General features: G+C 46.3%; 1 protein-coding gene and 1 long non-coding RNA gene across 2 annotated transcripts; one reads left to right on the plus strand and one right to left on the minus strand.

The window, feature by feature from the left end:
• Positions 1 to 41,215: 41,215 nt before the first annotated feature.
• Positions 41,216 to 55,913, minus strand: Hspb8 (heat shock protein family B (small) member 8). Its single transcript, XM_027414191.1, has 3 exons — positions 55,020 to 55,913; positions 48,634 to 48,697; positions 41,216 to 42,217 (listed from the first exon to the last, which is right to left on the minus strand). The coding sequence occupies exons 1-3, from the start codon at positions 55,384 to 55,386 to the stop codon at positions 42,058 to 42,060; spliced, it is 591 nt and encodes a 196-aa protein (XP_027269992.1). The 5' UTR covers positions 55,387 to 55,913; the 3' UTR covers positions 41,216 to 42,057.
• LOC118238650 lies at positions 42,799 to 51,743 on the plus strand. Its single transcript, XR_004769495.1, has 3 exons — positions 42,799 to 43,918; positions 44,246 to 44,403; positions 50,741 to 51,743. It is a non-coding gene; the product is annotated as an uncharacterized LOC118238650 (long non-coding RNA).
• Positions 55,914 to 72,089: the final 16,176 nt, after the last annotated feature.

A 72,089-nucleotide genomic window follows, 5' to 3' on the forward strand; every position in this document is an offset into this window, starting at 1 on the left:
AGCTACCTCTTCAGCACCACATCTGTCTACACACCACCATGTTCCCCGCCATGATGATAATGGACCGAACCTCTGAAACTGTAAGTGAGCCACCCTCATTAAATGTTTTCCTTTATAAGAGTTGTCCTGGTGATGGTGGCTCTTCACAGTGACAGAAACCCCAACTAAGACATCAGCTTTCCACAGTGTCAGAACCGGTATCCTGACCCCGCCCCCTTACAATGGGTGGGACATGAGGCTTTCAGGCAGATATTTAGGCAGCTCAAAGGGCCCTGTGTTGTGTAGCCATGACATGGCTACCTCACTCCTCACAGGGCTGCATAAAGACTCAGTGCACGTGTGCAAGCTTCTCCTTTTAAGTGAGCGGCCCTCTTCTTCCCTCTCCTCTCTCAGTCTCGTCTCCCTTCTCTCTCATACCCTCTTCGTGTCTCTTCCTCTCCACCTGGAATAAACTCTATGAACCCTCTTCATGTCTCTCCCCCTCCCCCAGCTGGAATAAACTCTATGATTAATGTACTCTCGTGTTGTGTCCCATCCAACACGCTGCTTTTCCTTTAAACAAAAGAACAACACACAGTCCCTCTGAGCAGGCAGGGGACCGCACACTGGGTGCAGGAGGCCAGTGAAGCACTTGAATCCCGGCTGGCACATCAGTTAGCCTTTGTTTGCATCCCACCAGCTGCACAGAGTGTCTGTGTGTTTGCAAGGGGCAACTTTGTCGAGGGGATTTGCGTTCCTCTTTTCCTTTCTCTCTTTAATTCTCAGCACTATCTGTTCCTCCATCCATGGCAGGTCTGAGCATCTCAGACAGGCATCAATATTGACAGATGAGGCCCCTGGCCCCAGCAGGGAACACCATTAGAGAAGAAGAGCCGAGTGAGCTCATTAGGACGGCTTCTCGGAGCCCTTTGGCAGCCCCAATTACTTGGCCTGAGCATCATGAATATGGAACAGTGAGAGGATGGGTGCATCTGGATTCGGGTTTCCTCATGCAGAGGCCGTACAGAATAGGGTTTTAAAGTTACAGATTCTGGAGTTCGAACCAACCAAGGTGCATTGCAAGTATCCTCGTTTCATTTCTATGGCTGAGATAAAACACTCTCACCCCAAAGCAGCTCAGGAAGGAAGGGTCTGTTTCACCCTAGTCCATTATTAAGAAGAGATAATATGCAAATAGAAACAAAAGGAGTCATGCTGCCCAGTTGCTTTTCGCTGATGTCCAGCTAGCTTTCGTCACTCATGAAGTTCAGGCCCTACCTCACAGTCCACATTCAAGATGGGTCTTCACACCTCAGCCAATGATCAAGACAATCCTCTACAGACATGCCCACTCCCCCCAGACAGGGCCACCCCCCACAGACATGCCTCCCCACAGCAGACATGCTCACAGGCCAGCCTGATCTAGATAATTTCCTATTAAGACATTTCCCAGGTGATTCTAGGATATGGAGAGTTGACAGTTAATAGTAACCAGATCAACAGAAAGATTAAAAGAGAAAGAAGATGGAAGAGCTGTGGACAGCTTCACGAAGAGGAATATACATGTCTTTGCAGTCTAAAGGAGAGAAGAAAAAGATGAGCTAAAACATGTGCCTCACTTGCTCTGAGCTGTATATCTACCCCCTAAGGTCACTGCAAAGTCATGTGTTTATGAGCACATAGTCAAGTGTTTGCTGAACAAGGAATCTCTGACATGAGCCTGCCCTTATCTTTATTGGGGTCTTTTATAGCTTCTATACTCAATAGTCTACCCTTTGCCCTTTGGTTCATTCAGTATTAATTTAGCATTAGCTTGCCTTCCCTGGTGCTTATGATGGCCTGAGTCCTGTGCTAATTGATTTATTTGTATGAAATCATCCTTAAGGTTTTCCCCATCCTCTGAAAATTGCACGGTTGTCACATACAGCGGTGAGACTGGGATAGGAAAGTTACCCCAGGCCACAGCGGTAACAGCAGTCCTGACATCTAACCACTCAAGTGGCTCCAGCCTCCTTGTTTGGTTCATGAAACTGAGGTTCAGAGAGGCTGAAAACTTTGCCAGAAGGTGCACAGCAAGTTAGTGTCTGAGCCAGGATGAGAACTAGTGGCGGGATCACAGCTCTTTCTTCTCTCCCTCAGTATCTTGTTCTATTTTCCAGGTCAGACAGGATCCCCAGGTGAAGACTGGCTTATTGCCTCTTTTGTTCTAACATTTCATTTCTAAATAATTTGTGTGTGTGTGTGTGTGTGTGTGTGTGTGTTTGTGTGTGTGTGTGTGTGTGCATGTGCTCATGTGTGTGAGCATGTTCAGCTGTGTGTGCTATTGCCAACATGTAGAGCTCAAAGGATAACTTTTTGGAAGCTGGTTCTCTCCTTCTCTCTTGTTTATGAGGCCCTGACTCTAATTATTTCTGTTTCCCCTGTCTTTGTCCCACCCCCATCCTGTCATGGGGGTGCTGGGGCTGGGATTACAGCCTCCGCCATCACATCTTCCTTTGGATTTCCTGTGAGTTCTGGTGCGTAGGTCATCAGGGTGCTTATCCCAAAGGAGTGAATTTCTCCTGGTGAGATTTGAAGTATCCATATTGGAAATGCTTCCCTGTGGCAGTGGGATCTTTCTGGCCCCTCTCACCCCCCATCCAACATTCATCTCCTCTTTTATTGTTCTTTCATTTATTTGGTCAACTTGCTAGACACTTCCAGAGATTTTGTTTGGTGATGGTGACACAAAAGTGAACTTGTGTAGTGTTTTGTCCCTGTCCCACGGGAAAGCAGAAAAGTGAATAGACATTGACAATTTCTGTGGCACATGTCATAGCATAGGTGTGGAATAAACTTCACCAGGGAAAGCATCCTGAACATGCATTTTTAAGAAATATATATTTTTTTGAGACAGGGTTTGTGTAGCTTTGGAGCCTCTCCTGGAACTAGCTCTTGTAGACCAGGCTGGTCTCAAACTCACAGACATCCACCTGCCTCTGTCTCACAAGTACTGAGATTAAAGTCATGTACCACAACCACCCAGCTCTAAACGTACATTTTGAAGGGCTGGATACATTATCATCCATCCCATTAGATAGTGGGCTCTGTGAGAGAAGAGACCTCGAGAGACTCTCACTTCTGCATCCTTAGCGGCCAGAACAGTATCAAGCATGGAAGGTTCTTAGCTACTGTTTGTTGAATGAATGCATCAGTTTAAAAATATATCTAAGAAAAGCCTCTGGAAGGAACAGTGGATGTAAGGGCATGGAGTTGTGAAAAGGTGTGGTATGGTTGGCAATGGCCAGAAACACACTGGGGCTTTAGCATGTGATATGATAGAGCTGACATCTCATTCTGGTCCTGGAGTCCCCTTCCTGGCCCTCTGCTGGCAGCCATGTGGTCATGCAGAAAGCCCTTGGCTACTCTACCTACCACCTTCCCCTGGTTAAAATTCTGGGCCACGGAGTCTTGTATTAAAGCTGATATTAAGCCATAAAATGTAATATGTTATGACACCATAAAATGCAGCGTAATTGCTATAAAACCATAAAATGTAATGTAACAGGCACAGTGTCCATTATGCGCTCCACAGTCTCAGACGGGTTGGCTTCTACTCTTAGACAAACAAACAGTTCCTACTCACTGCTACCTCCGGAGAAAGGTACAGAGAAACCATCCCTGATGACCGTGAATCTCACAGTGCAAACACTTGGGGAGGATGCGGTGTATTGTGGAGGAAAATCCCCAGGCTTTGTAGTTAGACTGAACCTATGTTCCATGTCTGATTCAATAATATCTAGACTGAGATCCTGAAAAACAAAGCCACACATGGGGATTCAGGCTAGTTTCCCCCCAGAATCCCATTTGTCTGGCCCCTTTTCCCCACAGCCCCCAACCCTGCTCTCCTCCCTCTGTACAGTAACACCCAGTGTGGGGGGTCATTCTTAGATCTCATACTAGTCACCTATCAGATAAGGATTTCTTCTGGGAATTGATGTAGCCATGCAGGCTTCCTTGAGCGAGGTAGATGGGTGTGAACATTCGCAGTGTTTAAGTGAGGAGTACGTGTGGGTAGGAAAGGGTGACCCTGACTGCAGCTGACACAAACAGCTGACGATGTATAGATGTGTCATTTTGTCCAAGGGCCATCTTCCTACCTCTATGTAGGAAATGTAGACAAAACAACCTATCGTAAAACACATATATATAAGTGAGATCAGAAGGAGTCTTATATAGTACCAGGCTGACAGGGTTTTGACATATAGATACATGTATATATGCATATTACAAACATAAACAAAGCATCATATAAACATACTCATACATGTTTATGTATGTGTATATATGTATACACATATGTATGCATTACATAAGCAGAGCATCATGTAATCATAATGTATTAACAACTGACATAATACATGTGCTGTGGGACATAGTGATTTATATTCTCACAGACTTAAGTATGACATATAGTAAGTCATCTAAGTTCAGATTGGTACCAGGTCTGCATAGTCAAGGATTCTCAAGTCCTGTGGATAGCATGGCCTGGCATTTGCAAATAATTCATACACATCCTCTGTATACTTTAAACCACTTCTCTATTACTTACAGAATCTTTTTTTTATTTCCCAGCCCCCACCCACCCACCAATTCCCCCAAGTTCCTTCCCCATCCTCCCCTTTGCTCCCCTGGTAGGGCAAGGCCCTCCATGGGGATCTCCAAAGTCTGTCATATCATCCCAGGCAGGGCCTAGGCCCTCCCCCATGTGTCCAGATTGAGAGAGCATCCCTCTATGTGGAATGGGCTCCCAAAGTCCATTTTTGTGCCAGGGATAAATATTTGTCTACTACCTGAGGCCCCATAGATTACCGAAGCCTCCTCTCTGATAACCATGTTCAGGGGTCTGTTATCAGTCCCATGCTGGCCTCTCAGCCATCAGTGTGGGGTCCCTGAGCTCCCCCTTGTTCAGGTCAGCTGTTTCTGTGGGTTTCACCAGCCCGGTCTTAACCCCATTGCTCGTCACTCCTCTCTCTCTGCAACTGGGTTCCAGGAGTTCAGTTCAGTGTATATCTGTGGGTGTCTGCCTCTGCTTCCATCAACCGCTGGATGAAGGCTCTAGGATGGCATATAAGGTAGTCATCAATCTCATTATTGCGGAAGGTTATTTAAGGTAGCCTCTCCACTATTGCTTAGATTGCCAGTTGTTATCATCTTTGTAGATCTCTGGAAATCTCCCTAGTGCCAGATTTCTCTTTAAACCTATAATGGCTCCCTCTATTATGATATAATTTATCTTGCTCTCCTCTATTCTTCCCATGACTCAACCTTCCTGCTCCCCCATGTCCTCCTCTCCCCTCCTCTTCTCCCCCTCTCTTTTCCCAGAACCCTCTCCCCTCCCCCCATACTTACAGAATCTTGTATGATAGAAATACTATGCACTTAGTGAAACTACTGTCCAAGGAATAATGAAAGAAAAACACCTGTTCATGTTCAATACTGACATGTCTTATTGCTATGAAAATATAACATGACCAAAAGCAACTTGGGGAGGAAAAGAAAAGATTCATTTCATGTAAGGATAAGTCTTTACTCCAAGCCACCTGAGCCCTGCTGCCACGTGGGCGCTTCCCACCAGGCTGCCTGAGTTCTGCCCGCCGCCACGTAAAGGTCCCAAGTAACACAGAGACTTATATTAGGTACAAATGCTGCTTGGCCAATCGACTAGGATTTCTTATATGCTAGCTCAGTCTTAATTATCATAAGTCTATATATTTTATAAGACTTATCTTACCGAGAACACCTTCCGCTGGTGCCCTCTCTTGCCAGTGGATCACATGGCAACTCCAGAGCAGAGACCAGGAGGAAGAGCAAGAGAAAAGGAATGACTTCCTTCTTGTCCTTGCTTATATATGAGTCTGCCTGCTATATCACTTCCTGCCTTGATCACAAGACTTCTTTACTACATTTCCCAGAATCCTCCTTGACTCCTAGTCCCACCTATCTTGCTTTCCTATTGGCCAACAGTACTTTATTTATCAACCAATAAGTTGATAATAAAACCAATTTATCAATCAAATATACACAGAAGGACCTCCCCCTCAATTTCATATTACAGCTTGTGGTCCATCATCTTGGAGGTCAGGACAGAAACTCAAGCAAGATGGGAACTTAGAGGCAGGAACTGACGCAGAGGTCATGGAGGGTGTTCCCACCAGCTTGCTCCCCATCCTGCCTTCTTATCCCACTCAAGACTACCTGCCCAAGGCTGTTACCACCCACACTATGATGGACCCTCACACATCCATGATCAAGCAAGAAAATGTTGCACAGTCTTGACTACATATCAGTTCTGATAGGGTCATTTTCTCAATTGAGATTCCTTCTTCTCAAATCACCCTAGTGTGTGTCGAGTTGATATAAAATTATATGTATGTGATGGGGGGGTTGTGTCTGTGTTTGAGTGTATGTGCCCTTGGAGTCTAGAAGAAGACATTATATTTTGGATCTGGAGGTATGGACATTTTTGAGCTGCATGCTAGGAACCGAATCTGGATCCTTGTACTAAAACAGTAAACGCTGTTAGTCACTGAGCCATCTCTCTAGCCCCTGCTGTCACTTCTGTACATGTATAACCAACTCCTCCTGTCTGGGATTCACACACATAGATTTGGCCCAAAGGTAGATTTAAAAATATTTGCAAAATACAATCTAGAAACCTTCAAAACAGGCATAACAAAAAGTCACAAAACAGAAGCATCATAGGTCTTAGCTGCGCGGCACATGAACATGGCTCCAGGCAAATGATGCTCAAATGGGTGTCAAAGATGAAGGTGTGTGAAATGACAGGAGGCTACAGCGGGCTTGTATGCATCACTTTATTTAGATTCATTTTGGTGCTGGGCACTCAGCATATTCATGTTATGGTTTTTGAAGATTTCTAGATGGTGTGGCAATATGGTTGGTGAATTATGGGAGAGGAAGGCTTCAAGACATGGGTGCTTGCTCAGTGGGAGCTGACACTGCCTATGAGCTCAGGCTCAGTGAGTAAGGGTACCCATGCTGGGCTGTGATAAGGAGAGGTTAGCCAGGTGCACATGGTGGGAGACCAGAAGAGAAAGACACAGGGCATGGAGGAAGGAGGAGGAGGACAAGGAGAAGCAAAAAGGAGAGAAATGAGAGAGGAACAAATGTGCAATAAGAGACAATGTTAGTTGGAAAGACAGAGAGGGACAGGATTAACGGCTCCAAGAGCAGAGGAGAGTAGTCTTGGTTATCTGAGAATGCATTTCTAGATCCCCAGTGGGGATATGAAATGACAGACAGTATTGAACCCTGGATATAGTATGTTCTCTCCTATTGATATCTATGACCAGTTCAATTCATAAATCTGCCATAGTAAAATGGCAACAATAATGGATAAAATGGAATGATTAGGATAGAATGTAATAGGGCTGGAGAGATGACTCAGCATTTAAGAGCACTCACTGCTGCTCTTCCAGAGGACCTGGATTTAATTCCCAGCAATCACATGGCAGCTCACACCTGTCTGTAACTCCAGTTCCAGGGGATCTGGAACCCTCACACAGATATACATGCAGGCAAAACACCAATGCACATAAAGATAAGTAAATCTTTAAAAAAGAATAGAATGTAATAAGACTTATGTAAAGCTCATGAACTCCTTATTTATGGATTTTGTATTTAGGTTGTTTTTTTTTTTTTTTTCACCACAGTGAACAACAGGCCACAGGATCCAAAGAGAATGAACACCGTGGATTAGAGAGGGTTTAGCCAAATTGTTTAGAATGGAGGGTGTAGGAAGAATGGTGGGAGGTGGGCTGGAGGGACTGACAAAGCATAAGCAGATGATGGCACACACCAAACCACACGATGACATCATCACGTGTATACAGCCAATGCTTCCAGCTACCTAACTCACCTAGTCAACACTGTATATGCACACACATCTATCAACACAAAGCCTCCTAAAACCACTTGCAACACCCCCTTATTCTAGTCCATTCCTTTATTCCCTGGGAGGTGACAGAGGGTTAATCCCAGACAGACACTAAGAAAAGCTTGGAGGACCCTCTGTGGTATTTTTCTCTATTCACTTTCAGGTGGTGATGTGAACATTGGCAGACCATGGCTATTATCTAAGCTAGTGGCCCTACAAGACATCTTCTCTCTCTCAGCAGGAAAGTATGACCTGTCTTGACGCAATAGTAAGCCCTGGCAGTGCCTCACTACAGTTTGGCTTCCTGGCAGCCTTCTTCCAATGCAGTTACAGCCACACCCCCCCCAAGTGTCATTAGTGAACACAACAGACCTTAAAAGCAGGCAGGAAATGAGTCAGCATAGCAAACCCACTGTGACGTTCGGGGAGAAACACAAAGAACGAGCAAGTGGGAAAGGCATGAAGCCAGAGAACAGGAAGCCGCTGCTGCAGGCTGGGCTTAGAAACCATAAGAGGACATAGAACCTGGCATCTTCCGGCACTACTGGCTGTGCATGCCTGAGCTCTTGTTCTGATAAAGAGCCCTGTGGCTATATGCATAGGAGTGGCCACTGTGTGATTACATGTCAGAGTAAATGGGAGAAGGCTTTCAGCTCCCAGGTGCAAACCATAAAGCTTGATGAAGACAGAGAAAAAAAACAGATTATCTGCTATGCTGCCCGCCCCCCATGCTTCTGCATAGAGTATTTCTAAGGAAGGAAGATGTGTTGACAAAGACATTGACTACAAGACAAGTGAGGGTGGTGTCTTAGTCACTCTCCTATTGCTGTGAAGAGACACCATGACTACAGCAACTCATAAAAAAAGCGCTTAACTGGGGGCTGGCTTACAGTTTCATACATTTAGTCCATTATCATCATGGCAGGGAACATGGTGACACACAGGCAGACATGGTGCTGGAGAAGTAGCTGAGTGTTTACATCTGTAGACAGCCGGAAGAGAAAGAGACATTGGGCCTGGCTTGGGCCTCTGAAACCTCAAAGCCCACTTCCTCCAACAAAGACACAGGTACTCCAACAAGGCCACACACCACCTAATCCTTCTCAAGCAGCGCCACTCCCTGATGCTGAGCATTGAAATACATGAACCTATAGCGGCCATTCCTATTTAAACTACCACATATGGAACCTTTGGGGGTGTCAGATAGTTCTGTAATCTGCTGTAGAAGGACCATGACCTGGGTTAGGTATATCTTTCTTGTTTGAGAATGGGCTACCAGGACTTTGGATTTACACCCGGCAACTTCAGGGAGCTGGCCTGTGAAGGAGATTGGAAAAAATCCACTCATTTACTTGATGCATTTTGCAGATGTCTCCAGGTATTGGGAAGTTATAGATGTATCTCTAGAAATGAAAGGGACCTAATGGGAAAGACTGCCTGGAAAGTCCCTGCACAGTGTGGCTAACCAGGGTCAAGTACAAAGATGGTGAGTGTTACATTGTATATCATCTCCTGTGAGTATTACATTTTATACCATCTCCTGTAAGTGTTACATTGTATACCAGCTCCTGTGAGTGTTACATTGTATACCATCTCCTGTTCCCCACTGTGCTGCAATGCACATAAGACAGACAAGCCTCACTGAAGAGTGTGTCTTAGTTGAGGTAAAGCTTAAGCTTCTGTAACAAAGAACCCCCAGACTCAGTAGATTCAAAGAGTTTATTTATTATTCTTGGCTTTGCTCCTCAGGGACTCTTCTTATCTTTCCGGAGAATTGTCCTCATTTTTGTGGCTCTGCCGTATGAATGCACATCCTTGTACACCCTTTGTAGTCAGGAACAAAGAGGAAAATGACACAACACACACACACACACACACACACACACACACACACACACACACACACACACACACACACACACACACACACTTCTTTCAAGCAAGTAAAGCAATGCTAGCCATATCACTTTTGCTCCCATTCCATTAGCTAGACCCTTAGTCCAATGAATTCTTGCCCCAAGGGAGGCTGGGAAATGTAGTTCCCAGATGAGCTGACTCACATTCCTCCATCACCAAGCAAGAAAGGGAAAATGGGATTTCATTAGAAAACTGGCAGATTTAATGCCATCTCATCCCTGATAGGATCTGCTGTGCTTTCTCCTCTGGATTATTGTTAGTCTTGTCAAAGGCCCCTTCATGCCTGTCACTCTAAAACATCAGAGCCTCTGAAACAGGTTTCTCTACTCAGCACTGTCTGGTGGTCTCCCATGTGTGCTCCGGATAAAAGCCAAAGTCCCTGGAATTGTTTACCAAGCACCACTGATTCCGAGCCCCTACCCATGCTCCTAGAACCTTGTCTTCCCTCTCCCCCTTTCTCTGTCTGCACACTGATCCATGTCAGGCAGGAGCCTACCTGAGAGTCTTTGCACTGCCGAAGGGCTCAGCACTTGTGAGTGCTCTGAGGCAGGGATGGGCCTTAAGATCTCTACATAAGCTGCCCTGGAGAGGGAGTGTGACCTTGGACAATGGACTCTGTAGTAGCTCAGGAAATAATCTGAGCCTGGTGACTACATTATGATGCTAGCAACTGGTGTTATTCTGTGGCTAAGGACAGAGGAGTCTGGATGGAAACAAAGAGACCAGTAGAAAGATCTGGAGAGGGCAGTTTTGTTTATCATGGCTCTGCTTAGAATGGCCAAGATATGGAAATAGCCTAGCTGTCCATCAACAAGTGAATGGATAAAGAGAATGTGGTGTAGACAATGGAGTTTTACTGAGATGTAGGGAAGAATATAATTATGCCCTTTGCAGGAAAATGGATAAATCTGAACATCATTGTGTTCAATGAAATATAAATATCATGTTTTCTCTTACATGTGAAATATATATTTAAATAGATTAGAAAGGGGCTATGTGGGGGAGGATAAGAGAGGATCCTGGGAGGGAAAAATGAGAGAAAAACATTGCATGTTCCCTCTCACATGCAGAACTTAGACTTAAATAACACGAAGACTGAGCAAGACTAATCAGGGTCAGAGCATGAAAGGGCCCACTAGTGGGGGGCTAGGAAAGGCACACATACAAATGAAAATGTCACGAAGAAACCCAATGCTTGGTACAGTCACTACAAAGACCTAATTTAGAAATGTATCCTTTAATAGAAATTCAGGCCATGAAGGAGGCTCAGTGGGCAGAGTGCTTGCTATACAAGTGTGAGGACCTGAGTTCAGAGCTCAACCAACATAAAGCAGAATGTGGAGCTTACAGCAAGATGGATGATGTAGACCAGAACCCCAAGAAGCTTCTTAGGCAGCTAGTCTAGGTACATCCAGAAACAAACATCAAGAGACCCTGTGTCTAAGAAGATGGATGGCAAGGACCATCTGAGGTAGTCTGCCTTCCACACATGACCATGGTATGTGGGTGCTCACACTTACAATAGTGAATGCGTGCACACATGATTTTAAAAGGACCTGTCTAGAAATGGCTCTTCAGGTGGGAGGTTCTTGGGGAAAGAGGAAAACAGATTTGAGAAGAGAATATAAAGATTGAGCTCCATTGGACAGGGATGGGTTTGAGGGATCTTGCCATTGTTGGGAAGCTACATGCCTCACCCATGGAGTGGCAGCTTCCTAGTCCCTACACTCGAGGATTGCTTGCTAGAGACCCACAGAAAAAAGACCCAACAAACAAAAGCATTCTTGGTAACCACGTATGTCCCAGCTAGCCCCCCAGCTTTCTTACAAGCCATGTCACAATATTGATCTATGAACTATTGTTATATCATGCTGACTCAGGACTCTGTTAGAGAGCTACAGTCTGCGATGTTGACTGCACTGTGTTTCATGTGACACTTAGTATTGGTCAGTTTGACAGGATCTAGAATCATCTAGCAGATTACTCCCTGGGAGTATCTGTGAGGGAGTTTCTACACTGGGTTAATTGAGATGGAAAACACACCCTAAATATGGACAACACCATTGAATGGGGCTCAGGTGGAGTGGAACAGAGAGGGTGGGCTGAGCATCTGCATTTGTCCCTCTGCTCCCTGACTCCAGAGCTTGTGTGGATTGCTACCTCAAGCCCCTGCAACTTCCCTACCATCCCGTGTCCCAGGGGTGCAAATAAATAAACCCTTTCCTGAATCTGCTTTTTATTGGATTACTTTGCCACAGGATTGAGAAAATACATAACATACCTGTATTTCTCTATGGCTCCACAGAGTCAAGAGAGAGGTGAACAACCAGTAAAAGGCTGTGTAGTGAGTACTTCATGTCTTTCAAAGCATTGCATTGAGCCTCCGTTATCAGCCACACAATGTGTGACTTTGTGTACAGCATTTCCTTCTCTGTGCCTTGGTGAGCCAAGTGAGGAGGTTTGAACTCAGCCATCTTTGATGACCTTAGGATATTCAGAATGCCTTTAAAGGGAGGAGTTAAAATGCACAAGAATCCCATGAGGTGAGCATGACCAGAGAGAATACTGAGATGGAGAGCTGCTTGAGCCAGGTGACATTTAGATTGGCAATTGTGGGACACTATATAAAGCTGTGTCTCTGTTCTTTGCCTACCTAAGGCACCTTCTGATTGGCTTAAGAAAGAGCTGAATGGCCAATAGCTAGGTAGGAGAGGATAGGCAGGACTTCCAGGGAGAGAGAGGAACTCAGAGGAAGAATCAGAGAGGTGGGAATTTGCCAGCTAGACATGGAGGAAGTGTCACATACTAAGGAGGTAGCAAGCCACGTGGCAGAATGTAGGTTAATATATACGGGTTAATATAAGTTTTAAGACCTAGTTGGGAACAAGCCTAAGCTAAGGCCAAGCTTTCATAACAAGAAGTCTCCATGTCATTATTTGGGAGCTGGTGGTCCAAAGAAAGTCCCACTACACCAATCCAAAGCTTCAGTCTTACATCCAGCTTGTTCTCCTATTCCTTGGCTACCTTTACCTTGGGCAGTCAAGCCACTGGGGATCCTGAAGAATTGACTATCCCAAGAACAGTTCTATTCCAAAAGTGACAGGCATGGGGCACAAGAGTCCACATTGACAACAGCACAGTCACAGTTTTATTGACAAACCTGAACTAGCAAAAAGGCAGATCTTATCCTGCCCAGACTGCCCTGACTTTCTAGACCCCATGCAGCTGATGTCTTCAGGGACAGCAGACTTGGGGGCTCAGATGTTATAGCCAAGGTGAATCCCACACCCCTCTCCCTGCCCAGACAGGCACAGTGTGCTACTGGCGGGACATTCTCGGTACACTCACTCTATTCAGGGACAGGCACATACTAGAAGTCATGCAATTGCCTGTGAACCTAGCTAGGGCTCAGGCAGGAGTGCAGGGTAAAGAACGTGTGTGCGTTCAGTGGGTGGTGCAAGTCCATCCTGTGGGGAAGTTTGACCCTCCATATTGAAGCCCTTAAAGATTGATATGCACATTTAGCAGGTCCTCCATAAGTTAATTACATATCTATCTACATGGAAGCAGGACTGGATGTTTATCAACTGAATAGTGGTTGTTTTAAAGTATATGTCTATATTTATCTATAATATATATATATATATATATATATAACCTCAAATATGTCTAATGGTTATAATTATAAATTAATATATCAATTATGCATATTTGAGAATATATATTTGAGAAACAGGGTCTTGCCATATAGCTTAGGTTATACTAAGATTCTCCTGCCTCAGCTTCTTCAGCGCTGGGATTTCAGGAGTGGGTCATCACATCTGGCTGCTATGCATATTTAATAGACAATTCCCAAGTAGCTTTGTGTTGGTAGGAGTATTGAGCGCAAAGTACAGAGGCTGACCTCATCCCTCCTACACAGTCCCCCTGTCATTAACATCACGTCAGTGCCATGCACCCATACAACTTAATGTTATCAAGCAGTAGAACGATGTGAGCTGCTATGGGATGAGTCAACACGGACACATCATTGTAAATTATGGTGCTTATAATTGGGTTCGTTCTGTGTATTGTGAATTCTGTGTGTTTGGCACTTGTAATGATGTGTCTTTACTATGATGGTTTCACATAGCAGGGTTCCACTGCCCAGAACATCTGGAGTGTGCAGGTGCATAATATATATATATATATATATATATGGGGGGGCAAAGTTAATGTTAGGAACCTTCCTTATTCATTAAGGCAAGGTTTCTCAATTGAGTCTAAAGCTTGCTGGCTTGTTCTAGACAGCCTGTCTCTGCCTTCTGAGGACTCAGTTTACAGGGCAGGCCACCACCAGCATGTAAGTGGATGCTGAGAATCCAAGCCCTGGTCCTCAAGCTTGAGTGGCATTTATTTGATCCACAGAACCATCTCCCCATTATTTTAGCACTAAATAACATTCCATTGTGTGGCTGTGTGACAGCTTATTTATCTACTTACCTACTTCAAATTTGGGGTGATTATGAATACAGTGACTCTAAGCCTTCACGTGCAGATTTCCACCCCCAAGTCACTTGGGTAAATGCCACAAAATGACAAGGAACAATGGACAGATCCCACAGTAAGGGTGGGTTTAATTTTTTAATCTTAAAATTAGGCTATTTTGCTTTATGTATGAAAGTTTCACCTGCATGTCTGTGCACCACACGAGTGCTCGGTTTCCACAGAGGTCAGAAGTTCCAGGGAGTCGGATCCCCTGGGACTGGATTTGGGGGTGGTTGTTAGCTGCCATGTGAGTCCTGGCAATTGGACCCAGGTCTTCTGAAAGAGCAATAGGTGCTCTTAAGCCCTGAGCCATCATTTTAGCAAAGGAACTAATCAAACTTGCATCTAAAGTTGATGTGCCTCCTTGTATTCCCACTGGCAATGCAAGAGAAGTCCAGCCACAGCCTCACTTCTATTAGGTGGGCATTAACCATCCTATAGGTATAACTGTGGAACTCCAGTTTTGTTTGATTTGTGGTCCTCTAATAACATGCCTACCGCATACATATTTGCCATCTGTATGTCTTCCTTGTTGAGGTGTCTCCTCAGACCTTTTTACCATTTTTCAGACTTATTTATTATGAATAGTGCTCTGCCTGCATGTATCCCTGCAGGCCAGAAGAGGGCACCAGATCCCATTACTGATGGTTGTGAGCCACCATGTGGTTGCTGGGAATTGAACCTGGGTCCTCTGGAAGAGCAGCCAGTGCTCTTAACCTCTGAGCCATCTCTCCAGCCCCCCATTTTTACCATTTCTAAAATCTGAATTGTGTTCTGCTATTGTCCTTCAGGAGTCATGGAGTTTCTGAGTTTTCTTTGTAAATTTTGAAGAGTTGGTCTCCTACCTGTGGTTTGTCTTCACATTTTCTTATCTTTCACAGAAATGGAACATATAAATTTGAATGAATTCCAACTCATTTCTTTCACAAGTCATGCAATGTATATTTGAATCTGGGGTGTCAATGCCAAATCCAAGGTCACCTAGATATTTCTCCCATTGACCCAAGCATCTCCCACTAGGCTCTACGTCCCAATGCTGAACAATCATAAGCTTCAACACAACTTTCCATGAGGACAAATGGCATTCACGCTATCGAAGACATCAGCCCCTCCTAATGAGACAATCCCCTTTCAAAGGGCCCACCTCCCAATACTGCCACAGTGGTGGTCAAAGGTCAATGTGAATTTTGGTGGGGCAGACCATATTCAAATGGATGCAAGAACCAGTCCTGTGACAGCACCTACAACAGCTGGAAGGATGGACAGCACCCTTCGAAATCTGTGGGCTTCAACAGACATCTAATTCACTGACTGAGACAATAAGGGTTTCCCCACTGAACCTCTTAGTCCCTTTAGAATCCTATTCTGGTGGGGTTCAGAGGTTACAGCCTTTTCCCCACCATTGTCCATTTCCTCTTCCCTAGCTTATAGTCCTTTGTTAGTCCCCCCCTCTCTTCATGTCCCTTATTTATCCTAGATCATAGTGTTACGATTATAGCCTCAAAATTCAAAATTGTTCTTGAAGGAACATGTTGGGGGAACTAAATGGTCTCTTTCTAAGAGTTACTTCCAAGAACAGAGAATAGTTTGCTGCATTTATGGTTATAGACCATGTTGAGGTTATATTTATATCTGTAATATATATTTGCTGTTTGTTTATCTCTGTCTATATTCTTTACCTATCATTTATACCCCTCTATCTCTACTTACCAATCATCTACTATCATCTATCATCTGTCTGTCTGTCTGTCTATCTATCCATCTGTCATCTATATCCATCTGTCTTTATCAATCACCTATCACCTATATATCATCTATTTAAAAAGAAGCATTACTCATTTCTATGTATCTTCAGACTCTAGAACCATCCTCTATCATGGCGCCTGTGGCCTCTGTCTGGGAAGGAGGTGGACAATGGTACCAAGGGAAGGTACAATAGGCAAAGTGTTCTTTGTCTCGTTCTTACTCTGGGGCATAATTTACAATCACCTGTATAATCTTACCACTTTTAGTATTAATTCTGGAGGCTTCTATTAGCCATATTCCATGAAGATGCATAGTTTTTCTACGATAAGCTCTTCACAATTGAGACATGTTTTATAATTCTCCATCTGTCAGTCAGTGGGCATGCTGGAGTTTCAGTCTCTGCTCCTAAGCACCCTTGGTCTCGGATTTCACACTGAGACCACTCCATCTCAGTCACATGGCTGACACTTGATGCATTGGTTTTAATTGCCACTTGGAATGTCCTCAAAAATTATGTTATGATATGATTTCCCATTGAAACGGAAAGTCTCTTTGTATCCACAGACAGAGGCTCCCAAATAGACAGAAGTGTGACACTAGTGAAACAAGCTGTTATTTTGGGGGAATGACTCTGGTGTCCTTTTTTCCTTACAAAGCAACAAACAAATCTTTGCTTGACCCCCAGAATGGAAACAACCACGAGTAGATGAAGCTGTGTAATATTTTGTCACAGAGCTATGTATAAAAGAATTTCACCTGCATTTGTGTATGAGGATGTGTGCGCATATGTGCTACATACATGGAGAACAGAGGTCAACTTTGGGTTCTTCAGGTGCTGTAAACATCTCTTGTTTGGAGACAGAGTCTCTCACTGGCCTGGAGATTGTCAGATAGGCTGGGCTTGGGCCAGTGAGTCCCAGGGTCTCAGCTCCGTGGTGCTAGGATTACAAGCATGGACCACTACACCTGGCTTTTTGTGTGGGTGATGGGGGATCATCATGGGTCCTCATGTTTGCACGGTAAGCACTGTGCCAATGAAATCATCTCCTTTACCCTAAAAACAATTCCTTGTTATACACCAAGCCTTGGCTAGTGGAGAGGAGAGAAACTGCCAAGTTCTTTAGAACAGGTTGAAATCGTCTCACATGAAGGATGCTGAGACTCTCACATGAAGGAAGGATACTGTGGCTGGCCAAGATCCTGCACTGGGCTATGGAGGCAGTGTGCTGTCACTTAATTAGAAGAGGTTTTACTTTCCCCCTTTCTTAATTTCACCTCGAATAATGGTGCATCTTAAAATCAATTGTTTTACGTTTGACGAAATACCATCGAATTCAAGCTAATTAAATAGGCTCTACAATCCCAATTTAATGATCAATTAGCTCTCCTGGTATAATGCTGATGAGTAGTATTTATTTAAATTTCTGTGTTTCACCTATCTCCCTAAAGATGTCTCCTGAAAGGAGAAACAGGAAGAGAGGAAATCAAAAAGCAAAGAAAAAAAAAAAACAAAACCAAAAACCAAAAAACTAAAACAAAAAAACTGTGTACATCCATTAACTCAAAAATGCTACTTCTAGGAAAGAAAGTGTGAACGAGCGTAAATGCTTACTTCCCAGGACACTTACTTCTGTCAGCTTCATTTCTAAGAACAAAAGTGAGAAACAGCCTAAGTAAGAGCCGGTGGGGCTGCTCCTAAACCAATGAGGTGTCCGTTTGACATAATGGCATAGCAGGCAGACATCTAAAAGGGAACCCTGAATTCGGGGAGTGGAAAGATGCTCATGGCACACTATGTACTAGAAATGGACTTGCTATCGTTTTGATAAACCGGTAATCACAATAATCAAGATGCTGATGGGACCAACAAAGAGAATCACAGTTGGCTCTCTCCTCTGAACAGGGAGAATGTGGTGTTTATTTTTCTTCTAAGTTTTCTCATTTTGCTGCACTAAAATGTTTTCATGGAGTTAAAAAATAATACGATTAAGGGTGGGAAAGAAAATTAATGTAGTCCCTGCTGCCAGAGAACCAAGAGAAAGCTGTCGGCTTAAGCCACTCTGAGGCATTTCTTAGGATGGCCACAGGCTCCTGCTTTGGTAATGAGTTTGCTGCAAGAAAAAGAAAAAAACACATCTAATCATTCTACTAATAAAAAGGATTCTGGTGGCAAATGGTTTTAGTTCAGTAATCTGAGGAGACAGTCAAGGAAGCTGTGGTCTGTTTGCATTTGTGTGGGAAGTCAGGGAGGAATCCACAGAGTCAGTAAATATTTGCTGCTTGGTTGAGTATTTTCGTCTTTTGTCTCTCCGTCTCTTTGCTTTCACCATGAACAGCTTCTCCATCAGTAGGGTGTGTGGAGTAGAATCCAGATGAGGGAAGTGGAAAGACTGGGAAAGAATCCATTAGAGACTGAATGTCTGTGTGCCTCAAAGCCCATGCATGCCTCGGGGCTGGAAAGGTAGCTAAGTGGTTAAGAATGCTTGCTGCTCCTTCAGACAACTTGGGTTCAGTTCCCAGCGCTCATGTCAAATGGCTTATAACCGTGTGGAACTCCAGCTCCAGGTGACCTGATGCTGTCTTCTGGCCTTCACAGGAAACCACATACACTATACACACTTTTAAAAAAATCTCCTGGGGTGGGAGAAGGAGAGGAGTTGGGGGCAGGAACAGAGCCAGGTTGCCCAGGACCTGGGGAGAAGAAGTCATGATATCAATACTCAGTCCTGGTGTGACTGTGGTTGAAAGTTATTACAGTTTAAATTGGCCTATGTCCGACACAAACTCAGGTGTTGGACATTGTTTCTTGATCTGATAACGCTGTTTTTGGAGCTCTGGAAATTTGGGGTGGTGGGGGAGTGGCTGGGAGAAGCGGATCACTGTGGCCTCTGAAGGGCACAATCTCCTCTGGTCTGAACATCTTCCTTTTGGTACTGCTAAGCATGTGAAAAGTCACCATCACACACTTCCTTTGCTAAGAACAGAGGCATTCCAGCTCATGTTAACCAACTGCTCTGAAGCCACAAGACAAGATAATCTTATTTTCTCTTGTTTCTTTCAGGTGTTTGGTCAGAGTGCTGTGAGCATAACTAATAGCAATGGAGATGCCACAGAACTAAGTTTAAGCGAGTCACACAGGTGTGGTCATGCCCGATTCCATGGTTAGTGACCTCACAAAGAGATGCAGAGATCTCTCTTCCTCAGTTCTCATCACCGTTTCTGGACAGCATGTAGGTGGCCATCTTAAACTGCAAATAACAGTCCTTATGAAAATCCAAACTGGCCAGTACCTGGATTCTGAACATCCACCTGGAGAGCTGTGAGATACTAAACACCTGTGTTTAAGCCATGTGGTCAGAGTTCTCTGTCGGGCAGGGCTCTCGGCTCAATGCCTGCCGTACAACACTGAGAAGCTTCTTGCAAGCATTATCTGGAGGGAAAGAAACCAGGTGGACCTGGGTTCAAGTTCTATTTCTGCCACTTCTTGGCTGTGTGACCTTGGGCCATATCCTTCACCACTGTGAGTCTCTACATTGTCATCTGCCCAGTGGAAATAATGGTTGCCTACTTGCCATCTTGGATGCAGTAAGAACTAAAGGAGGTAACGTCTGCCATAACCTAATCACACCATCTCCCACTGAAAAATCCATAATCGATAAATGGATGGAGAAAATATCATATATATGCTTATGGGTTGGGAAAATGAATGCTGTGAAAATGGCTATCTTAAAAATGGCATGCAGTCAAGACAATTCCCATGAAAATTATAACATCATTCTTTGTAGAAGCAGAAAAAATCTTAAAATTCATTTGGAAACACAATACCTTGGATAGTTCAGTCGTAAGGAAAAAAAAATAGTGTTAGGGGTACCACCATAGCTGATTTGAAGTTATATTACATGACCACAAGGTGAAAAAAAACAAACAAACCCCAAAACAGCATTATACTGACACAAAGGCAGAAGCAGAGATCAGTAAATAAAACAGAAAGTCCAGATAAAAACCCAAATAGCTTCAGCCTCCTGATTTTTGATAGACACCAAAAACACACACTGGAGAAAGGGGGTTGTATAGTGGCATCTTGCCTTGCAAATGAACTTGTGGTGGTGGCCACACCCTTTGAGTGTGGTTTCAGGTACAGCTGTGACCCATTATAAGGTAGAGGAGGGGCTGGCTTCTATTCTCTTGGGTCGCAGAGAGCATCGGAAGGGCACAGACTGCATCTCCTGGAGCAGGAAGACCAAGGTGGTTATTTACTCTTATCTGTGTAAGTGCTTCCCTAAAAAATACCTGTTATCACTTATCTTGGATCTGATGGCTTCATTTAAACCCCACCATCAGGGTTGTTACATACAAAATGCTCAACGTGCTCAATTTGCATTTATTTGTCTCAAATTTACAATAGACATTTAAGGAGCAGTTACTACTACCCAGATCTTTGTATGGTGCTGGGATATATGCAAGGACCAGACAGAATCCCTGGTCTAATAGGGTCAAAGCATGTCCACCACGAAACACATGCAGGCATTATGCAGCAAGAGACCATTGAATGGGGGATGGGGGAGGTAGCCACCAGTGAAACATACCCATTCCACTAGGGTTGGTAGAGCGTACCCTGGCATTAAGGGGGAAAGGTGGATGGAAAGTCAAGGTAAGGATATATACACACAAGGAAGGTGATGTCTCAAACACTGACTAGGGGGTGATGACCCCTGCTGCCCTCAGACCAGATGAGAAAGACCCCTGTCCGCACAACACTCTGCACACTATAAACCTTAAGTTTTTGTGCTCTCCTCAGCCCCGAGAGGTGCTAGGTCGCTCTATATGAACTGCCGTTTTTTCAGATGTTAAAGCAGTCAAGTATAAATTCTAGCAAACACAAGGGAAGGCATATGCTATAATGATTTGCTTACTATGACTATAGTGGCAAGCATTTTCCCGCAGATGACATAACTCCGTTCAAAAATGAGCTAACAGATTATCCTCGAAAGGCAAAGTACAAATGTGCAGTGAACATTTGGTAAAGCTCCAGCTTCCTTAACCGTCAGAGGCTCCATGATCAAAACTGCAGTGAGAGTCCATCTAACCCCAGTCAGGATGTCAGTCATTAAGAAAATAAGAAACAACAAATTCTAGTGAGATTATGGAGGTTAATCACTCTGGCCCTTATGGAAAATGTATTCAAGATTCTTTGAAAATGGACAGACTGTGACCTACATATATCACTTCTAGGTGAGATGAAGAGCTGGAGACACGAATTTCTCAGATGACAACAGCTTAACAGTGACACAGACTACCAGGCACAGAGTTCTTCCTGTGTTTTAGAGCTTTGTGGAGTCTTTGATACAATTCTTAGAGCAGGCCTCATTTTTACTTTTTTTTTTTTAAGCTCAGAGAGGTTGTGTCAATTGTTCAAGATTGTACAGTTGATCAAAGCCCTTAACTAGGATTTAAACTCAGAGCCGTGTGCTTGAGTCCCAGCTTCATCTATTACGTTTGTGTCTGTGGCATAAAATAGCATGTGTGTTGAAAGACCTGAAGAGTAAGGGTCCCCTTAAAATGTGGGCCATTGTCCTCAGGGACTGGAGAAGGTGGGGTGTTTCAAAGCACTGAAATAGAACTGGAGGATCCTGGCTCTAGCCAAAGTCTGTGCTGAGGGAGATGATGAACCTGGGTGGACTTCCTCCGGTTTCCACAGGGGGCACTGTATCCACAGTGAGAGGATTTGCCCATTGTCAAAATCATTTCATCAAAGCTCCTTAAAAATCAAAATGGTCCTGATCACGTTGGCTCAATTTTAACTGATTTTAAGGCTGGTCCCTACCAATGCTGAAGACTATGAATATACTCCTTTTCAATAAAGTTGACAGCAACGAAGCAAAAATGCTATTTTAACTCACTGGGTGATAACACTCTGTGAATTTATATTTCTTGAATACTCTTATCATGAAATTATTCAAGGGATTTTAATTATATTCCAGATTCTGTTTAAGATATTCCTCAGGAGCAAGCAGTCCTAAGAAGACTCAACAGGCCCCTTGATATTTAGCTTCAGACAAATGGGGCTTAAAATGCTGCCAAGGAGAGTGTGTTCATTGAATACATTTAAGACGAATTTATTAAGGCCATTTTCATATTCATTGAATATGAGAGTGTCCATCTCCAAGAACACACTTTTAGCAAATTCAGCGAATTCGTGTATTGCTGGTCTGGCTTTGGGCCAGGTGGCTAGGTACCCTACAACTTCTGTGGGAGTCCAGGGTGTACCAGGTCCCACCTCAGGATTCTAAGTGACAGAGCTGCAGAGGATAGAACAATGTGGTTATGTCCCCAAACACCTGACTCTGACTCTTTGGTCAGTTTCATAAGAGAAAAAACACGGCAGGGAAAGAGGAGGGAGGAGCTCACACTGGCTCCTATGTGCCACCCATGACTCTGTATGTACTTCTAGGAGTTGGCTATGGATGTATCCTTTTAGGGCTGGATAGATGTCAGTGGTGAAGAGCACTTTCCAGGTTTGGTTCCCAGCATCCACATGGTGACTCAGCACCGTCTATAACCCTAGTTCTAGGGGATCTGACACCCTTGTCTAGCCTCCATGGGCATTTACACCCCCCCACACACACACCCCACACACACTCAGGCATACACACATACAGATAATTTTTTTAAAACTGTCCCTTCAGTGAGGATAATGATGAAAAGACAGGTGAAGTGGCTTCCCTAAGTTCATCTCATCACCAAGGACAGAACATGATTCAGCCTTAGGCGGAGTTAGATTTGAATAGGATTTTTCCTCAGCTGGGAATTTGAACTCAGGTAGGGAAAGCTGTAATCCAAGGCAGAATGGGGATTTGAACTCAAAGCCCAACAGCTTTTGTTACTGATTTGTGCTTTCTCTCCTCTCCTAACTCCCTGCAAAGATAGCTTTCCCAGCCCTTCTTTAGGTAGCTCTGTGGGTAAAGAACTTGCCTGGCAAGCTTGCAGAACTGAGTCCCATCTCCAGAATCATGTTTAAAAGAAACCAAGCTGGGTGTGGTGGTTCACGCTCATAATCCCAAGTGCCAAGGAGGTGGAGATGGGTGGATCCTTGAGGTTTGCTGGTCAGGCAGCCTAGCCGACTTGGTGACTTTCAGGTCACCAACAGACCTCAAAACAAACAAGTGTGTGTGGAGGGAGGCTTATGGCACTTGAGAAATGACAATTGAAGCTGTCCCAGGGCCTGCACACACACATGCATTCTTTCACACACATGTACATACAAATAAAAGTTTTAAAAAATGGAAAATGGAGTCCTGCTCTTGAGGGCTGAATGGGACAGGACTTTGCAAGAAGGGCCTCTGGGAGATGGAGGGCAGGACTTGATGTGAAGGATTCTGGGAGCTGGAGAATGGAGATTTGGTGTGAGGGATTCTGGGAGCTGGGGGGCAGAGATTTGATGTGGAGGGCAGGGACTTGAAATGAGAAATTCTGGGAGCTGAAGGGCACAGATTTTGGTGTGAAGGATTCTGGGAGCTGGAAGGCAGCTCTCAGGATTCTGCTTGGATATCAGAGAACTTTGGGAAAGGAAGAGAAGCAGTTGGGATCAGATGGACAGGCCCGGTCTGCTTTCTCTGTGGCATGTGAAAACAAAGATCATGGAAACCTGGCTGACTTCCCATGTGTACATCCGTCCAGTGGTTATGTGGAGCTCACACAATGTCATCTAAGATGTTAAAAACAAAATAGAAGGTCACCAGGGTAGATGTAGCAGCAGCTTCATCTACCCAAAGTATTCTCTTCATTCTTCTTTAGGGGAACAGACCCTTTGCTTTCGTTCATAAAAACACATACCATGAATGCATTGTTGATACATTAGAAAACATCCATAAAGACTCCCAGTGACTCTATCCCAGTGACTTCCTACACTGAAGTGTCATTGCTGCTGTCAGACATGTGCCTGTTCCGGCTTTGGTTTTTGTGCAGTTTTAAAATGGCATCATAGTGTACATGCCACTTGCAAACTGATGGATTTTATTGTGATCATAAAAGCAATTCCTCAGCATGATTTGTGCATGTGTATGCTTGTATGTGAATGTGTCTGTGAGCGTGTGTTTCTGTGGGTTCATGTGTGAGCACCTTTATGCATTCATGTGTGCATGCATGGATGTGGAGGCCATGAGCCAAACTTGCGTGTTGTTCTCTAGGATCCATCCACTTTGTTGATGGAGACAAGGTCACTCACTGGCCTAGGACTTGTCAATGAGCCCCGGGCACCCACCTGTCCCCACCTCTTCAGCAGATGCCACTGTTTCTGCTAGTGCCCATGAGCTATATTCTCAGGTCCTGCCACAATTTTCCTAACTGTAAATTTCCTTTTGTTGGTTATGTCCTATTCCCAAAGAGGAGTGAGAGAGAAGTACTTTGTGGCTACCTGTCTGTAGGGCCAAGAGCATCCAAGAGGACTATGGGATTTGGAGTGTCTTGGAAGATTCTGCTGTGAAACATTTAGGGAAAGCTTGAGGGTAATATTCTGCTATGAGGCTGAGTCCCCCCTCAGTCAAAAGGATGTTTCTGGGGGAGTTGAGTGAAACGCTCATGTTAAATGTCAACCTAGTGTCATTCTATCCATCCTCCCAACTCCTCTGTAGACTTTCCCAAGCATGTACTGTAGTTCTGCAGTACCCCCTCCTCCCCATCCCGAAGACCATGCATATTGTAGCTTTAGTTTTACCCAGACAGCCTTTTATTTTTGGCAGCACACAGTGGACTTTGGCAGCACAGTGTGACAAGTTTCCTTTGAATGAAAGGGCCTCGGTTCCAAGGTCTCCATGCCCTTTACCTCCCCAAGGGCTGGAATTTTCCAGTTCATTCTCTTCAGCTTCCCATTTTGCCTCAATTGCTCACCTTCCATTGTTTTCCAGAGCTCACTGCAGAGATGGGTCTCTGGGAGTGTGACTGCTCCTGCTACTAGTGTTGGTGAGAAAACTGGGGACATCCTTAGGAGGTGACTTCTGACCCAGGGCTGGGCCACCTTTCTTAATGTTTGTTACCTAACATTAAAGCATAGATGACCTCAAACTCAGAATTTGTTTTCCTGTAGAATGGAGACTTTCCCACAATAATTTCTGTGTAGCCAGTTAGTGAGAGAATGTGTATCTAAAAACACCTCACAAAGCCTGGTGCATAGTAAGCACTCAGGGCATGGTAGTTGATAGGACTGTGGTTATTTCAAATGCCACGGAGATTATCAGGACCTTGTATCAAAGCAACCTGGGAAGTCAAAGACAGATATGGTTCTGGCATCCAGACCTTTCCAATGGTTCTCACTACCCACTTGGAGCCAGCCCTGGGCAAAGTGCATGCTGGGAATATTTTCATACCCTCTCACAGCTTGAAGATTTCCAAGCATGTCACTGGGCAGATAAATGAGCTCATCTCCAGCTGAAATTGGCACGTCTGACATGGGACTTTGGTGATGTATTTGCCAATGCCAGGATTGCTTGCTCTGTGGTGGAAGTGGCCTGACTCGCTTCACCTCAGGGGCTTTCTTTATCTATCCGTGCTGCGTGCGTAGGATCCCAATGCCAGCTTCCACCACACCAGTGCCCTGGTTCCTCTCTATCCTGCTGCTCACATGAAGAGGGTGGGTGTGAGCGCTGGTGCAATGTTTGCCGTTCTGCCTCTGTAAGCAGCCTCTTGGATCCTCTTTGTGTAGGAAGGTCACTGGGAAAACGAATGTGTGGGTGGCATTAGAGACGCCACGGCTTTATGATCATGGGTTTTTGCGAGGCACTGTGGGAGTCAGACTTAAATACCACCTCTGCTCATTATGAACTGGGAAGCCTGGTTGCCTTCCATTCCTGCCCTGCCAGGAGGAACACATCTGGAAAACACCTGGCACATGGTACAGCAAGCTCCACACACATAGGAAGCTCTTGATAAAAAGGAAGCTTTTTTCTTCATCTTTATTATGACTCCCCTGGGCTCTGAGCTGGTCTCTGGGGAAGGAGTTTTCTTTTAAGCTTCTGAAATCTCACAGCTGGAAGCAGTTTAGCAGGAAAAAAAAAAAAGCCTGACAGCTGGGCTGAGGCTCAGACTTTCCTTGGTTGTACTTCAAGAGATATTCAGACAAGCCACTTCCTACTCTAGAGCCTCAGTTTCTCAATCTCTGAAGTGGGTTAATGGAATGAGAGTCATTACAGGAAAGTGGCCTTGACATTCAACTTCTCTCCTCTGACAGAGGTAGAGACAAGGGGGGGGGACACTAAGGTAAGAGAGAGTGGATGGGACACGGCAGAGTAATTCTTTAGGGCTTTGCATGACCCATAGTAAGAACTGTAGTTTTTCTTTGAATGAACTGAGATGTGTAATATTTGAATAGAGTTATGTCATCATCTGAGTCATGATTTCCCAGGAGCATTATATGAAGTATCTGTCAGAAGACAAAGGTAGAAATGGGACGCGGTACATTCATACAGTGTGAAATACCATGCAGACATAGAGGGAAAGAAGTTCTGACACCATGCAATATGAACTACCATTGAAAACATGCTAAATGAGAAAAGCCAGACATAATCTCTCTCTCTCTCTCTCTCTCTCTCTCTCTCTCTCTCTCTCTCTCTCTCTCTCCTCTCTCTCTCTCTCTCTCTCTCTCCTCTCTCTCTCTCTCTCTCTCTCTCTCTCTCTCTCTCTCTCTCTCTCTCTCACACACACACACACACACACACCATACAAGCAGTTCTACTTGTATGAATCCTTTTAAGTAGCGTGAGCACAGGACACATCAGAGTTATCAGAGACAGGCTGAAGACTGAGTTATGTCTTGACAGCAATGGTAATGATTTCCTGTGATTTGAATGTGATTAATGTCCCAGTTGTTCACCACCAAAAATGATGAAAGGGAGGGTGAGTTTTCTCTTTTAAGAGGACACTTTTTTAAAAACTTGACCATCTTGGGTTGACAAAATGGCTCAATGGGAGAAAGTGCTTGCAGCCAAGACTGATGAGCTTAATTCCCCAGAACCCACATGATGGAAGAAGAGATCTGACTCCTATAAATTGTCCTTCAACCCTCACGCATGTGCTGTGGCATCTGAATGCCCCTCCCTCACAAATGGGATTAAAATTTTGACCATTGAGACACATATAGGACGTCTTTGTTATAATACAAACTTAGATCAAAGGAGAAGATGGTTGAAGACCCAATGTATTTGTGAGGTAAATGTTTCCTGGTGGTCTCTAGGTAGTGTCAGTAACTCTCAGGACAGATGTGCACTCCAGTGTCCTGAATCCTTCCAATCCCACGGGACCATGCACAGGGAGTGTTGTGAAATCAGGGTGAGTCACCAGTTCCTGGTGTCTCTGCCAGGACAAGGTGTTGAATGGGGCTGGCTTCTAAGAGCCAATGTGAACAAACTCCATAGCAGAGACATTCTAGGCTGGGAGCCCTTGAGGATGTCAGCCATCTGTCTGAAACTTGTACCACTAGTCTGGTCTGGGCAGCTCAGCTCTGTGCTGGGAGGTCTGCCTCTGTTTGTTACATCACCCTAGTTGCCTAGGAGATGAGTTCCGAGGTCAGGTCCTGATTAGGAATTGGGTGGAGCAGATGAGCTCATAGACAACAATTGGATGTTTGCATGGAGACCTTAGTAACAAATCAGAGAGAGATGGGCTCAAATTCACCCTCCAGACTCTGGACACCATGGGCAGAGTAGATCATGAGGGAACCAGCCATGGGGCTCAGACAGTCATGGTTTAAATCCCACCAGTGCTTCCTATTTCCTGAGATTTAAAAACCCACCCACCTCCTGGACCAATGGAAAAGGATAAGTGATGCGTGACATTATAAAATGTCAGTTGCTGCACAGAGGAGGGGGCATCTATGCCAGAGGGTATCAGAATAAGATGGTGACATGCCTATAAGGAAAGGAAAGTCTGACTGGGGAGTGTTGGCATTGATTGCTAAAGCAGGCAAAGGGAGATGTTTGCAGGGCCATGCTGAATTTCGTTACTGACACATGGAAATTTGAGAAGCTTGTGGGTGGAGGTGTCTAAGAGTTATCTGAAGGTCAGGAGAATTTGGCTGGGTTTTTGTCAGCTTGACACGACTGGGATAATGTGGGAAGAGAAAAACCGCAACTGAGAAAATGCCTCCATCAGACTGGCATTTGGGTAAGCCCATGGGGCATTTTCTCGATCAGTGCTTCTTGATGTAAGAAGGCCCACATCCCACTGTGGGTGATGCCACCCCTGGGTAAGGTGGTCCTTAGTGGTAAAAGAAAGCAGGGTGAGCAAGCCATAGGAAGCTTGTCAGTAAGCAGCATCCCTCCATGACTTCAACTTCAGTTCCTGTCTCCAGGTCCCTGTCTGATGGACTGTGATCAGGATGTATAAGACAAATCAGCCAGGTGAACCCTTTCTTTTCTTCCCCAAGTTGCTTTTGGTTGCGGTCTTTGTAATGGCAATAGAAAGCAAACTAGGACCACCATGAGTAGGGCTTGAGGGATATTAAGTGGGAATGATTACTAGAGCTATGGGATATGGGTAATACATCCTGGGAGAAGCCTAGGGACCAGGCCAGGACTCCAGCACCATTCACTAAGCACATGTAAGGTGGCTTCAGAAAGAGAACCCCAAAACAGAGCCATGTATTACCTTATAGGTTATATGGGAAATGCTACACAGCCAAGCATCTTTCTCATCCATCTCTAGAAGCAAATTTCTCTTTACTTCTTGACACTCTGTCTCTGAGGGATAGGGACAGGATCTACTAAACTGGGGATGATAAAGTTGTGGGATAGCTCACTGAACTGAAAGAAAAGCTGAGCACCGCATCTCAGGAGAAGACAAGAATGGGCCCACCTCTGAGGCTCTGGGAGGATGAAGGAAGATGACATCTCAGGCTGTGTCTCTGGGATGAGTCCACTTCAACTATTGTCTGTGCTCAAGGCTGTTTTCAAAGGGTTCTGATGCCAACAACAGGCTCTTGCTTAGAGCGTGTTTCTCTCTCTGCTCGAGGACAAGGAGGCCCTTTGCTGCAAAGTCCTGGTGAAATGGCACTGAAGGGTGAAAAGGATGCTCCAAAAGGTTGTGTGTATGAGGGTGTGGGTGGGTATGGGTTGGTTTGAGGGTAACCCCAAGGTGAAGAACAACCTCAGGTAGTGTTCTTCAAGAACCGTTCATCCTGTTTATTGACACCGGGTCTTTTTTGGGGACCCATAATTCACCAGTTCAGCCAGGCTGAAGGGATCTGGTCTCCACTTCCCAAGCATGGGGGTTGCAAGTGTGTGCCTCTAGCACAAAGCAAGACCTTGTCTTTAATTCATGAGAATATGCATATGTACACATATACACAGACATACACCTTTTACTTTTTTAAATTAAGAGACATGGGATCGAACTCAGCAAGAACTTTATCAGCTGAGCCAGCATCCCAACCATGTTTCAGGGCTTTGTTTTTTTTTTGTTGTTGTTGTTGTTGTTGTTGTTTTTTTTTGTTTTGTTTTGTTTTTGAGGGGAAGGCCACAGACACAGATAAGCAGAAGGCAAAGGTGTCCATCTCCCACACCTCCACTCCCTCACAGGACTGACTCCCAGGATATTTTGAAACAGGGCTCAAGGGCATTCCCTTAGGAGGTAAGCCAGGTGTGCAGTGTGGTTGGCCAACCTAAAGATTAGGACTGCCTTAGGTCTGTTGGGATCCCTGAGGAATTCGGTACAAGGTGGGACAGTGAGCTTTGACAAGAGGGGGAAGGTGTTTTATAAAATGACCTCAGTCATTCAGACTAATTAGGATGGAGTGGGGAGAAGGTATCTAGGCTGCCAGAGGGCTTTTGCATTGGCTAAAAATTTCCCTAAGTATTTTACATACCTGGGCTCATTTATTCCTCTCCTCAGCCTGACAGGACACTCAGTCATCACTCCTGTACTGCTGCCAGGGAGAGCCCGAGGCACCGAGATGTTAAGGCATTTGCTCATTGTCACCCAGCTAATAAATGACAGGAGAGAATTCAAACTGGGGTGGTAGTGTGTATCTATACAAACCCAGAAGGTGACATGAAGCCAGAACCTTGCAGGGAGGGATGCATGAGGTGATACTGCACTGTGAGACTCCTCCTCTGTGTAACAAACAGCTAGGGGTCTTTTCCTGTTTGAAGCACTGCCACTCCCAGCTGGCTGTGATGGTGTGTGCTTATAGTTCCAGCACCTGAGAAGCTCAGGCAGGCAGATCTTAAGTGTGAGGCCAGCTTGGGCTATAAAGCTACCAGCCTGGGCTACAAAGCTATCGATGATGCACGTTAAATAATTCTCCAAAAGAATAACTATAAGCAGCAGAAAAACCTTTGCCTTAGCACCCAAGTCTGGGCAGGTGGTGGGCAGTAGGAACTTCCTTCTACCAGTTCTGGAGGGTGAAAGTTAGGGGTGGGGATGCCAAGTGCTGTTAGCTCTGTCTGAAACCTCTCTTCAGGATCTCACGCTGTGCTGTTAACTTCCCATGTACTCACTGATAGGTAGATGGCGGTGTGCTCCGGGGTCTCTTAGAGAAGGGCACTGATCTCATGTCTAGGGGCTCACCCTCACATCCTAATCCTCTCCCAGAGCCCCCCTCTCCCATGCCATCACACTGAAGGCTGAAAGTGTCAACATACAAGGTTGGGGATGTACAAATTTTCAACAGGTGCAGCTACCCCCCAAATCCATCAGAATTGAATTGTCTACCTTCTTTGTTTTATTTTATCATCTTAAACAAGTACAAATGTGAATTTATTTTACATTTGCTTCAAAATGGGGCCCCATGGGCATTGATTATTTGAAGTCTGGACTCCTCAGGACTGTGACTGACACTCACCTTCAGAGATGTGCTACTGAAGGGCCGTGTGACTGTTGGACGAGTTATTTGTCCAGCTGAACCTCCCCTGCTGAGCAGATTGACCCTTTCTGGTTATTTGTGAGACTAACAAAGCTGGGAGTTCTGGGAGTTTGCTCAGGCCTCCCCGGACCCAGGTGCTGATTCTGTTGGCGCCTTCCTGGTTTCTGGGGGCTTTTGTTACTATATGGTTTTTGTGTTTGTTTGTTTTGAGACAGGATTTCTCTGTGTAGCCCTGGCTGTCTTGGAACTTGCTCTGTAGACCAGGCTGGCCGAGAACTCACAGAGATCCACATGCCTCAAGGCATGTGCCACCACCTCCCGGCATTACTGTATGTTTTAACTGTGCCTCCCATAGAATCCTGGGGTGACTATAGCCACTTTGTTAACAGGGTCAGAGTGTGATGTTTCTGTTCTCGGAGTGGAGCTGCCATGAGTGTCTTATCTCCAAGGCAAAGGGGAGCCAGAAAATGTAGACCCAGCTTCCTGGTCCTAGATAGGGACAAATCCAGACTCAGCCCCAGGCTCTTTGACATGCTCCAGGATTGGTCACCAAAGGCTGATTGCTGCCTCTGGTTCTGTCTCTTGGGTCAATTGCTATGGGGAAAGCCAGATGCCCTGTTATGAGGATACTCCAGCAGTCTGTCCCCTGGAGAGGTTCACGTGGCAGAAGCCTGAGGCCTCCTACAGAAAGCCACAAGAATGAACTCATAGCCAGATTGGTCCAGCCTGTGGTCTGGGTTAATGTACTGACTGCAACCTCTTTTGAGACCCAGAATGGAAAACCTCCAGGGAAGTCAGCCAAATGCTTGGGCTTTAGAAACTGCAGTAAAGACTGGATGGGTTTGACCTTATAAATAGGAAGTTCATCTTTTTAAATTTATTTTTATTCAATCACTGCTCCTAGCAGTATGGTACTCTTAGAAGTTTACCATGTACACAGCAGCCTGAAGAAGACTCCTTGGTCTAACCTTTTACTTTCCAAACTTACTTGACTACAGAACCCGCATTGCCATTTTGTGAGACCCACTCTGAAACATCTGAGTTCACATGGAATCTTGGATGCATTCTGAGTGTCTTCTTTTCTGCCCCTTCTATGTATGGATTCTTCCCACCCTCCAATACCCTAGTCTATGCTGGCTTGGATTGGAGGTGAAAATGAGTGGGTGGGCATGCCTGTACACACACACACACACACACACCACACACACACACACACACACACACACACACCACACACACAAACACACACATACACATATATATACACATACAAACACACTCTTCTCACACACACATATACATATGCACACACAAACACATACATATACACACACGCACACACATGCACACACACACACACAAACACACACTCACGATGCCACGTCTGCGGTGGATTTTATGAGCTGTCACTGTTGGATCCAGAACAAGCAAGTGTGCCCTGCATCTTTGAGGGATCACCCACAGGCTCACAATGGAAGGAGCTCTGCCCCATGACATTAAGTAACTGCAATGTTTTTAGGACAGCTGACTCTCATTCCTTCCTGCTGCCCTCAGAGGCTGGGCTGGTGGTCATAATTCCTGGTCCTGTTCACTTTCCAACTCTTTTGCTGATCTGATTTCCCAGCAGTTCTTTACATAAAATAATATTGTGATAATAAAATCATAATGAAATTCTCATTGAACAGATAAACTAAGGCTCTGTGAGGACTGAAAGCTTAGGGTTTCTCTTTTGCCTTTTAGTACACACCAAACCTGTAAATTATTCACTTCTGGCTTGAAGAGAATTATTCTCCAGAAATGTATCTGGGAGGCTATTCCTCCCTTTTTTCTTAAAAAACTTCACTCATGTGTATATGTGTGCATATGCATGTATGTACATGTGGGTACAGGCACCCACAAAAGACAAAAGAGGGCATCCTAGAGCTGGAGTTACAGGCAGTTGTGAACCACCAGCCATGAGTATTGGGAACTGAACACCATTCCTCTGAAAGAACAGCAAGCCCTCTTAATCGCCAAGCCCCTCTCTCCAGCCCCTATGTTTTTGTATGTTATTAGCATGCCTATAATGTATAAAGTTATGGGTTTGTGATGTCATTTCTACATGTGTGTAGTATCTTTGATAATATTCACCCCTTCATCCCCCTTTTTAATCCCCATTCCCTTCCCTCTGTTCTCCTTCTATGTTGCTAAGGATCCCCCTCTCACTGTTCACTTGCCCCCAGATTCCACATATGAGAGAACAAAGATGAGGAGGAGGATATGGAGACATTAACTCTTATATACTATGCTGGGAATATGAACTAGTACAGCCACTGTAGTAGTCAGTATGAAGGCATCTAAAACAAAGCAACATACGGAAGTCAGTAGATCTACTATACGATCCAGCGGTGCATACCACTCTTGAGAACATACTTGAAGGGCTTTAAGCCAGCTTGCTGCTGGGATCCCTGTACACCTGTGCTTATTGCATTGCTATTCGTAATAGCTGTTATGCAGCCAGCCTACAATGTCTACCAACAGACAGATGGATAAAGAAAATAACACACACACACACACACACACACACACGTATGATGCACACACATTGGATTTGTATTTAGCCATGAAGAATGAAATTTTGCCATCTGCAAGAAATGGATGAACTGGGGGTAAGCATGTTAAATGAAATAAACCAGACTCAGAAAAATGAGTATCAGGTGCCCCTCGTCAACCCTTTGTCCTACCTGGTCTGACCCCATCCTAGGTGATATTAGTCTAGGACCACATTGTCCTAGTTTGACACTGGCTCAGCTACTCTGCTATCTCCAGCCTGTAAAGCCTTGAGCACGTTTCAGTGGCATTGTGATGCCACATTGCAGGGATGGCTACCCACTAAATGGAAGGATGGATGGGAGGAACATGGCATGTTGCAGCTAATGGACATTCAATATTTATCCTCCAGGTTTCAACTTGCCATTTCAACTTCTTAGAAGCCCCTATTACCCAGCTTGTGCTGTGACCAAGCTGCCTTTGGGTGTAGCTCTCCTTTGTAGTTCTCATCACAGCATCTCAAACCCCTACTGATTGTTTCAATCCTGACTACAACATAGAATCCCTTAGGAAACTTGTGAAACTGTTCATGTCCAAGCCTCTCTCAGGATATTTGTATCAAAGTCTCTGGAAGTATTTCTAGACTGTGAGGTCCCTGGTTGTGGGCATCTCATTTGACTCATTTAGTGGGATTCCCTGTCTCATCCTTGTCCTGGGCCGTTCTGGTTCTGGAATCTTGAATGTCTGGAATGTGGCCTAGAACACCACCTGGATCCTTGCATTCAAGACTGGGCACTGAGTCTAGGCAAGACTTCAGCCAAGCAGCATGGCTCAACGATTCTCCTTGGGTTTTTTAATCCTTGTGTAAGAAGTTTCCTCATGAGCTGCCAGCTGCTGCCCTGGTCCTCTCCTTCTACTGTGATCTGCTTTTAAAGGAACCCTTGCCTTCTGAGTTTGTGACCCCTGCCTCCAAACTCATGGATTAACATTTAATCCCTACAGTGATGGCAGTAGAGGTGGAGCCAATTGGGGGGTGACTAAGGCCATGAGGGTGGAGCTCTCAGGAATGGAAATAAAGCCTTAGAGAGTTCCTCTCCCCCCTACATCCAAGTGAGGACCCAGAAGCTGCCCTCTCTGGAGCAGGGAGTGAGTCCTTGCCGGATACCTAATCTGCCACCCATTTGACCTTGGACTTTGGTCTCAGGAATGATGAGAAATAACATTTCTGTCATTTACAAGTTCCAGTGTGCTGTTTGTTGCAGGAGCCTGAATGGATGAAGGCAACCCTCTATTTTGCAAGAGAGCGACTCTGGTACTATCTTACACTTACACTGTTTCTTGCTAAGCTCTACTCATCAGTGATGCCCCTATTTCTTTCCAGAAATGTACAGGATTCAGATCTCCAAGCAGTATCTGCAGATTTGTCCTAGTCTACAGGGATTGGGGACAAGTTAACTAAGATAATGGGGATGTGGTGTTGTCAAAGTCAATGCTAAGCCTCTAACAATGAAGACTAGGAAGACCACTCAGTGTTTTATAATCTTATTCTCAGAAAGACAAGGACTGTGGGGAGAATGACATTCACAGAGTGTCAACTCCAGGTACAGACTCTGGAGACCACTGACCCAGTAACATATCACTGGCCCCTGGAAGATCCAGGATTTTTTTCTTTCTGGAAGGAGACAGTCTGGTTCAAGCACATTCAAGCCATAGAGATGTCTTGCACCAGTGAAGAATGCCTTTATTATTGGTTTTCTCTGCTTCGGTACCTGTGGGCTAAACACTTTGTACACACCTAACCTACATTTGGTCAGCCTTAATTGCCAACTTGACAAAGTCTAGACTCACCTAGAAATAGAGCCTCAACAAGGAATTAAATTATTTACACTGAGTCAGCTTTGGACATATCTGTAGGGGGTTGTCTTAAGTTTATTAGTGTGGGAAGACCCAGCTCACTGTGGGCACTACCGTTACCTACACAGGTGGCCCTGAATTATATAAGAGTAGAGAAACTAAACTGAGCATATAAATAAGAAAGCAAGTGAGCATACACGCATTCATTTCTCTCTGCCCTTGACTGTGGGTGTGACATGACCAGCTGCCTCAAGGTCCCACCACTGTGACTTCGCCACAGTGATGGACTATAACCTGGGATTGTGAGCTAAAATAAGTCGCAAGGTAACACAGCAACAGAAGTAAAGCTGAGACAGATGAAGAAATAAACTGCAGAGGTTGAGGGCCAGGGTCATACCAAGCAGAAGAATCGGGACCAGAAACTGAGAAAATTTGCAACCTCGAACTAGTCTGCCTCAAATCCTGCTGAGTCTTTGTTTACTCATTTCATAAAACCTTGTCATATTCAAGAGGAAAAAAAGGGACAAAGCAGAGACCCCCTATCTGCCTTGCCTGGATTTCAGTGTTGGGCCTGATGCATTGTAGCAGGAAGTGGTGGTGAAGGTTGTAGTTATTGTGGTGGTGGTGGTGGTGTGTGTGTGTGTTTCAAAGCCTTTGATACAGAGAACCAGAACACCAACTATTCAGAATGGTCATTGCCCCAAAGGCCTCCTGCTTAGGAGGCATGATCCTTTCATATGCTGGCTCTGATGATTTGGGTTGGGGAGTAGAAGCTGTTTACATATATAGATTTCATTAATTAGGCACTGGGACAATTGCCTTTCAAAAGATACCTTGTTATATTCAAGATTACTGAGCCACAGGGACCATGCAAGATGGTACAAGTGTTGATCAGGAGACAGGAAGCCAGGGGAGCAAGAATATTAAGTGTGACTTTCACAGGAAGGAACAGGCAAGAAAGGAAATAGACTCGGGATTGACCAGCATAATAGGGCAGGGTTGGAAGGACAGGAATGGTCCCTTGGTGTCCGGTACCTCACTCTGGGGTGATGAGGACTGGTAGTAAACCCAGCGTGTCAGAGCACAAAAGATGAGGAGGGCACAGGGACTCTGCACATAAAAGAAAGGCCCATTCACCATTGGTAGCCCTGGATAGACCATCTCAAAGGTTAGCCGGGCTCCAAACTGACAAACCATCAGAGTAGAAAAACATGCTGAACTCAAACAGAAACCTTAGAGGCTCGGGCAGTGAACTGAACTCAAGGATACAGAAGGACTGAAATGACAAATCTTGAAGGATTGGGACATGTGTTGTCTTTGTATCCAGGCAACCCAATTGATTTAGCACTGAGCACAAGAGCTTAGTGGATGTATGTTAACTGATGAATAGAGATTCAGTTTCCCCAAACTTTGGAGAAGCTGCCCACTCAGCAGCTCTACCCTTTCCCTTCTGGAGTCACCAGATAACCACGCCTTGTGCTTGGGAAATTGTTATATTGAGGTGGGGGTGGAGAGTGGGTGGGTTTACCTCCCTGTAGACAAGGCGCCTGGCCAATCCTCAGCAGCCAGAGAACAAAGCCAACAACAGGCCTGGAAGTTCTCACTGCTTCTAACAACAACTAAACCTAGGACACTGGGAGGGAGGGGACCTCCAGGCAGCTAGCTCCAGGTGTTGGATCATTTAGGAGACAGTATTGATTTTCAAATTATGATGCATAGCTCACAAGACACCAGAGGGAGGGGGTGGAGGAGAAGCCAGCCACTGATTCTGGAAATTTATTTTGAGACACATTAATTTGTTTCTTCCCTTCAAGGTCAAATCAAGACATCTCCATATATCACCATCAGCGGCAACCGACTGGCTAGAAGGCAGCTGGGAGGATGGGGGTGTTCTGTGGTTCAGACATCCTAGCAGCTGGGATAGGGAAGAGGGAAGGAACAGACTCCAGGCATCCCTTGTCCCAACATATCCAAGTGAAGGGTCAGTGTGATGACTCATATTGATGGCCAACTTGACAGGGCCTGGAGTTGCCCAGCAGGCAAACCTCTGACCATACCTGTAGGGGATCATCTAACTAGGTGAACTGAGGGAAGACTCACCCTAAAAGTGGCTGGCTCCATCCCATGGCCTAGAGCCCCATGTTGAATAAAAAGAAGAAAGCAGGCTGAGACTAAGGATTCATTGCTGTCCACTTTCTGACGCACTATACACAGACTATGTGTGAGCCAACTGCCTCATGCTTGCATCCTGCCTTCTCTGCCACGACGAACTGTACCATCAAACTGTGAGACAAAATAAACCCTTCCTTCCTCGAGATTTGTTTTCATTTTTACAAATTTTGTGACAATGTCAAGAAAAGCAACTAGTATAGTCGGGAGACGTACTCCCCAGTCACTGAGCTCAGCTTCCCTGATTACATGTCATGGCTCATGTCTTTGTGGCTCTCAAGTGAAAGGGGACGATTTCTGAATCTTGAGATTGTGACCTTTGCTTAGTTTACAAGGATGATCCCTTCCATCCCTTTCCTCATTTTCTGCCTCCCCCTGCATCTCTCTCTCTCCTCCCATCCCTTCACCCATTTTCCATCTACCTACCCGTTCACCCATCCCTCCTTCATCCCTTTCCCATCTATCCATTTCTCTATCTGTCCTTTTACCACACACCAATCCATCCATCCATCCATCCATCCATCCATCCATCCATCCTTCTATATACCCATCCTCTTGTCCACCCCGACCTCCTTCCTTCCTTCACACCCCTTCCTCATCTATCCACCTATCCATTCTTCCATCTATCCGGTAAATGTGTGTTCTCTCTGAGGTACCAAACATTCTATTGAACGTTTGGGGCAACACAAAAGACCACAAAAGGTATGTATGTGGCTGTATTTTATTTTACAGCTATGAAAGACAGGCTGGGGGAGCTGCCAGTTTAACACGCATGTGTGCTTGCCACCAATGTAGCACAGTTGTGCAAAGTGCTTTGATGAGAGTTATGTGGCGATGGGTTTAACAGTCGTCAGGTAGGCCTGTTGTGAGGCCTGCAAGACTTGAGCAAGCGGAAATACAGATCCACAGCTAGACGCCAGGGGAGACCTGAGGAGAATACAAGGGAGAGGCAGTGAGGCAAAGAGCTGGGGGTGGGGTGTTTGCAGCCAGAGGAATGGTAAGTGCCATGGTCCTGGGGTGAAAGCCAGCACAGTGAGCACAGCGTGTCTGAGGGGAGAAAGGAAGTAAGCCAGAGAGGTTCGGGAAAGGAAGCCCAGAGCACACAGGATGATGGAGACTGTAGGATGGAGTTTGCAATTTTTTGTGTGCAGTCCATTGGTCCGTGTATTTAGCAAGTGTGAGCTGTTTCTGCACTGTAAGCAGTGTGTTCGGAGTCAGTGGAGAAGCACCAAGACGTGGGTCTGTCATCTGTCCACCATGAGACCTTAGTCTACTTTGTGGGTTGGCAGCTCAGGAGTCTGGGAAATCTGAACTCTCCGGGAGTATTTGGATATAAGTGACGTGACTTCCTGTGAAGTTCCCTCCATGGGATGGTGGGTCTCTCTCAGGAAGTTCTGTCTGGTGGCCCCTTCTCACTCCAAGTCCCTTCCTGAAAGGAGCTCCCCTGTGTTTTCTTTGCTCTGCGTTGTCCTCGAACCCCACCCCACCCAGGTTTATCCAAATGAAGCACCTGTGCATGCGTAAGACATCCCTGCAGATGGACAGACATGAGAATTTTATATCACGGTGCAAAGGATTTTAAATGCGATATCGGACACCATATTTTTAGTTTGCAGGTGTGCCCTGTGCCTAGCATTCCCCACTGGCTACCTCACACTGAAGTCCAACTCCCTCCAGTCCCTCTAGAAGATCGTCGTGGCCCTCCATGCACTTGACCTCATGGGGCTCAACCTTCCATTCTACCCGTTTAGCATCATTTAGTAAAAGAGCAGAACTGAATCAGCAGACCTGGAAATAAAGCCCTTGCTTTTCTCTTCCTCTCTCCTTAAAGAAGAAACCATAGCCAATTGGAACCCTTAATAAGTATTATTATTATTATTATTATTATTATTATTTTATTTTATTTATTATTTTTTATTTTATTATTTATTAACAGTAAGTTAAGTATTGCTAATACTTGTGTTTTGTGCACATTAGATGTCTGAAAATGGCTGAACAAATATCAAAGGAGTAGGAATTTCTCTCTAATTGTGAATATTTCTCACTCTCTTCCTTGAAAGTGGGCCAGCTAGGATCATTTGGGTTTTGGTCGAAGTCATTATAATTTGTTTTGACTTGTGAGCACCCAGCCTGGTATAGTAGGCTTTATTGTGTTAGAAGAGGGGTAAGTGACAGGGGCTCTGACCAGCATGACAGGCTCAGCTGAGATTCTAAACAATTAACTGAAGAACAGGGTAAGGGAGTCATCCTTGAAGGAAACAGCTGTCTGTGATCAAGGTCCTGGTGGCTTAAAGGGACAGTCTGTTCTGAAGAAGGGACAGGAGAATGGGTGGGACAGGAGAATGGGGATTAGGTTATGGGGGAGAAAGGTGTGTGTGTGTGTGTGTGTGTGTGTGTGTGTGTGTGTGTGTGAGAGAGAGAGAGAGAGAGAGAGAGAGAGAGAGAGAGAGAGAGAGAGAGCACTGAGGGTATAGCTAGATAGATACATGATAGATAGAAAGAGAAAGATGGATGGAAGAAAGATGGATGGACAGAAAGAAAGATGATAGATGATGGATGGATGAATGGATGGATGGATGGATGGATGGATGGATACAAGAGGCATCTGGCAGTCTTGTGAAGAACACTGGACATTCAGAACAGCAGCAGCATGCCTTTCTCCTTGGCTCATTTGTTTTCTTCTTCCTCAGGCACCTCACACCACTCCCTGTTTGTTCAAGTCTCAGAACTGTGCCTGATCGCTGACCCTGACTTGACTGACTCTCCTGTGGTCAGCCACACAAAGCCCCAACCTGCAATGTCACCTCTCCTTTCCCAGCAACTGGAATGGACCCACTTAACTACAACTTCGATTTTGCTTTGCCAGGAGACTGGATAGTATAATGACTGAGGATGAAGGTCCCAGGCTTCCTGGGGCTATTGCTTACCAGGTGTGTGATTCGGGTGACACATTTCATCTTTCTAATCCTCAGTTTCCCCATCTTTAATGGGGGAGACAAGACTTGGACCTAACTCATAGGATCCTAGTGTGATTAAACATGTGAAATCAGTTAGCCCCAGACAAGGTGTTTGATGTCTAGTAAGGATTTAGCCACTGTCCTAGTTTGATTTTTGTTGCTATAATAATACATTAACCAAACCCAATTGGAGAAGGAGGAGGAGATGCTTGGACCACACCCTTCAAATGTGAGCCAAAGCAAACCTTTCCTTCCATAAGTTGCTTTTGTCAGAATTTATCTCAGCAACCAGAAAAACAACTATGACATCATCTCATTCTCTTGGGCCAGGAATTGGTGTCTGGACAGACATACAACCCAGTTTTAGGTCAAGGACATCAAAGAAGACATTTACTGGGTTTCTGGGAAATGACAGGTCACGCAAGGAAACCTTTTACCCTTGGCTGTCTCTTCCCCTAAACTGTCACAGGAGGATGAGATACTTGTAATAGGCCCAGCCTATTATTGCAACCATGAGGACAGACTGTAGCCGTGTAGAATCATCACAATGGGCAGAGGCAGAATAGGGGGACTAGAGCTGAAGGAATAGCTCTGCAAACACACATCTAAACTTCCTGTGGAGCTGGCTGAAAGGATTTACGTCCTCCACCCCATTCTCCATTCAGGAATCGCTTAAAGCTGTAATACTCCTGATAGTGTATATCGTAGTGATAGAGCATTTAGTTTCTCATAAAATGAAGCACAATATGCTACGAACATCAGCTCCTTTATTGGTATTATTATTATTTACTGTTATTTTCCCCCTAAACAACAGCACAATTCACACAACAAAGACACACACATTCCCCGCCCCTCCCCCCATACACGATACCACTAGCCTGCATGCCAGGCTGTCTGGCCTTTGCTTGGTTCCTGGTAGAGCTGCTTAGAGACAGCTCTCTGTAAAAATCTGACTTGGACACAGGGGACACAATAACGGGAAACCTTAGTCAGAAATCAACTGAGGGGTTCCCGGAGTCCTTGATGGTGACAGTTTGAGAGCCATGGGGTCATGCCGTATATATGTGGGAAAGGGGCAAAAGGCACTGTTTTGTGTGGCTGATAAATCCCATATGGGGATATTAGACCTGCCTATAAGTTCTCCTAGACAAAAAGTTTAGAAACACACTGGGGTGAGCCAGAGGCTCCATCAATCAAGCCACACATTAGGAGAGCCTAGAGCAGGGATCTGGGTGATGGGACGGTCCCCAGAGAAAAACAACCCTTGAGTTAGCTGTAAGGTAAAGATGTAACATGAAGTGTTCAATCCTCCTTTGCTTGTTTTGCAACTATAGACCGTACAGTGACTTCAACTAGACAAGATGAAGGGACATCCTCCCAATACTGTGACCTAACACAATCAAGCAAGGCCATCCATTGTGTCACCCTGTGGAGACATCTACTACTACATTATCCAGGGACTCTGTGGTCATTCTCGTTTCCCTCCCATCCCCCAACATCTGAGTTCTGCTAAAGTAGTGTATGTACCCTCCAAACCAGAGGCCCCCTGGCACTGGGGACAGGAACAAAGAAGGACCAAGGCTGAATTCTTAGGAACAGGTGACTTCCGGGTTGTCTTGGGGAAGCTCGTGATTGAAGCTGTTCTCTCCAAAGGTTGAGTAAGGAGGGACTTGGGGAGCTTCGATGATAAGCAGACCCTCTGGGGACAGTGAGGCAAATACGGTCACTGGATCCACTTCTGCGGGAAGCCTGGGAGAGCGAAACACAAGATCTTACCCATTTGTTGTTTCCATATAGCTGAAACAATTGCATTTGTTGGGAAGAAAATGTTCTTTTGCATGGAAGTGTGTGCATGTATGTGTTTGTATTGGCGTGTGCAATGGCGTGCACATGAATGTTATGTGTGTGGAGGCCAGAGCTTGGTGTCAGGTTTCTTCCCCTAATTCTTGCCATCCATCTTATTGTTTGAGGGTCTCTCACTCGTTCATTGGTTTGATGAGGCTAACTAGCCTGTGAACTTCAGGGGATCCACATGTCCCCATCTCTTCACCTCTGGTTACAGATCAGCACTATCGTGCCTGTGCCTGGCTTTTATAAGGGAGTCCGGATCTGAACTCAGGCCCCATGTTGTCATCTTTTAGAAGAGTGAATTACATGGGTTCAAGCTTCTGTTTCAGACTCGGGGTAAGTCAGACCGGTTCAGTACCAAAGATGGGACTTCTGTTCTCAAATCTGATTTCACTTCTCACAAGATTTGGGAGGTGGAAGGGGACAGGGTCTCACATAGCCCTGGCTGGCCTTATGACCTTGAACTCCTAGACCTCCTCAGGACTGTGACTGTAGGCATGCGTCACCACGCCCAGTTCTAAGGATTAAAATATTTTTCACTTGTTATTTGGAGTGAATGGAGCTACACGGTATAGGATTTCTTCAACAAACTTGAAATCAAACCATGATGGTGCATTATTGGTCTCAAGAATAAAACACCCCACCACCCGCTGAGCATTTTCAAAGCCCCAGGTGTCACATCTGACTTGTCTGTTCACATTCAGTTGCTAAGAATCCTGCCAAGAAGGTTCTTCTACTGCCCCGCCCCGCTTACAGACAAGGATGTTGAGACTCAGAGATGGCAGGGGATTTGCCCAAGGCTGCACAATTCCCACCAACAAATGGACTCAGAACTAAAACCTTGGGCTCCAAACAGCATGTTCTCCGGCCTCCCCGGCACCAGCCATGTGAAGGAAGGTCGCAGGAGCCGGGACCTGCAGGGACCAGCGACCTCCCCACAGGCCAGACTAGCTCTGTCTATTGTACAGACAGGGAGTGGTCTGCCCACCCCTGAATGTGATCAGGACTCTCCCCGGGGCCCTGGGAGTCATTTCCTGTCATCAGAAGCCCGAGGCCCTGTGAGCCACGTCCACCCAAAGCCACCATGCCAAATCGGAACTCCGAAGATGAACAAAGGTTCTGCTGAAAGGCTTGGATAGTCGCCAAGCCAAGCCAAGCCAAATTTAGGGAAGCAAGAAGACAAAGCCTTGCTGTGAGCCCCTCCCACTGGCCCTCTCGTGGCTCCTCCCACTGCTAGGGAGGGGCCAATTCTGTTTAACCATTTGCTGTGTGCCAGCCAGTAAGCACCTGTGGTACAACCATAGCATGGGCCTTGCTTGCAGGCAAGGAGTCTTGTGTTCAAATTCTGAAGCTTCTCAACTGTCTGAATGTGAGCTGATGACCTGACTTCTCAGATCCTGTTTCCGTGTAGGGAAGAGTGTCAGAAGAGTATCCAGCAGCTGGGTCATGGTGTGAGGATGCCCTACAGTCACTGGCCCTTAATGGTGGCATCCTGACAGTTGTAGATACTTAAAGGCAAGTTGCACAGACATCAGACCCCAAAGACCTTCCTGTTGGCCCAGAAGAACGACCTCGTACATGGAGAAACTGAGGCCTAGAAGTGTGAGTAGACTTGATTAGGGTCTCACCAGAGTGCTGACTTCCCAAGTCAGTGGGAAAAGGGTAAGGAGATCCCATAGGCCCTCATTTGCATCCGAATGCTCCCCTGCGAGTGTTAAATATCCCAGACACCTTTAGGGCCAGAGGACACTAACTGCTTTTCCTTTCCCACTAAGAGCTGGTTTAACATTTGGGCCCCAGGGCAAGCGACCTTTGCTAGTTAGGGGGTGCAGAGTTAGCTTCCTGGGGTTTATTTCCCTCACAGGAGCCTCTCTTAGGGATCACGTTAGGGGCAAGAATTTGACTTTATTAAAAGTGAACCTATCTCAGAGGGAGAAAAAGCCCTCAGCTGGTGATGGGACAGAAATGGAAGTTTGTGAAGCTGAGAAGAGCGAGGACAGTGTGTGAAAGCTGTGATCTGAGCTCCTGTAACCCAGCCGGAAGCTCTGGGGCTTCAGAGGTAGAGCCGCCCGCGTTCAAATCCCAAGGTACCTCTTCAGTTTTACTGGCTAATCAAATTTGTGTGTGGTGTGTGTATGGTATGTGTGTGGTGTGTGTGTGGTGTGTACATGGTGTGTATGGTGTGTGTGTGTGTGTGTGTGTGTGTGTGTGTGTGTGTGGTATATGGTGTGTGGTATGTGGTGTGTGTGTGTGGTGTATGGTGTGTGTATGATCACATATGTGTGCACAAGCATGTGCACATCAGGAGTCAACCGTGGGCATTGTTCCTGAGAAATTGCCCAGCTTGTTTATTATTATTAATTACAATGATGATTAATATTTGTATTATTATTATTATTATTATTATTATTATTATTATTATTTATTATTGAGACCAGATCTATTATGTGGGTTTGGGACTCCCTGATTAGGCTAGGCTGTCAGGCCAGCGAATCCCAGGGATCTTCTTGTCTCTGCCTCCCTAACCCTGGGATTACAAACTCAAGACACCACACTGGGATTTCTTCCCAGGGCTCTAGGGCTGGAGCTCAGGACCTCCGGTGTGGCAAGTACTACACAGATTAAGCTAGCTCCCCAGCCCCCAACTCCCTGTTCTCTTTCATCTCCAGCCCAACAGCCACATCCTACTCTCTCCCTTGAAGATTTTATTTTAGAGTCCACACAAAATTGACAATTCTGCTTCCTTCTGTGTCTTGTCTGTGTTGTGAGCCTTACATTCCTGGTCCGATTTCTCCTTTCTTCTTAAAGACTTTCTGATAATCCAAGCCTATTCTTTACCAGCACTTCAGTTCTATCATCACCCACCCCTCTAAATTTCAGTGTCTTCATCGACAAGGAGAGTTTAATAACCTTAATGGGATCCTTTTAATGGCTAAATAGGATTAAGTCTGTAGACCTCATAATATGGCCGTGGCATATCACAGATGTCAGCAAAGGACTGACCAGATACCTGGGAGGGTGTGAGACAGGGAGAACAGTGAGTGCTTTGATGAACAACCTCCCTACTGACTTCCTGCATCCTGTTTCCTGTTTCTCCTCCAAGCTGGGGGTAGAAAAGAGCCTGCTTCCAACCTGCTAAGCAACCCCAAACCTCTCTTTCAAAACCCAACACAAACAGGCTTCTGAGATGCACTTCCAAGCCCAAGCCGTTTGCTGTAGCACTCTGCAGAGGTGGCATCCCCCAAGGACCCCAGGCTTGCCTAAATTAAATTTTCTGTCCTCTGGGACTTTTCCTGGGAAAGGCAACCAGGTTCCCTGATGCTGACCCAAGTCTATCCCAGTCTCCAGCCTGACTCTTTGACAGATGTCTCCCATCTGGCAGAGCCACTCTTGTGTGGCTCTAACCTTGGGGCACCTTGCTAATATTAATCCCCACCACCCAACACTTCATTCTAGTCCTCCCAACTCTCTAACAGCCCATGTGAGAGGGAATGCTGGGGATGCAACCTTGGAATAGCTACCCAGGTCGCTCTAAGAGAACCATTAATTTTATCTTAATATGGGGCCAGGTCTCTATACCAGGGCTGGGAGTCAAAATACTCAACAAGTAAATGGCACAGCTGGACACTGACCATTCAGAATGGATGGATGGATGCACGCTATGCAGACGAAGGACACCCCTGGGAACCCTCAGTTGGTGGAGTAGGAGGTTTGGGTAGTCCTAGGGGTATAGAGTGAGACTCAATCTTTATCATCAACTTCCTTGGACCTCAGAGAAGAAAGCTGCAGAGTGGAGTAAGTTGGGGAGGACCATGATGGAGACAGCACCATTTCATAGACTGAGGGGAAAGGCAGAGCGCCTCCAGAATGCAAGTGCTTTCTCACTTCTGTGCTGTGTGCTCTCCGTGGCCACACCACTCTCCCCATTACAATGTTTTTCTCAGACATTTGTCATTCATGGAAAGCTAACTAACACAGGCAGTCCATGTGTCAACAACTCACCCCTCAGCAGCTGAGTAGCTATACGAGCTTCAGCAACTTGAGCATTTTCTATCTAATCACTGACTTTCCAGAGCTGCTTCCAGCATGGCCTCTGAGGTGGGGGAAATCCACAGGAAACTGGCATGTTTTGTTTGAGACAGGGTCTCACTGTTTAGTCCTGGATAGCCTGTGTAGCCTGGGTGGGCCTCTAGCTTGTAACAATATTCCTTTCTCAGCCTTCAGAGTTCCGGGACTATAAGCTTTGGACAGTGTGTGTGTGTGTGTGTGTGTGTGTGTGTGTGTGTGTGTGTGTGTGTGTGTGTTAATGTGAGTGTGAGGGAATGTGCACTTGGAATGTGGAGGCCAGAGCAGGACATTGGGTGTCAATGCCTTGTCCCTTGAGGCAGGGTCTCTCACAGGAAGCTCACCCCTTCAGCTAGGCCGGCAGGCCAGTGACCACTCAGCCCTCCTCTGCCCCTCAATGCCAGGGTTACAGGCATGTACAGCCACGGCCAGCTTTGTACATGGGTACTGCAGATTCAAACTCAGGTCCTCATGCTTACAGAGCAAAAGCTCTTACCCAGTGTGTCACTCCCCACCCCCTGTATGGTTTTAAATATGGATCGATTCACCATGTTCCCTGTTGGATCTTTCTCAGCTCTTCCCTGTTTGGGATTCTGTGCTGAGCCGGGGTGTGAGCCTCTGAAAGGAGAGACATCAGTGCCCCCCCCTCCTTCCTTCTTTCTCAGTTCTGTTTGATCTAGAGCTGGGGAGAGAGGTGAAGGTTGTGGATTCTGGCAAGCCAGCAAATGTAAGAAGAAACTGATTGGTATTTGCCTTATCAGGAAGTTTCCAAGGGTTTCCCAGAACTGTGGGGGTTATGAGGCTGGGGTCAGGAAAGGACACATGCATTCGGAGACTGGGATGCGGGCTCCCAAGGCTGAAAGAAATCTCAGAATTCAGCTGGTGCAATCTCTCTGCCACAGGATGTCTTTGCCAGGACTAGCGTGGAGCTCAGACACCATCATAAGAACCTCAGCAACCAACTGCCTGCATGAGGCCCCCTAAGGCTATCTGCCATTGCCTTTGAGGACAATGGAGCAGTATCCCTTTATCAGAGGAGAATACAGACCTGTTGGGGGGGCAGTGCTAAAACCTTACTATAGACCTTAGCCTTGCCCTTTCATCTACTGGAGATTTACTTCCTCCAGAATATAGGGAGGGCTTGCAATGCATCATCTTCCTGTGGTATACTTTTACTTCAGAGGCCAAGATGGTGATACCTGTGAAAGACCTCAGGGCCAGAAATACACCAGTGAGTGATGCTGATTGGAGAGAGGGTTCATGACAGGCACCCAGGCCACTAATGCAGCCAGCATCCTCCATTAAGCCTTCTCTTCCTACGGGGACTGCCAGTTAGGGGATGTGGCCATGCTTCATCAGCTCAGCTTGGTTGCCTGCTTACTGCTCTCCTAAGACCAGAACTAACGAGAATTCCCTCCCTTAAGTCAAACTTGTCTTTCCCCTAGAGCAGTGCCTCAGCCTCCAAACCTCCATGGTGGGTGAGAGTGATCCCAGGAAACCAGACAACAGTTTGAATCAATATTTTCAGGCATACAGGTATTATCTTAGCTGTAGTGGATGATAGCTTATTGGAGGGGCCACGGAGATGGCTCAGTGTGCAAGACTACTTGATGGGCGCATGAGGATCTGAGTTCAAATTCCCAGCACCCATGATAAAATCAGGGGAGGCAATGTATGCTAATGACCCGGTGTTGTGGGAGAGAGAGGTAGGAGGCTTGGTGTGGGCTTTCTGGCTTCTAGTCCAGCTCTAGGTTCAGTGAGAGAGCCTGTCTCAAGAGGAAAGGGTAAAGAATGATAGAGCAGGACTCGGGATATCTGCCTCTAGCCTCTATGTGAGTACAAAAGTCCATGTCCTCCACAACACACACGCGCGCGCGCGCACACACACACACACACAATACTAGGAGACCAGGGTTAAGTGGGTCTTACTTTGGTGATGATCGGCACCCTCCTGTCTATGCCTCCTGGGTGGGTGAGCATTCCAGTAAGAAGCGTAAGACAGACAATCATTTTGCCTCTCTGTTCTCTGGTGGGGTCAATGCCCTCTTCACAGGATACTGAGCCGATGAGATGAGATGATAATCTAACCCCCTCACTTGGGAGCCCCTATTGCAGGTTTATTATGACAGCCTCTCCCCTTGAGGTATGAGAATTCAATTCCTTGCCTGGGTATATCTCCCAAGAAATCAGGACCCCAGAGTTGAGTCCCACCCTTGATGCCTGCTGGAGGTCCACCCTGCAAGGGTACTTACTGGATTTTCTTGGTGAAGTTCTTGGAGACAATTCCACCTTCCTGCTGCTTCTCTTCGTGTTTGCCTGGAAGACAGGAGCATGGCCATGTGTTAGAATCTGTATCCTTGGGCCTCATTCTGAATTTGGGCTTGAATTCAAATTCTAAGCTGTTCTTGCCTTCTTTGGTAGCTTAGGAGTAGTGTGGAGTTCAGGCTTCGTTTGGCATGCAGACTCAAGCCCACCTCCCAGGATGGTGGAAGACAAGTTAATATGATGGACAGGAGAGAGGACATTGATGACGCTTTGTTGACAATTGCTAAACTGGGACACCTGTTCCCTAATTTCCAGCCTCCTACTTAACTTCTACCTCCTAGCTGGCCAGAAGGTCCCAGGAGCTAGCATTGAAGATCTGTCAGTAAGGTAAAAGGAAGAAATAAAGCCACCCAGCACCCTTCCCTGGCTCTCTGGATCACTTTCTTTCTCCTGTTGTAACTGAAGTGCAAACTAAGGTCCCAGAGTGGGTTCAAGGTCACCCAGAAGGTGCGTGCCTGCTCTGGCCTTTGATCAGAACTCACTGGGTCACTGCCAAATGCTCTGGCTCCTGCCCCTCCACCCTCAGATTTGCATCAAGCCTTCTACACCACCTTATCCAGCCTGGAAATTATGCTTCCATCTGCTGGACACACCCAACGTCTCCTAAGGGACCTCTCCTCAGAGAGACGAATACTACCAGCCACGCCCCTTAAGGGCTCCTTCTCCCAATTATGGAGATGAAAATGGAATTATGAGAAGGGCTTCAGACCAAGCTGGCTTTTATACTGCAATTCACACAGCAAATCGTAATCCTCTCAACTCTCCTCATTCTTTGTTGTCTTCTTTTAAAGTAGGGTGTCTTAAATTTCTCTTTAAACAAACAGGATTAGTGCTTGGCTGTGCCATCTGTCAGCACCTGTCCTTTGCACACTCCACTCCTTTTTGAGGTCACATTCCAGAGCCCAGGCTCTGCATTCCCACTCAGGAGGCCTTCCGGGCAAGCTTCAGAATCCAGACTATAAATACCCAGGGGGATTGCAGCATCTCGTGGAGGTCCAAATTGTCTTAAACTCATCATTTACAGGTGATTGCATTAGTAATACTTTGTACCATTAATCATTCCTTTAATAACCTTTTCTGATTACAAGATAATGCATATGTATGTTAGAAAGTGTAGGAAATAAATTTACAAGGAAAAATAACACCACAATCACCCACAGTCCCATTCTCCCCCCCCCCCAGCCTGTTTACATCTTCAGACATAGAAAATGCTTCTTAAAGACCTATGGATTTTTCTAGAATACAGCCATACATCACACATCATACCAAAGGGATCATTCTATACACCGGCTGGAAATCAGTTCTATCTGGCTGAGAAATTATGATTACTTATCCATTTTCCCCAAATACTCTTCAACAGCATGATTGTGGGGAGGGCACAGAGCAATTCTCAGTTGCTTACTCACCTTACTGTTGCCTTTTAAATTAACTTATTAATTTTGTGTGCTAAGTATGGATCATGTACCATGGAAATCAGAGGACAGCTTGCAGTAATCGAACTCAGATAGCCAGGCTCAGAAGCAGGTAGGTGCCTTTTACCTGCAGAGCCATCTTGTGGGGGGGGGGGGGCTCCTTCTTTGATTTTGAGACAGGGTCTCTCATGGAACCTGGAGCTCACCGAATGGTTTATGCTGGTTGGCCAGAAAGTACCTGGACTCCTCCTGCTTCTGCCTCCAGTGCCCAGGCCGCTCTAGCCAGCTTTTATGTAGATGTTGAGTACTAGAACTCAGGACCTCTCCATTTTTAATGGCTGCATCTTATTCCACTGGAGGACTCCATCATGGCTTCCTTAGCCAGCCTCTTACTTTGTGGCACTGACGAGGCTTCCAACAACGGAAGCCTCCTCTCTGCACTAAAAATCCTTGCAACTTGATCTTCACACCAAACGCGGTGACTTCTGGGATTTGAGCCAAGCTTGAGACCTTCTAAGGCCTGACCTGTATTGCTCCATGGTCCTTAGGAAAAACCATTCTATTTGTCCTCCCATGTCAGGGAGGAAAGGTATACTGACCGGAATCCACTTTTAAATTGCAGTGTCTGGAGGCCAGAACTCTCTGTTCTGTGTATGTGCTGTCAACCCAAGAGGCTATTCTGTTCAACTCTGTGACAATCATCGGCTCTGTGCCTGTGGCCACTGTCTGTTCTCTGGTCCCTTCCCTGAGGCCTGGGCCTTGAAGAAGCCTGCTTCCACTGGGGACAGGCCAGGGCCTCTGACTCAGCTCTTCTGCACCCTGCCCTCCTTCTGCTGGCCTGGTAACTGCTGGAGGCAACGATGAAGATGACGAAGCACTAACCGCCAGCTCACACAGACTCTGCCAAGTTGCAGCCTCTGAATTTACTCTGTCATTCTGTCTACCCCATTGTTGTTTTGCATCTGTTCAGTAAATGACTCGAGATGCTATATAATAAAATCAACATTGTGTGGGATGATTTTGCCTAACAGCAGGCCAGTTTCAGGGAAGCGGGGCTCGGCTGTAACGTTTGGTAGGTCAGGCATATTGACCCAGTGCATTTCGGCTTGGGATACTTGGGATTTATGATGGGGTCTCTGGGGCCCTCCTCTCACAGTAAGCCAAGGAGCACCTGTGTAGTCTGGACTTGGTGTCAACCACCCTTCTCAGCAACTCACTTATGCCAACTCCTTTAGGCAGGAACTTTATTACCACCACTGTATGGATAGACAAACTGAAATTCAGAGAGGTTCCTAAGTCTGTGGCCACACCACCCTGAACATGCCCTGTCAGGTGATGTGCCTGAGGCCAAACACCCTGAAAATGACAGAGCAAAGGGTGCCAGAGTCCTGGGAGCAGGATGCCAATCCCTGCTCAGACGTTTCCTGACAGGGCTCTACCCTTCTCTGAGTCTCAGTCTGCTCTTCTCTAAAATGTTCTGAAAATGATGTTACCGGAGCCCTGGGAGAAGCCATGGAGTGAGCCACACAGCCTGTGCAAGTTGCACAGCTGAGCCTTGTCACTCACTTTGACGTTTAGGGAAATGGGGCTCCTCAGAATCCATGTTCTGAAAAGGGGTGCAGGCCAGGGGGAGGGAGGGAGGGTCTCTGGGCAGGAAAGACTCCAAGGTTTCCATAATGAGGGCCTGTGAAAGAGGCGGGTCATCTTGGCATTCATTTGCATAAGTGCATTGCTTATTGGGCATCTGATGTTAAACTAGCATTGCTTCTTGGGCATCTGATGTTAAACATTTATTAGCTTGCTTTCTGATTTATGTCTTATACCATCAGACTGTTTTCCTTTTTGTACACAGAAGAAAGAAATGATGACTGTTTGTACAGAAAGACCTCTGCCAATCCCAGGACAGAACAGATCTCTTGCAACTGTGACATTTCTCAGGTGTCCTAAAGAGCTGTGGCTGCACTATGGGGCAGAGTTGTGAGAAGACCCATCAAGGAAAGGTGCTGTTTCCAGGGAGAGGAGAAGCCCTGGGACCAAGGCAAAACCTTTCCAGTCTTTCCTTAACCAAGGCCTGGCCCAGAAGGGATCATTCTTGGCTGGTGGCTGCAGGGTAGGGGTAGGGGAAGGTGATTCGTGATGGAAATCATGAACCCACATTTTCCAAACACTTTCCTGGAGCGGGGTCTTCCTACATGGTCAGATAAGATGGGGCTGACTCTTAATATCTGTAAACTGTATGGACAAGGGGAGGCTCTGAGAAGCCCTGCAATGAGGCAGAGGCTTACTTATGATTCTGGCTCATCGGGCATCATCTGCAATTCAGAACAACCTTTCATCCATTCCCTAGACACCCGGAAGCAGATGATGAGGCAAATCTGACCTAGCCCCCTTCTTTGTGAGGCAGCATTGATGCTGAGTTCCAGGATTGAGGGTGGGAAGTCTAAACAGCTTCACAGTCAGAACTAGAGTCAGTCAGTGAACCTCTAGGCCGGGACTATCTTTAAAATATTATATACTGCCAGAGAGGAAGTAGGTGGTTGGTCGTGCTGGGTGAGTTAGCCTCTGTAGGCCTGCCTCAGTTTCACTATCTGTAAAATGGGCAGGGGTGATGTTACATACCTACCCACACTTCTAAAAAGCATCATGAGTAACCTCCCAGTAAGCCAATCCGAGTGGTCAGTGAGCAAAGGTCTGGTCTGAACTGCTTGTGCTTATTGCATGATGTAGGTAGGATACTGACTCTGCTCCCTGGCTCCCCTTTAAAAGCTGCTTTTGCAGGGAGCCCCAGACCTTAGTTCTTAAACTCCTATCAGGGAAGAAAACTTTTGCATGCACCTTCAGTGGGTTTGAAGTCTGTATAGCTGGGGCTGCAATTAGCTGCACAAGTACAGGATTTATCTTTTTGTCTTAGTTCCAGTGTTCCCATTTCACAGACAGAGACAGTGAGGCTCTGTGATACACCCCCAAGCCTCTGGATCACTAGGGTTCCTACTTGAGATCTCAGCTGGTGGCTGCCAGACTCCACCTGTTAAGGAGTACCTTCAGATAAGGCTTCAGGGTGTGGGCGATCTGGAAGCCTCTGCATTAAACAACCGTCATTAAAACTGAACAAGGGTGGGGTGGTGATGACCTCAATCTGCAGGATGCTGTACTAACTCCATTTTACAGATGTTCTGGACTTATCTTCTGCATTTACTACATCTTCCCACTAGCCTCATGTGACAGGAATGACCATAATTCCCATTGCACAGACAGGGAAACTGAGGCTCCTAGTTGGTATCCATTTGGCTACCTCACAGCCTGGTTGGAATTTGAACCTAGGTCTCATAGTGTTTATCATTTATTATCTACTGGGACCTCCCTACATGCCCACACCATGGCTACCGCTGTATTTCTGTTTACAAAAACAAACTTAATATCCATGCACCCACTATATAAATATTGCCCTGTTGGAAGCTACCTCCACCCTTCCTGAGGACCAGTGGAGACCTCCATGTCCAAAAAGGAACAAGACAGCTGAAGAATAGCCCGTCCTGTTGGTTAGCCAGCAGCCGAGCTAGTGTTGGCTCACCAGCCAGTGCCGAGCCCACACCCACGTCAGCACGTGCCCCGGTGTGCCTGCCCCACCACACCCACACTCACAACCTTTGATGTTCACAATTCTATTCCAAGTGACTTTAATCCACCCCCACCCTCCAGGCCCCCTTGAACACTGCTGGGGCTTGTCTCTGCTCAGCTAGTGCTTACAGCAGGCTTGCTATTGATTTTCTGGCTTCAGGCCCCTGCCAGGAACAAGTTCTTTTTAATGGCCTGTTAATTGGAAGGGAGGCAGAAAGCTGAGGCCCATCTCACCAGGGGCCAGGCTTCCTGTCTCCTCTGTCTTTTCCCCCCAGCGGATTCGTTCTCCCAGAGTGCAATGGGGTAGGGAAAGCCCTGGGCCTGACGCTGTGGCCAGGCCTAAGCTCTGCTCTGGTCCTTTTGCTGACTCACTGGATGACCTGGGACAAGGCCTCCTCAGCTGCAAGATGGGAGTAGATAGTCAGGGGATGAAGGGTCACAGGAAGTTGATTTTTAACTGGTTTTTCTTGTTGTTGCTGGTGCTGGTGGTAGTAGGGTTAATTTGTGTGTTTTTATAACTCAGCTTAGAAACTTGGCTCAAACGAATAAATAAATAAGCAAACAAATAAATAAATAGATGGCTAGATAGATCCCTTCTGTCCCTCAGTTCCCAAGGCAGCCTGGGTTGGAACCCTTTGCTACCTTGAGCAAATTATGCTAGACTCTGCTGACCTCCATTTCCTAAGTCCAAAGGGGACAGGTGGACAGTTAATGCAGCCACCTCCTCTGGCTATATTAACACAGGTGCTACCTGATGCTGGGTTTCTGGCTTCTGGTACCAGGCAGACACCTCTTTACCAAGGTTAGCAGCTGTAGTGCTGTCATAACCATCCAGCCTCAGTTTCCTACTCTTGTTGATAGCATGGCGACTCAGCATTCATCCTGCCCCACTCCCCCGACCCCAGTGTTGTGGCTTTGGGGTATGGTAACCCCTGTTCCTGTGTCTTCAGAAGTCCTCCACGAATCAATCTATTCTTCATATTAAACTGTCTACTTCAAAATTGCCAATCTGGTCCCTGCCAGTTCTCTCAGGTGGGCACCATGCCCTGAGGACCCCAGCTACTGGGTCACATTCATTCTCTTTCTGTCCCCCATTGAGAAGCACGTGTCTCTAATGATAACATTGTGGGCTGCATTCCTGAGACCTGAGGTCACCTGTGCCACGTTGTCTGTCACAGGTCCCTTTTACTGAAGTTGCGTCTAGGTTGAACACACACACACACACACACACACACACACACACACACACACACACACGCCCTGGCTGTCTGTCCCTCACTCACCTGACACCTCTACGTATCCATCCTTGGTCTTCACCATCAGCTCTTCAGGTTTGAAGCTGTGCACGTTGACACACACTTTCCAGGGCTCCCCGGGGAAGGGTGGGGGGCTCCTGCCCTCAGCAGGCACTCCAAACCTGGCTGTGGCTGTAGGCCCCCGGGGCACCATGCCGGATCTTAGGGTTCCGGGCCAGGCAGATGAGAGCCGAGGCAAAGCCCAATCAGGCCAAGGGGCTGTCAAGTCATCTGGGAAGGGGTCCATGCCAAAGCCATCGTCCAGCAGGCGGGAAGAGAGCGGTGAGTCCCGGAAGGGGTCTCTGCGCAAGCGGCTTGGGTAGGAGCACGGGAAAGGCAACTGCCCATCAGCCATGGTGTCTGCTGAGCTGAGGGGAAATAGAGGCTCAGAGAGACAGAGCCACCTACCCAAGATCACACAGCAAGGTGATGTGGCTTGAGATGGTTTTCAGAGTTTAGTCCTCCGCTTCAGAAAATTCTGATCTTCTGTTAGCCACAAGCCCAACCATCCGCTGCCCAGAAGGGAGCTGGGATCCTGGCTCACAAATGTGACCCACCAAGCAGGCCCAGCAGAATCCCAAAGGGCCTCTGTCTGTCCCACCTCACCAGGCTATCAGCAAGTCACCCGCCTCCCAGGCTTCCCAGGCTCCCAGCCAGGGCCGCTGCTGAGGTCTTGAGCACAGCCAGGAGTTTAATAAACCTCAGGGACGTGCGCCTAGAAACTTCTCCTGGCTTCTGGGCTGGGAGCCTTGTATTTATTTGCTGCTGGGGGCTGGGGGCGGGTTTTGCAAGCACCTCCTGTCCCAGGAGTATTCGAAGGTGATGAACCAGCCCCTGAGAATCCGCTGAGAGAACAACTGGGCTCCGGGAGCGGGTGGAGAGCTGGGAGGGGCCGTGGCGTCCGAGTCTAGCCAGCCTCTCCCGCACTCTCTCCTCCCCGTACTCAGCTCCGCCCCGCCCTCCCTCTGACTCCAGCAGCGTCCACTCCAGGCACTAGTGTCCCACAGGGCACTAAAGCCAGACTATTAATAACCCTCCGCCTGGCTGAGTGTTCAGGTCATACTCTGGAAATACCATCCCCAGAACATGTTCTATCTTGCCTCCCACCCTGGGGACCCACAGAAGAAGAGAGACATCGGCCCATTAGATTGAAAAGTAGATGGAATCCCCACTTACAGTTTGACCAAAGGTATCTCCGACTTCTGAGAGTGACCAACAACAACATATCATGATTTTTCTTTAATGACACTTGTTAAGTCATATAAAAAAAAAAAACCTGACAGAGTGTCTATTGGGATAGGAAGGTCTTGGAGCAAGAGAAGAAATTGGGCTCAACTCCCAACACTGCCTGGAGGCAGAATGGGGGTCAATGTATGAGAAATGACTGAGGGGGATCCAGGGGTCTGAGGGATTCTGGATAAACTGACCTAACTGCATTCCTCTAAGGATAGGCTGGGGTGGCCAGACCTCACCTGAAAACTAGAAGAGGAAAAGCAATTGATCTGGCATGGGGGTGGAGGGGTGGTCATATAGGGAACCGTGGGGGTTGTGGCTAAACTGACATGTTCTTGTTAAAAGTAGGTGAAGGCAATGAACGCCTGGCCCTCCCTCTGAGGAGGAGTCTGGCTGACGTTTGGTCAAGGGAAGAGTGTTGCTCAGTGGTAACATTACTCCCAGGCATGCCTGAGCTGCTTGTTTCCCACCTGCGAAATGGGCAGGAGAGGAGCCTACTTGGGGATGCGTCATCAGGAATGCATGATGTCACATACTTGGTAGAAGGATCTGTGTTCATAGGCTTTCAACTTTCAACTTATCAGTTGTGTAATGTTTTCTCTTAAGCACTTCATAAACATTAGCCGGTGGAACCTCCCCCACCCACCACCACACAGATAGCTAAGGGCTCTACTACTGTCCTGTTTGGCAGCAGAGCAAACCATCATAAGTCATAACTTTTTAAAAAACTTTTATTGATTGACTGTGGTACTGGAGGCAGAACTCAGCCTTACACAAGCTGGATAGCTGCATCCTAACCCTCTCCTTCCATAAAATCACTTTATTGTGATGGGTTCACAAATAAAGACATCGCACAGCTGGTTTAAGCTAGCCACCTGGACACCTGCCCTGTCCCCATCTCAGAGTGAACCTCTATACAGATGGCCGTGCCCAAGTACTGGAGCTTCATGTTTTATGTCCTCACTCACTCAGTTACATTTCTAGTCACATATCCACCACACAGAACAAACAACAACAAAACAGTCACAAACTATTGCTTTCTAGCCTCTTTCATGACTCGTGTGTCCTTTTCTTGCATTCCTTCTCTATCACCTAATAAGTCCCCTCTTGGTGTCCTTTCTAAAGGTTACTATGTTGTCCTACTATGATATCCCTCATATGGGATCTTAGTCTGTAATATATATATATATATACACACACACACACACACACACACACACACACACATATATATATATATATATATATATTTACACACACACACACACACAAAGGTAGAGAAGCAGGTAGAGAAACCCTTTTACTTCCTTATTCTTTGTTTTCAAATAGCATCTCATTAATCTACCTAGGCTGGCCGTGAACTCACTCTCAGCCTACTCTACCTGTGAGCTTCATGCTTCAGCCTCCTGAGCATCTTGGATTACAGGCCAGCACCACCAGGCTGGGTTTATATTTTTATCCTAAGTAACAGTAATAACTGCCTGGATGTACTATTCTCCAGATGGCATATTAGTTCTGAAACTCCCAATCCAGGAAGAACCATTTCTAGAACTCTCTGCTCCAAGTTTCTAGAATTCCTTGTTCCCCCAGACCTCTGGGAGAATGGATTTACAAATCTTCTTTTAGCCTTGGGTTTGGGGTTCCAGTCTTTGCACCGTCCTCAACAGGTGGGCAGCTTGGGACATGTCATTTTCCCTTTGTGAGCCTACGGGTCCCAAGCTGTGCTTTCTTTATGGGGTGAGGGTGTTGAGGAATTTGAGTCACAGGTAGAAAAGTCATTTTGATAGGAAGCTTTTCTTGTATGAGGCACTTTACTCAAAATAAGAATACAGAACACAAGGGTCGGGGGTGGGGAGGTGGAGAGATAGCTCAGAGTTTAAGAGCACTGACTGCTCTTCCAGAGGTTCTGAGTTCAATTCCCAGCAACCACATGGTGGCTCACAACCATCCGTAATGAGATCTGGTGCCCTCTTCTGGCATGCAGATGTATATGCAGGCAGAACCCTATATATGTAATAAAAATAAATAATGAAGAATACAGAACAGAATCACTCCACTGTGCCTTTCACTGTCATGAGCCACTGCAGGCATGGCAGGAAATGTTCACAACACTGTCTTTGTTACCATCACCCCACTTTTCAGGTGGGGAGAGCTGGCCCCGGCACACAGATGTGGGATGGCAGGAGCCCTGGTGGGAAAGCTAATGTTTTGAATCTTGGCTCTGTTTAGAGTGGGTGGACTGAGATGTCTCCTTCCCCCAGCTTTTGCCCAGTGGAGAGAGGGGCCCCCTGTCCTGGCATGACGTGTCCCCCCGCTACTGGGTGGCCTTGATGCAATGTGGGATGAGCTCATGGTGCCAGAAACCTTAAGCTGACGTCATGGCTGGGCACAGACTGCAGCTGGGAGGGGCTGAGTGAGTCTGCAGCTAATTATGAGGGGAGTCACCCTGGACGATGAACAGGGAGAAATCTGGCCCTGCCTGAGACCAGGCAGGGGCTGGGGTGGGGTTCCAGAGTGCTGTCTCTGGCTGAGCGTGTGTGGATTTGGGTGGGTGTTGTGTGTGTTTACGTGCTGCTGGGCTGTCCTGATTGTGGGAGTGTTTGAGGGTGTGCTCTACAAGGCTTTCTTTTTCCCTCCCAGGCCTCATCGCACAGCTTCATTGAAAACTTGTAGAAGACCCAGATGGGGAAAGTCTGACAGAAGTGGGGAGTGCTCCTCCATCCTGGCCCGTGCCTTTCTCTCTCCCGTTCTTTCATCCCATGTAGCCCAGGCAAACCTTGAACTCCTTACATAGTAGATGGTGACTTTGAACTCCTGACCCTTTTGTTTGTTTTTCGACACAGGGTTTCTCTGTGTAGCTTTGGAGCCTGTCCTGGAACTCACTCTGTAGACCAGGCTGGCTTCAAGCTCTCAGAGATCCACCTGCCTCTCCCTCCCAAGACCCTTCTTACCTCAACCCCTTTAAGTGCTGTGATTACAGGGGTCTGGAAAAGGAACCCAAGGCTTGGTGCATGTTGGATCAGCCTTTTACCACCTGAATCGCAGCCCCTCTATTCCTTGTGGTCAGGAGACAGGAATAGCAACGCTTAGCATTCATGGGGCTAGGTGCCACCTTCTGCCCTTGGCACTTTGAACTTACCTTTCAGCTCATCTAATTGTCCCCACAAACTGGTGAGTGAGGGGCCTTTAGTGTCTTCACTTCACAGACGAGAGCTGCCGACTTGCCTAACTCTGTGTGCCTTCTTAAGTGACAAAGCTCAGATTCCAACTGAGGCCTTTGGCTTTGACCATCATGCTCTCTGAAATCAGACTTGAGGCTCAAGTTTACACAGCACTCACTGCCAATGTACCAGGCCCTTACTAGTTCACCAGGGTTTTTGTTTGTTTGTACAGGTCCACATCTTCCTGTGTGGTTCAGATTGGCCTGCAATTTGATATCTTCCTGCCTTAGCCTTCTGAGGGCTCGGGTTATAGCTCTGTGTCACTACGTCCAGCTCCATCATTTTTATTCATTACCTCAGTCGTCATAGTCCAGAGAGGTGAAGTCACCTTCCCCAGGTCACACAGCCAGTGGGATATGGAGCTCTTATAATAACCACATAGGGATGATATCACCCAGACCTTGCCCTGTAGTCCTCTCTACCTTCTGGCATCCTTTTCTGGGCTCTTACTACATCCCTGGGCCAGACCAGCTTTCTCCTTGGGCAAACTGAGAAGTGAGGCAGCTGCTAACTCTGCTGACTGAGCCACCTGTTGAGAAGTAAGATGACATGTGGGGACAGTGATTAGTAAACACCACAGGCCACCTGAAAACAAGGGGTCACACTTCCCCAAGTCTGGGGACAGGCTGCAGAGAGGGAGGAAGCCCAGGCTGGTTCTTCTAGAGAAGTAGAGACCCTGTGTGTGTGTGAGTGTATGTGTGTAAGTATGTGTTTGTGTGAGTGTGTATATGTATGTGAGAGTGTATCTCTGACAGTGTTGTATATGTGTGTGTGTGTATGAGTGTGTCTATGTGTGTGTGTGTGTGTGTGTGTGTGTGTTTGTGTGACTGTGTGCATTTGTGTGTATATGTTTGTGTGAGTGTGTGAGAGTATATGTCTGACAGTGTGTGTATATGAATATGTGTGTGTTTGTGAGTATGTGTATGTGTGTCAGTGTGTGTGTGTGTGTGTGTGTGTGTGTGTGTGTGTGTGTGTGTGTGTGTGTTAGGATGTTAGACATTAGACCCAGAGCAAATATTACCTGCCTGTCCAAACTTTCACACGGGAAATGCCACAATTAATCTTCAAAAGAGACAATGGGGGGAGAAGGTGACATCATCCTGCATTCCAGAGGCTGGGACCTCCTGGAGGAAGAAACAGTGCTTGGAGTCTCACAGGTATGGGCAGGACAAGGACCCACTGCCAAGCGTGTTTCCATTGCACTGGCATGAGACCTGGAACCTTCCTCTCCTGGGACAACCAAGCCCCTCCTCTCCCATCCTTCCATCCTTTGACCTCAGCCATCATCAGAGGAGGAGGGTCTCTCAAAGGCACATGTTTCTGCTGAGAGTTTTGCCTCTGGCTCCATCACAACTCCAGGGGCTCAGAACTTTCTTTGGGGAAGCTGAATGGCTCCCGGGGTTCTCCCACCTTCACCAAGACTCTGGGTCCAGGAAGACCTGCATCTTTGTCTTCTCTCCCTTCACTTTCTCAGACCTTTTACAGACATCACTAATAGAGTCTATAGCATACCGAACCTCATGTCAGCAGCATGCTTGGGTGACCTGTTCCTATCCAGGGTCCTCAGAGATGCCATGCCAGGGCCACAGCAGAGCCTGTGTGACCATCTGATGCCCTCTGAGTTCGGTTTGCCCTGCCCTGCATAGTGTGTGCATGTCACAGCACTTGGAAGAGTATAGAAATATCCACAATGGGTAGGAGGAATGTTTCCAAGCAACCTCCATTTTACAGAGGATGAAACTGAGGCCAGTATCATCACCAGATTGTGGATTCTCAACCCAAGTCTACGTGAATGTCAAGTGCAGATCTCTTTGGTCTGTGCAGTGAGGCCATGCCATCTGCTTCCTGTGTGTGCCCAGCCAGATTCCAACCCTCCAGTCCCAGCCAAGTCTAACAACCACAGCTGACCTTTAGATTGCCAGTCTATTTCTTCTTCCTTCTCCCAGAACCTGATTTTCAACTTCTTTCCCTGTAGAACAAATGATACTAGATATACATTGCGACTGAGGAACTGGAAAGTGTCCTGAGATGGGCCAGAATGTGTCAGCTACAGGCATGTGCCCCTAGTGTGAGGTTGTAGCTCTCAGCTGCGTAGGTAGAAGTGCTTTACCCTGTCTCTGCCCACAGAGACAGAAGTACAAGTTCAGGTCTTGTACTTAAGTGCCTTGTACTATGGTCTTGTCCTTAAGTGCCTCTCCCATGACACTAGTTGTTGGTGACTCTCTGTCTTGGTTTGTGCCTGCTGCTGTGATAAAAACACTGACCAAAACCAACTGGTGGAGGAAAGAGTTTATTTGGTTTACAGGTTACAGTCCATCAGCAGCGGAAGCCAAGGAAGGAAAAACCTGGAGGCAGGAGCAGATGCAGAGTCTATGGGCAGAGGCACTCTGCTTACTGGCTTGCTCTCCATGGCTGGCTCAACCTGCTTTCTTATACAACCTAAGACCATCTACCTGCCTAGGAGGTAGCATAGCCCACATGCTCTGCAGCCATAGGTGACCAACTTAGCCTCTCTAAATGTCTGACAAATCTCCTGTAAGATGAATATCACCTGCTTTTTTATGATTCACTAAAATAATAATTACTGCTATAGTTTAGAAAGACCCATACATTATAGCTCAGTTGCCAGGTCATGGTGCTATTGGCAAATGGTGTGATCTTAAAAAGGTGGAACCTAGTGGAAGGGTGATATGTCAATGTGGGCATGGCCTTCGAGAGGGTGTTGAGACCCCAGCCCCTTCTGATCATCTCTCCTTCTTAGAAACTATGAGGTGAGCAGCTTCCCCTACCACAAGTTTGCTGCCATGACACAGGCCCAAAGGCAAATAGCAGCTAAGTAATCATGGGCTGAAGTATCTGAAACCTTTCCTCTTTTTATGTTTTTAACGACTTATTTATTTTTATTTTATGTGCATTGATGTTTTGCCTGCATGTATGTCTGTGTGAGGGTATGGGATCCCCTGGAACCGGAGTTACAGTTGTGAGCTGTCATGTAGGTGCTGGGAATTGAACTAGGATCTACTGGAAGAGCATCCAGTGCTCTTAACCAGTGAGCCATCTCTCCAGGCCCCCCCTTTTTGAGACAGAGCTTCTCTGTGCAGCCCTAGTACTCCTGGAACTCACTCTGTAGACCAGACTGGTCTCTAGCTCACAGAGACCTCCCCGCCTCTGCCTCCCATGTGCTGGCATTAAAGGTGTGTGCCACTAACACCCGGCTGAAACCTTTCTTTTTAGCAGGTTGCTTGTCTCCTGCATTTTGTCATAGTGATGAAAACCTGATTAAACACAGTACCTGGTACTGTCAGCATGTAGTCCCAGCATGACATTGGGAGGGTAGCATGCTACTCAATGAACACAAGAGGAGGAAGACAGGGAAGAGGGGGTGTGGCCTGCTCATTTTCTCATTCATTCTTTTCTCTGTTGCACGCTTATGTGTGCAAGCCACTAGCCTAAAGACTCTAGAGATGGAGATGGAGGAGGGGAAAGCCCAGCTTTCATGAGTCTCAAGAAAAAGCCAAGCAGGTAACTAAAACATTTGCAAATACTGAAAATCTCTGTGAAGGCAGCAAACTTTTAGTTAGCATCCTTGTTTGATTTTCTGCTGCCGAGTTCCCCACGCTCTTAGTACTCCAGCGCAGAGGCCTCCTGTCTCTCAAACAGAAGAGTCAGGCAATTCTCACCCAAGACCCTCTCTCTTTCTGTTCCCACTGCCTGGAACAGTGTTTCCTGGGGCTCCTAACTCATCTGGGTCTTTACTTACATTTCGTCTACTCGGAGGAACCTTCCCTAACCATTGACTGCCACATTGTCTCACACCTGCTTGTTTAGTTTTCTCCTTTGCACTTGCCACTAACTGAAAATTATATCTCCACCTCTAATTCTGGGTTGGTATGTCCCTCTCCATCTGTGGAAGAGGGAGGATGGAGGAGGGAAGGGACTTTAATCCTTTAATCTGATTGTTCATGGCTGTGTCACCAGTACCTGGCACACAGTGTTTAATAAAATGTGTTATGGTTGCCATTAGGCTTGTTTGTCTAGCATTTCCAGTTTCTTCTTCTGTGGCACCTGGTTTTCTCATTGCTGTGGCCAATTACCTCTGAGAAGCAATACAAGGGAATGGAGCTTTGGTCCATGGTTCAGGGATACAGTTCATCATGGTGGTTGGAGTAGCTCTGGCTAGCACAGTGGATGCACGTGGCAGCTGCTTGCTACAAGACACATGCCAGCAAGCTCAGGGAGCTCAGCAGGAAGTGGGTCTACACAGAATGCTCAAGTCTTGTCTCCTTGGGAACCTACTTCTTCCAACTAAGCCCCTAAAGGCTCCATTACCTACCCAAACAGCACTATCATCCGAAGACTGTGTTCAAATGCAGGAGCCTGTGGGGATGCTTCATATTCAAATGCCTTTGCTTCCTAGTGCCTCCGTGATTTCGAGAAGCCTGGGCAATACTCATGACCAATGAGTTGTGAGGAGCAATGCCTACAACTCATTGCAATGTCAATGTCTCTCAAAAGATTTAATAGTCCAGGGGGCCTTGGCTCAGCAACATCAGAGTCATCGCCACCACAGCCATCACTCTCACAATGGATACGACTGAGACACAAACCTTTGTTCTTTGGGCTCATTCTTTGCAGCAGCCTAACCTAGCAGCTTCTGACTGACAGCCTTTTTAGTTGTGAACCTTTGCATGTGTGGGTATAGCTCTAGTCAAAGGACCATTCTCAACACAAATGTCCCTCGAATGGGTGAAGCTTTCAGACTCCTCATTTGGCAAGATTTTATCTGGCAAAGTGGTGCCCATTCCTCTCAGTTTTGGGACATGTATGATGTACAAGTCCCATGTGCAGAAGGTGGCTCTGAGCTTTTTGGGAAAGGGAGAGCTGAGAAGTCTAACACCTTAAGGCCCCTATCCCAGAAGCCTCTGAGGGTAGAACAAGAGCTGGTTTGACCAGTTGGTGACCCTGACACCAGGCAACTGCTTTGGAAATTTCTTTTTGTGAGACAGGGAATGACAGCTCTTGGGAGCATGCAGCCTGAGAAAACTCTCAGAGTTTGTGTTTGGGGTGGGGCTTCGAGAGCCTGGATAACGTGTAGAGATGGAGAATAACAACAAGATGGCCCTGGTCTCACACTGGATGAGTGAGAATCAGCCTTGTTTGTGGACAACAGCCAAAGGACCAGCCATGGAAACTGGAGAAAGCTGATTTCTTACCACTGTTCAAGTCCAGGGATGTCTATCCAGTGCTGGCCTGATGCCCACAATGTCCTATGGGATCGAGACCGGTAATGCACTTTGTCACATGTGATCCATTCCTAAAGCCACCTCATGAACCAGGGAGCCATCTACATGGCTTCCAGCCATCACATCTACATTCCAGCTTGAGACAGTGGAAGAAGAACATATGATGGGTCTTGTCTCTCTTATAGAAACCCCATGTAAAGATTCTGCCTGCCTCTGGCTGACTAAAATTAGTCACCTGGCCAGAACAAATGTAGAGGAGGCACCATTTGCTGTCTTCATTCATAACCTATTTAAAAATGGAGGGACTTTATTAACATAAAAGAAAGATGAAAAGCCATAGGGAGGCCATTGGGGAAATGTTCTCTATCCTAAGAGAGGGAAGACAGATTTTTGTCCAAACATCCTGAAATTTCCAGTAAGTTAAGCTCTTTCAGAAAATGGGTGAGAAACATGCAACACTCTGTGCTGATACCTTCACACAGTAAATTTTGTTGGGAACTCTGGATGATTGAAAGACTCCAGAGTATGGGGTGTTATGGATTCTGTTTGGTTAAGATACTGTAATGTATAAATAAGGGTTGAGGGAAGAGAGACTGAGGAGAAACAAACTCTCTCTCTCTCTCTCTCTCTCTCTCTCTCTCTCTCTCTCTCTCCCACCTGTGTGTTTGTGTGTGTGTGTGTGTGTGTGTGTGTGTGTGTGTGTGTGTGTGTGTGTGTGAGTGTGTATGTGCATTTCTATTCTGTTGTTCTTCTCCTATCTGTTTATTGCAAGTGTGTGTATGTGAGTGTGTTCATGTGTGTTCTGGTATACATGTACACACACATATCCACACACATACACTGGAGACTCAAGGACAACCTTAAGTGTCATCCTTTAGTCTCTGTCCACCTTATTTTTTGAGACAGTATCTCTCGTGGGGATCTGGGCCTTACCAGCTAGGATAGGTTGCCTGGCCAGAGTTACATGTCACCCTGCTGTGTCCATCTCCCCAGTGCTGGGGTTACAAACACACACCACCATACCTGACTCATTATGTAGATTCTGTGGGTTGAATTTAGGCTCTTGGGCTTCCATGGAAAGCACTTACTGACTGAGCTATTGGCCCAGCCCCCTTTAAGTCCCTTTCTGTTAGGCAGTGTGACTCTATTTGATGTGGTTGGTATTACTCATTTCAGGTTTAGATGTGAGAGAGTCAACGAACTGTCAAAGAGACCCAGTGTTTGTTGCAGTTTGCAAGAGCATTGGTCAAGTTTATATGGCAAAGCAAAGACAAAAAGAAAAGTCACCCATGAGTCAGCCAACTGCTGTTTGGCCCTGGCTATCCCATGATGTGGAGATGGAGTTCCAGGGTGTGGTAAATAGAACTGTTGTTCTACCTTGATGGACAAGCATGAACAGCCCATGGTCTTTCAGCACTGAATGACCCATGTGGAAAGCTTCAGTGGAATGCCAGGGAGTGGGGATGGCAGAGAATGCCAGGCTCTTCAGAGATTTGAGTCTTTTGAGTGCAGGAGACAGTTTGGAGGGCAACAGGAGGGAGTGCTTGCTCTTCCACCTTCAGCCTAGATGGCATGGAATCTTCCAGAAACTTCTTGTGAGTTTACCTAGGTGCTTGATTCTCCTGCTACCCGTTCCTAACATGGGGGTCCATGCTACACCAATCACTTGCTCATGTTACCGAATGCCCTGTGAAGACCAGTTCCTCTGTGCTCCTTAGTAATTTCATAACATTGGTGTTTTATTATTCTCATGGGGCAGTAAGAATTCCAAAACTCAGAGAGGCAATGTAACTTACATACAAATGCACAGTTACGAGGTTAACAGAACCACACCCATATCTAGGTCTTCATGAGGCTCACGTCTTTGCTTCAACTGCTCTTTTTAAGATGTGTGTCATTCTGTAGCCCCAGCGTAGGTGTCCCTGTGCCTCAAGCAATGCCAGGTGAATGGTAGGTGCTCATGTCTGCCGGTCCACCTGTGTTCCCTTCTCTCTCTCCCAGGGCATATCATGAGAGATCATTGACATTGCTCTGGGGACATGTCACTACCTTGCTGCAGCTTTCCTACACACACACACACACACACACACACACACACACACACACACACACACCAATAAAATACATGTTAACCAGCTTCAAAGTGAACAGGCTTTGGGAGGAAGCAGAGATGGCAGCCCTGGGCAGATCCAATCACTTGACAGCTGGTTACATACTAGGGAGAGTGTCCCTGCAGGGACAGGAAATGAGTGAGGTGGAGAAGGCTCCTGCCTTCAGAGATGGGCATTAAACAAAGAAGAGAAGTAATTACAGGTAGCAGGGAAGCAGTAAGTACTTAGGAGAGAACACACCAAGGAAGGAAGGGGTGGGCATGGGAGGTCAGGGTAGGGAGCTGACTTCAGGCAGCTATAATCACTGCCTTATTCCCACTCCATGCACACAATCACTCTGATTCCTTCCCAGGATTCAATTCTGCTCTTGGCTAATTCCTACTCCTTATCCAGCATCTGCCTAAAGGGCACTTTCTTCACCCCTATGATGTCTTGCTTGGCCCTCTAAGGTATAGTTACTCTCTGATTTCCCCCATCCTAAAAGCTAGCCATGTAGTTTACCACTAGTGAGACCTGGAGCAACCATATGTGTCCTGATGCAACTGTGACATTGACATTAACACAGCATCTCCTGCAAATGTTATGGAGATGAATATGTGGGTAACTTACATTGACACAAATGGAGCTCCCAGATACCTGCCTGGCCTTTGATTGGCACCATGGAGGTGCTAGGTGATCTTATTGTTGGCTTTGTGGTCACTGTGATGTAAACATGTCCTCCACCCTAGAACATGGATACCTGGCATTCTCCCTCGAACATACATTGTTTGGGGTGAGTCAAGCATGGGTGTTTTGTAAAGGTCAAGGCGATTTTAATAGTCATGGTTGAGGCTCTCTGGTCTAATCCTCCCACCCCTTTTAATAGATGGAGTAGAAGGGATATAAACAAGGGCTTGACTTGCTTAAATGGTCATGCTGCAAGCTAGGGGCAGGAGTCTGGATTCCATCTCTTGGGAAGTTTTGCTTTCCAACATTCCTCCCAGCAGAGAGACTGCACATATCTACGGGTCATCAGAAGCAGGAGTGCTGGATGCATGCTGCCTCTGCTCCTTCTCTGGGTCCCTGGGCAGCTACAGGGGTGGCTGCAGAATCAGGTTGTTTTCCTCTGCAGCCAGGACAGCTGGGACTAGGGGGGTGGGGTGGGGATAGGGAGCTTTGGGGGTGGGGCATCTGCCCAGACCAATCGCTAGATAAATAATCACGTGGGTTCCCGTAACTGGGAATCTATGCCAGAGACTGAAAGGTGAAAGAAGGCCTCTCTATGAGTCATGGAGAGGTGACGAAATTAGTCCCAGGGACAGCCTCCTAGAAAACCACACTTTCTGAGAAGTCATCTTATTGGAGCCCTTTGAGGGTTGGGGGACTAGCTCTGCATTGATGGGAGTCATACACTCGGGATGAAAAATAAAAGGTGTTAAAGAAATCCCTCAGATCTGAATGCAAATATCCATTAGTTGAACTTGCCCCTGGAGCCTTGACTGGGTCTTCTGTCAAATGGAGCACTCCAAATGTGAAGTCCAGTGTGGGCAAAGGGCATATGACTGTTAAGTCACTGATGGGTTTAATAGTCCTGGTCACCAGAGAGCCTCAGAAAAGTACACAGTTTGACTTCATAACCAGCCTATTTAGAAAGAATGATATCAGTGTGTGGGGAGGGGGCAGGGTGGGTAGCCACAGATTTACCGAGGAAAGGTTACCCCAGCCTCATGATTCCCAAGGCAGCCTCATGATTCATTGGGTAAGACACAGGATGAGTGATGCATATAACTGTGTGTGTGTGTGTGTGTGTGTGTGTGTGTGTGTGAATGAGCATGTGGGTATCTGTGTGTGTGAGTGTGTAATAGTGACTCACATGATATTTGAAAAATGATGTTATGAACACTTTATAAGATTTTTAACCTAAAAAGTGGGCACCCTTGAAAACTGGAGGATGTGCCAACGCTGAGCTTCTTGCCTGGAATTTGTACATTATAATCTCCACATCCTACAGCTAACCCCACCCACTCCCACCTATCCTTTACGTAGTTTTAACTTGCCCTGGAGTGGGAAATATGTTGAATTTTGCCAGGGGAATATTTCTAGAAAAACCTTGGAACTGTGTTCCAAGTTGGCTTTATTGGGCTGACCCCAGGACTCCCCCTACCACACTTCAGACTCAGTCCTGGAAATCTAATTTTGCTCATTAGCATTAATTGAATGTTCTCCCCCTTTCATATATTTAAAGAATGGAAGGTCTCATTTTGTTCCCATAGCAGCTAAGGGAGGTGTCTGCTGTTAACCCATTCTACAGATCAGTAGACCAGTCATCCACAGGGTGTGGCCCTTGTTCAGTTGTGCACAGGTAGCAGTAGAAGGGACCTAGATATTTAGGGTCTAAAGTCTTTGTCAGACTATGAAAGTCTCAAGACAAAAAAACAAAACAAAACTCTATTGAAGAGGTCAGATATTTACAAATTCTGTAGCTACAGAAAATTGGCAACCTGTGGTTTGGACTCAGCTTGTCTGAATTCTGTCCTTGGTTCTGGAGACTGTGGCTCTTGGGTAAGTGGCTTTGTTTTTCTAGGCTCCAGTTTCTGTCTTGTGAGGAAGTAAGTCTAATGTTGGGGTTGCAGGGAAAGCATAAAATGAGATGGTTTGGAATAGGTTTCCCGAGGGAGCCCATAGATGCTACTAAAACCCAAGCTGGATAGATGGCTCCATTGATAAAGTAGCTGCCTCAAAAATGTGAAGAACTGAATTTGATCCCCAGAACACATGTAAAAAGGCTTCATTCAGTGTTCCACAGGTGTAACCCTTGCATTGGGGGAGGTGGAGATAGGCTAATCCCTGAGGCTCACTGGCATCATGGCCATTGAGAGACTGTCTCAAAAAAGTAGTTGGACAACACTGGAAGAATGACATCTGAAGTTATCCTTTGGCTTCTGCACACAGACACGCGCGCGCACACACACTTACCCAGAAGTAGAATCCAAGTGCTTACAGGACTGTTTGGCAAACTGAATAAATGCACTGAGCCGTGTGAGTGTGTGTGTGTGTGTGTGTGTGTGTGTGTGTGTGTGTGTGTGTGTGTGTGTGTGAGCAGGTGGGCAGTGAGAGCTCCCTAACAGTCCATCTTTCTTCTCACAGAAAACACTGGGCCACATACGAGAGCACCATACCATGGACCTTTAATTAGAATAGAGATGTGAGTCCTACAGGCTGAAAACCCTGGGTAGGCTGTGGCTACTTGCCTCTGCTCCTTCTCTGGGTCCCTGAGCAGCTACAGGGGCAGTCAAACTGTGTACTTTTCTGAGGCTCTCTGGTGACCAGGCTCTCTTGTGCAGGGTGTCCTGCAGACACCCTGGACAGATGTTAGATGGTCAGGCTGAGCTGGGACACTTGGGGATCCTCTGCTTTGGGAGTCCTAGCCCCAGTGTAGAGAAATAACCTTGAGATGCACCAAATACCCTGTGCCAGTGTAGCAGAGTCAGCTAGGTCCTTGGCCAAGGGCCACTTGAGGAAATAGCTTAGTCTCGGGGGGGGGGTGCAGAGTCCTCATAGCTTACACCCCCTAGAGAGGAGCCTTGTAGGGGACAAGGGATACAGAGTCAGGCAGACGCCAGTCCTAGGATTTGGGAGTAACAGTTCCCTTCCATGGACACAGCTTTATTTGAAAAGTAGCCATAGAACCTTTGTCACTGGCTGATCAGAATAATTGTAGAAGATATGGCCTGACAAAGGACAACAGTCTGATTCAGGACAGGGAAAAGATGTTTGTTTTCCCCATCATGACTCCAGGGGCACTGGGCATGCAGAGTTTAAGTTGGACTCAGGACACCTTGATTTGTCTCCCATCTCAGCTATTCCAACCCTGCACATCAATCCAAGCAAGCCCTACACAACTTTTCTTTCTTCCTTGGTTGTCATTCTTCCAGCAAAAGATACAGCCACAATATCCACCAGGAAGGAGTCCACGGCACTAGAGTAGAGCTCTTCCCCATGGCCTCCCCAGAACACATTGGCCAAGCCTGAGGCTGCCGAGACTGAGGCCCAAGACCACTACTTTTATCCCCAAAGGCAAGAAAACCACAAAGGCATACCATTGCTTTCTCTTTGGTTCAGCCTGTTAATAAATGAGACATAATTTCACATGGCTGGAGAAAAAGGATTCTCTCTCTGTATTTTTTTTTTTTTAGCTGTGACTTTTTAATAGAAGTTGGTTCGTGTACAGGCATTTGAGTTCCTCAATTAATTTCCATCTAAATGAGGTTTTCCGGAGATAACCAGTGTTTTAGCTCCATTTGGACTTAATTTGTATGATGGGAACCTCTGTTTCTGCCGGTTCCAATTCGTCTGGTGACTCCAGCATTCATTACCTGGGTGATAATTCCCCACTACAGACAGCAGCACCCAGAATCGAGAGATGGATGGTTTCCAGTAACAATCCAGGGGAAGGGCTGCTTTCCAATACCACTCAATAAATAGGAAATAATAATAAATTATTAAATAAGCAATGTTCTGAGGACAGGCTCACATCATGGTATTTACAATGCAAAATGATCACGACCAAAAAGAAAGAATTAAATAAAAATCAACTCACAAAATGAAAACAGGGATGAACAAAATTAAAAAAGAAAACAAATACACAAACAAAACATTGCAGAGGGATGGTGACCATGGTGTCAATGCCATTGACTCATCAGTGCAGAACAGAGAAGGAATAGATTTCTTGAAAGTGTTGTCCAATGATGCTGTGTCTGGCCAAGTGTCTCTGGTGGGCTGGCTAGTGGAGGAGAAGGGCATGTGTCATTTTAATATCAAATCAAATTTTCTACTCAGCAGAAGGGAAATCAAAGTGGAAAACGTTGTTTTTGTTGTTATTGTTGTTGTTTTGTTCTGTTTTTTGAACACACATAGAAGAGATGAGGTGAGGGGAGTCTAGCACAGGGCTGGGGGTGTGGCTCATTGGCTAGAACACTTGCTTAGTGTGCACATGGACCCCCAGCATCACAGAAAAAGAAAAAATGTGGCAGAAAAAAATTGGAAGTTGACCTTGAGAAAGACATAACTCATTGCTGTTTTTCAACCTTTGGTGGCACCCCAAATTTATACTTTTTAAAGCAAACCTCTTTGGGAAAAAGAATAGGGCTGAGAAATGTAAGGACAGGGGCTCTCTGATACTGAGATCCAAATTCCTTCTTAACATTTCCGTTTTATTCTGCTCCTAAAAGGCTGAGTCTCCTTCCCAGGAGGTCTCAAACAGAGCCTGGG

This window comes from Cricetulus griseus, chromosome 4 (genome assembly GCF_003668045.3).
Source record: "Cricetulus griseus strain 17A/GY chromosome 4, alternate assembly CriGri-PICRH-1.0, whole genome shotgun sequence".
NCBI classification, from domain to species: Eukaryota; Metazoa; Chordata; class Mammalia; order Rodentia; family Cricetidae; genus Cricetulus; species Cricetulus griseus.

Coding starts and splice junctions, on each gene's coding strand:
- Hspb8 (XM_027414191.1), bottom strand. CDS start 55,386: ATGGCTGATGGGCAGTTGCCTTTCCCGTGCTCCTACCCAAGCCGCTTG. Junction 48,698..55,019: donor TGGATACGTAGAGGTGTCAG/GTGAGTGAGGGA, acceptor CCTGTCTTCCAG/GCAAACACGAAGAGAAGCAG. Junction 42,218..48,633: donor AACTTCACCAAGAAAATCCA/GTAAGTACCCTT, acceptor TCGCTCTCCCAG/GCTTCCCGCAGAAGTGGATC.